Source organism: Myodes glareolus, chromosome 9 (genome assembly GCF_982192425.1).
Source record: "Myodes glareolus chromosome 9, mMyoGla1.1, whole genome shotgun sequence".
In the NCBI taxonomy this organism is placed as follows: Eukaryota; Metazoa; Chordata; class Mammalia; order Rodentia; family Cricetidae; genus Myodes; species Myodes glareolus.
In genome coordinates this window covers 65,373,764-65,426,438 of record NC_142034.1, presented here as the reverse complement: position 1 = coordinate 65,426,438, position 52,675 = coordinate 65,373,764, and the positions used below count along the sequence as shown (strand labels likewise).

The 52,675-nt window shown below is 46.4% G+C and overlaps 5 protein-coding genes and 1 long non-coding RNA gene across 6 annotated transcripts; 3 read left to right on the top strand and 3 right to left on the bottom strand.

Moving 5' to 3' along the window:
- Positions 1–10,756: 10,756 nt before the first annotated feature.
- On the bottom strand, positions 10,757–21,999 carry Rnf187 (ring finger protein 187). Its single transcript, XM_087909577.1, has 7 exons — positions 21,796–21,999; positions 21,496–21,584; positions 20,063–20,207; positions 16,635–17,261; positions 15,344–15,436; positions 12,539–12,763; positions 10,757–11,859 (listed from the first exon to the last, which is right to left on the bottom strand). The coding sequence occupies exons 1-7, from the start codon at positions 21,997–21,999 to the stop codon at positions 11,857–11,859; spliced, it is 1,386 nt and encodes a 461-aa protein (XP_087765703.1). The 3' UTR covers positions 10,757–11,856.
- Positions 22,000–22,079: 80 nt separating this feature from the next.
- Positions 22,080–26,745, bottom strand: LOC125404220 (uncharacterized). The gene is made up of 3 exons (XR_007233205.3): positions 26,307–26,745; positions 26,032–26,157; positions 22,080–22,481 (listed from the first exon to the last, which is right to left on the bottom strand). It is a non-coding gene; the product is annotated as an uncharacterized LOC125404220 (long non-coding RNA).
- Positions 26,746–26,903: 158 nt separating this feature from the next.
- On the top strand, positions 26,904–27,538 carry LOC125404219 (H2B.U histone 2). Its single transcript, XM_048440028.3, has one exon. The coding sequence runs from the start codon at positions 26,954–26,956 to the stop codon at positions 27,332–27,334; it is 381 nt and encodes a 126-aa protein (XP_048295985.1). The 5' UTR covers positions 26,904–26,953; the 3' UTR covers positions 27,335–27,538.
- Positions 27,539–31,575: 4,037 nt separating this feature from the next.
- LOC125404218 (histone H2B type 3-B) lies at positions 31,576–31,979 on the bottom strand. The gene has a single exon (XM_048440027.3). It carries the CDS (start codon positions 31,954–31,956, stop codon positions 31,576–31,578), a length of 381 nt encoding a protein of 126 aa, XP_048295984.1. The 5' UTR covers positions 31,957–31,979.
- A 212-nt stretch (positions 31,980–32,191) lies between these two features.
- On the top strand, positions 32,192–33,096 carry H2ac25 (H2A clustered histone 25). The gene has a single exon (XM_048440026.3). It carries the CDS (start codon positions 32,268–32,270, stop codon positions 32,658–32,660), a length of 393 nt encoding a protein of 130 aa, XP_048295983.1. The 5' UTR covers positions 32,192–32,267; the 3' UTR covers positions 32,661–33,096.
- A 10,820-nt stretch (positions 33,097–43,916) lies between these two features.
- H3-4 (H3.4 histone, cluster member) lies at positions 43,917–44,864 on the top strand. Its single transcript, XM_048439997.3, has one exon. The coding sequence runs from the start codon at positions 44,043–44,045 to the stop codon at positions 44,451–44,453; it is 411 nt and encodes a 136-aa protein (XP_048295954.1). The 5' UTR covers positions 43,917–44,042; the 3' UTR covers positions 44,454–44,864.
- The last annotated feature ends 7,811 nt before the right edge of the window (positions 44,865–52,675 follow it).

The following is a 52,675-nucleotide window of genomic DNA, read 5'->3' as shown; positions in this document are numbered from 1 at the left end:
GCTCCATAACTGGGTCTTGCCCTCTTCTTACTCTTCCTCCATCCTGTTTGCCTTTCTTTTCCTTCCTCCTTGCTTTCCTCTCCCTTCTCCCCTTCTCTTTCTTCCTGTTAAATGTTCTTTATTTCTGATGATGATGATGATGATGATGATGATGATGGGGCGTGTGGGTGTGTGCGCGCGCACGTGTGCACACACAGACATAAGTGCAATACCTACGGAGGCCAAAAGCAGCATCTGATCCCCTAGAACTCTAGTTACAGAGGTTGTGAGGTGACAGGTGAGGGTGCTAGGAACAAAGCCCAGGTTTTCTGCAAGAGCAGCCTGGGCTCTTAACCATTGAACTGTCTCTCCAGCCCCTCCTCCTTCTCTCAGTGAGCCAATCTCTTTCTACCTTAAATCCTCTTCTCTCCCTCACTATGACAGACTAGTTCAAACTTCACAAAGGCAAAGATCTCAAGATTCCTAAGGCTTTGGTCAGAGTTCAAGGAGGACAGAAATCACAAAAGTGTTGACAAAGAAACTAGAAGTGGTGTTGATGGACGCTGAGAACACAGCAGACAAAGCCAGACCGTGGAACCAGCTCTCAGCTACCTGAGAGTCTTCCACTCTGAGACCGTGGGCAGAAGGGAGACAAGAGACTGGGGAGTGGGGTACTGCTGCATGGTGCTTGCTTCACGGGTGCTGAGAAAATGCAGTCTGCCCAGTGCTGTGAGGCTGGAGGCCCAAAGAGAAACAGTGTCACACTGTCCCGAGGCACAACACTTCCTCTTGCTGCTCATTACAGTTTCCTGCGGGGGTCTGTTGGTGGGATCTGTTTGGTGTTCAGGACCTCCTCCAGGAGGACTGGGGCTTAAGGTTAAGTGCTCTGGCCTAAAAGCCATTAAGGACTCGCCCCTCCATGTTCTGGAGACTAGGAATTGAACTGAAGTGTGGGCAGGGTTGGCTTCTCTGGGAAGCATTGGAAAATCTACTCCAGGTCTCCTTCCCGGTGTGGAGTAGAGTCCAGCCCTCCTTGGCTGGCAGAAGCATCACAGCAAATGCTGGTGTTGTCATTGTATGGCCAGTTCCTCGCTGCGTTTCTCTCTAAAATCTTTCTCTTCGATATGTTTATCCAACCCAGAGCCCACTTTAACACAGGTTGACCCCACCCTGAGGTTGGTAACTTGATTGCATCTGCAAAGATACTTTCTCCAGATGACCATAGTCACAGTTATGCCCGCATATCTGGGGGGGGGGGGGGAGAGACACTCAACCTACCATAAGTCAGTTGTTGAAGGGTACTGCCCAATGGTGGGCACGCCCTTTTGCACTGGAATGCTGCCTCAGAATGAGATCATTGTCTATAAGGGCTGTAGCAGTTATACGAGCTTCAGAGACAAGGTCCTCAGACACAGATGAAGAACGCACAGGGTTTTGGGTTCACAGTCAAGAGCACAGCCGTGATTAGTCTGTGGAGTAGCAAGGAAATGTCACAAGCACAGGTGGCACTGAGCTGGGCTTTGGAGAGAGGCTGGCATTTGTATGGGAAGACATGGGAAAAGAGAGGGACTCAATGAAAGAGCCCTGTCCTTGTCACCTGCACATTACCGTTTTCAACCTTGGGGTGATAATGTTTTTAGTTTTTTTCCTTGTTTGTTCATCGGTGTGATGCTTATATGTAACAAATTTGTTAATTAAAACAATTTATATGTAGACCAGAGATCCACCTGCCTCGCCTCCTGAGTGCTGGGTTAAAGGCGTATGACACCACTGCCTGGCTAGTTCTTAGTTTTGTTTTTTTTTTAAGATTTATCTATATATTTTATGTATATGGGTGTTTTGTCTGCATGTATGTGTGCACACCAGAAAGTGGCCCCTGCCTTTAATTCCAGCACTTGGGAGCCAAAGGCAGGCAGATACCTGAGTTTGAGGTCAGTCTGGTCTACAGAGTAAGTTCCAGGACAGCCAGGGCTACACAGGGAAACCATGTCTCGTAAAAACAAAAATGTCTGTCTTCGTGTGTGTGTGTCTGGTGTGAGTGTATATGTGTCTGTATGTGTGTGTGTCGGGAGTGTGTATCTGTGTGTGTGTGTGTGTGTGTGCGTGTACCTTCAGAGACCATACTAGAGCACTGAATCCCTTGGAGCTGCAGTCAAGGCATTTGTGAGCTGTCCAACGTGGATGATGAAATCAGCACTCCTGTTTCTAAGATGGAGCATCAGGTCCTTTTAATTGCTAACCCATCTCCCACCTGTGAGCTTTCTTGTTTGAAGGGTGCAGCATGGTGAACAGTGGTCAAAGTGTACAATCATGTAGCAGCACCATCAAGAGGTCAGAGTCCTTTGTCATTAAAGTCCCCTGGACTTGTCGGAACTTGGTTCCCACCATGACTCTACTGCAGGCAGCCACTGATCTGTGAAGTTCTTTATTTTGTTTTGATTTCCCCCTCTCTCATTCTTGGACTTAATTTGAAGTCATTTGGTTTAAATTGTGGAGTATTACTGAAAACACTGAGTTGAGAACCTTAATTTTTCTTGACTTTCTATTTGGCACCTCTATGTGATGAACTCTTTCACTCTGTTCTGGAATTTAAAATAAATGGAATCAGACTATTATTTTCCTGTCTCCTTTACTTCTGTGTTTGTCCATTTCCTGTTGTCATGACAACATACATGTTGCTGGAAAACACGTTTCTTTCTTTTTTAATTTATTTATTTATTATGTATACAATAGTCTGTCTGTGTGTATGTCTGCAGGCCAGAAGAGGGCACCAGACCTCATTACAGATGGTTGTGAGCCACCATGTGGTTGCTGGGAATTGAACTCAGGACCTTTAAAAGAGCAGGCAATGCTCTTAACCACTGAGCCATCTCTCCAGCCCTGGAAAACACGTTTCTTAGCTGACACTTTTGGGGAGCACATTACCTGATGAACCCCAAGTGGCTGCCCCTTTTCACCATCCAATTGGTAGTTTCTCTCTCCTCCCTTGTCCTGTTGTTTTGACAACAACTTGACAGAGCTAAAGTTACTAAGGGAAGAGGGATTCTACAGGGGAGCTGCTTCCATCCGATTGCCTGTGGGCAAGACTGTAGAGCAGTGGTTCTCAACCTTCCTAACGCTGCAACCCCTTAATACAGTTCCTCACATTGTGGTGACCCCAACCATAACATTATTCCTCCGTTGCTGCTTTATAACTGTAATTTTGCTGTTATGAATCATAATGTAAATATCTGATACATAGGATATCTGATATGTGACCCCAGAGGAGTCAAGACACACAGGCTGAGAACCATTGCTGAGACCCATTTGTACTGATGTTCGTGGGAGGGCCCAGTGGGTGATGCCACACCTGAACAGGTGGTCCTAGGTGCCCTAAGAAAGCAGGCTGAGCTTCAGTTCCTGTCTCCAGGTTTCTGTCCTAGTTTCTCTTCCTGATGAACCATACCTACAAGCTGAAATCTTCTCCTCCTCGGGCAGATTTTGGTCATTGATATTGTCACGACACTAGAAAAGCAAACGACAACTTCTAAATTCCCCAACACTGGCTGTACCTATTTGAATGAGAAATGCCCCAACGGGCTCAGGAGTTTGAACTCTCAGTACCCGGTTGGTGATGTTGTTTGAGAAGATTGAGGCGGTGGGGCCTTAATGGACGAAGTATGTTTTTAGGGGGGGTGGAGTTTGAGGGTTTACGGCCTCAACCCACTTCCAGCTTGTCCTCGCTGCTTCCATTGTGTGGTTGAAAAGGATCTGTCTGTCTATTAGCTTCCTGTTCCAGCTGCCCGCTGCCATCATGGACAGTTCCTCTGAAACCCTTAGCCCAAATCAACCTCCTTCCTTAAGTTTTTCCCGGTCAGATACGTAATCACAGGAACCGGAAATTAACTAATACAGAAGATGAACAGGGAGGCAGAGTTCAGCTTTGTGTTGATTTTTTGTGAGAAAGGAAATCCAGGCTGGACTGGAACTCAGCTTCTGCCTCAGCCTCAGGAGTGCCAGTATTAGTTTAGACAAAGTTCACAATTTCCTGCTTGCTGCCCCTTGCTTCAATGAGGCTCTCAGCTGATTGGCTGGTGGCCATCCACATTGGTAAGCAGGGTTCTTCTTTATCCACTGATAATTTCTTCAGTGTACTGTCATGGAGACAGACAGAAAAGTCAGGAGACACCACTTTGCCCAACCCTGCTGATGCATTAACCACCATGGCTGGTTCACCCAGCCTTCAAGAAAAGGTAGGAGCATGTCTCTAAATGCTGGTGAGCAAGTCCAGGGAATCCTGTGGGACCATCTGACTTGTACATTCCTCTCTCCTGCCACTATGAAGTCCTTCCCCCATCCCACTCCCCTATCCTCCCTTAATCACAGTGTGTGTGGGGGGTGTGGGGGTGTGCATGCACATGCTCTAAATCACATGCATATGCACTGTGGTACACGTGAAGGTCAGAGGACAAGTTCGCGCTCTCCTTCCACAACACGAGTTCTGGAGACCACACCCACTCAAGCAGTCAGGCTCGGGGGCACGTGGTTTTACCGCTGAGCTTCTCGACAGCCTCCCATTCTCCTTTTAAAATGCCTAGTGATTCTGTACAAGTTTAAGTAGACCTCAGTGCCTGAGAGTCCTTCCCCACTGGAACGTCACCTTTCTGCATAAGACCTGCTCTTACCCTTCACTGTCTAGTTTAATCACAAAGGAAAACAGGAAGTGAGCACCATTCAGCCCACATTTTAGGGGTTGCTCCTTGCTCTTCTGGCCTCACCCCTGCATGCTAATGGTGTTTCATTGCTCCCTTTCATGTCCCTATGATTTATTTGCATGGGAAGTTTCCCATGAAGAAGATTCGCATGAAGAAGATTCTAAAGGATTTTCTCATTCTTGGGAGAACCATGAATAAAACTATGGTAAGCTGGGAAAAGCATGAGTTTAAAGAACCAAGGATGGGCTGTCCAGATGGATCAATCGGGAAAGGTGCTTGCCACCAAACCTGATGACCTAAGTTTAATCTCCGGGACCTGTGTCAAGGAAGGAGAGAACTCACTCCCAAGAGTTTTCCTCTGATCTCCACATGCTTGCTGTGGTGCATGCATCCCCAAACAATGCAATACAAAATTAAGAATGAAGGACGTCTTCTTGGTTGTTGGTGTGATCTAAAGAATTACTCACCTAGCCAAGCTTCATAAACTTTTCTGTTAATGAAAAGTCTAATAGGAAGAGAAATATTATTCAAAGTTATTTTAAATATTGCTGAAATAGAAACACATTTCATCATTTTTGTTCATATATATCTATATCCATCATCCAGGCTGCATTTTTTATTCCGCTGTCACCACCTCATTGAGGTTTGTGTACCATGCACATGCAGTGCTCACAGAGGCCAGAAGATGGCGCTGTATCCCCCAGAGCTGGAATTATAGACTGGTTGTGGCAAACCAAACCCTGGACCTCTGGAAGAGCAGTCAGTGCTTTTAACTGCTAAACCATCTCTTCAGAGCCCAGCTACGATCCACATTTACCAGTAAAATAATCAAAATTAAAAATATTCTCAAAAAATAATGGCCACAGTCTACATGGAAATATAAAATTGAGATTTCTATAACACCTGTAGGGACTTTAGGTGAGGGTGAAAACCAGCTGGCTGTAAAAACTGTGAGCGCTTGCTTGCTGCAGTCTGTCTCACAATCTTCCTGAAGTTCTGCAAATGGATGAAAATAGGCTAAAACTAGATCCTTAATCAAGAGTAAGTATCAGTATTCATACGCATAGCAAAGTGTCTACCACGATTTGTTTTTTCCTAATGTAGATGTAAATAAAATAGCAACGGAGACATAGTAGTATAATTTTCCCCAAGGAGGCGGTGTTTAGCCAAGCACTTGTGGGGTCTAGACAGTTACCTTTTCTCTGTGGAAGTTGGACAGTTAACATAGGACTCAAACCAGGGAACGGGTCACTAACTGAGATCTGCCTGCCTTGGCCAAGATGGTGAATTATCATTGTGCTTTCAGGTCCTGTTGGTTATTTATTTTGTTTGGGGTCAGGCAACTTGGGCTCTGCTCAAGTAGTGAGGTCATGACAGACCACATTGTATATCCATAGGTAACCCGGGAGGAGGTGGAGGAAAACCTCAAGGGTGTGGCTTTAGTCCCTGAGGCCCCCTACACCTGGGAAGTGTGTAGCTGAGCAGAAGGTTGGACGTTGGCCTTGAAAACGTGTCAAAGACAAACCCAAACATTGATTAAAAGTATACCTTTTCAAATTACTGCATGATGTGTATGTTCGACGTGTATCAACAGTCAGGAGCAGAACTAATTTTGAAGCACTCCGAGAGCTCTATCAAGTGTGCAGATGGGTAAGTGCTGGGATTGACAAGTTAATAAATACAGCTTGACAAGTACAGCAAAGGGCGACGGCGGAGGGGGAGCCACGCAATTAATTGGCTTGTCACTGTCAACATCTCAATACGATTTTTTAAAATTAGATTGATCCAGGACAGGCTCCAAAGCTATAGAGAAACCTTGTCTTGAAAAACCAAAAATAAATAAACAGAATTTAAAAATAATAATAACAATAATAAAATTAGATTGAGACAGGGTCTCACTTTGTAGTACTGGCTGACCTAAGTAGGTCAAAGCTACGGCCAGTGCCTTAAACCTGAATCATCAAGAGAGCTGAACCTGTTTAGAATCCAAGAGCTGTTTAAAGGAATCCCAGTGGTTTTGTTTCAGACAAATCTCTCAAGCAGGCCGCACAGTTATAGCTCCGCCAGGCCACCAGCGGGAGATTCCCCACTCTGGCCCAGGTAAAAATGGCTTTAGGGTCAGGAGTCCATTAAGCTTGTCCATTAAGCTACCCAGCGATTCCGGTTATCTCTGAAAAGAGCCTTTGGTATTCACCGAAGGGCCCTGAGGGTGGACAAGACCTCCGTACCCGTGACCATCCTTGCTTTGCTGAGTGCCGCATTAGGCACTGTCTTGCGCGGTGATCAGCTCCGCGGCTCACGGACTTCGGACCCCGGCGCGACGGCAAAAAGGGGTGGTGAGGGAGTCGAGCAAGATGCTTGTGGTCCACGTAGATGGAAACAGATGCAGGAAGCAGACCACCAGACATGAATAAACAACTTATAGCGTTAACTATCTGGCCCTATCAAACGGCCGGACCCTCGGGCAACACAAAAGTCCCATTGGCTACTCTATGGTGAATTGTCCAATCAGAAGAGCCCAGGAAGTCACCTCATTTGCATACAACCAGGATTATTATTATTATTTTTAAATAAAAATGTGATATTTTTCCACGCGTTTTCCTCAAGTACCTGTTTCCCCAGTAATCCCTGCTTTTCCAGGTTGGAGACAGGTGATTTTTCTTCTTTGCTAGGATACAAAGTTGTCCACAGGGGAAGGGACCTGTGTCTAGGAAAGATAAAGCAAGCCTTTGCAACCAATGGGAAGGCATGACCCTTCATGATCGATGGGGCATGGTATTGGCCTTGGCTCTGTAATCAGAGGCCACCATACACCCCTAAAATCCCTTCCTCAGACCAGAAAACAGAAAGCCTCTCTGCACCTGCAGCTTTCGGGGGACAGTTCAAAGTGAAAACACAGGGCAGCATATCCCGAGAGTTGCTCGTGTCCTTTAGAACTGAGGTCTAAGGACAGGGAATGGAATTTTAGAACCTAATAGTCAGAACACCAGCCTCCACATTTATGAAAGTAACCACAGGAACTCAGATGCTGCCCCTGCAAAACGGGAAAAAAAATACTTGTCTTGTGACAACCCACAGCCCATATCTGATCCCTGCACGCCTGTCCACGAGGCCCTTGTAGCTATCATAGCACAATAAAATTTGCCTGCCCTTGCATAGACTCCACCAGCTCCCGAAATGCAATCTTACTAAAACCAAAGAAACAAAACAAACAAAAAACCCGACTATTTGTTCTGTGAGAGTTTAAGCCTGGTTGGCCTGTGTACTGTATCAATGGTGGTGTTTCACTTGCTATTTTGCTTCTAAAGTCAGCAGTCTTGTCTCCTAGAAATTCCTCAACAGCACATTCCTTTTCATAAATGGCAGTTTAACAGAGAATCCTTGTTCCAACTCAATTATCTATCTCCCAGTTAAATTTCCCTTATGGAAATAAAGCACCTCACGTGGGCATCAAGTGGCATAAAACCTGTGGAAGCCGCCCTGTCCCTTGATTTTTAACAGTCTTCTGGTTATTTGAGGTTTTCCACTCTAGAAAACTAGGTGGGCATGAGAAAGGCCATTGAACTGACCTGCCTGGTGACAGCTGCCGCCAGCCCTCACTTCACTATCAAGTGGTTAGAACAGAGGAGTCACAGTCAGTTTTCCCTGACAAATGCCAGACATTTGGCCCAGACCCTCACAGAAGTCCCCAAAGGGAGTTAAGAACTTCATCTGCTGGGGAGGTGCTGCCAGAGAACCCCGAGATCAAGGCCCAACCAAATGACTTGCATGTTGGAATAGTCAGCCTGTTCATCTATGGATCCAGCTAGAGGGGGAAATACCAGAAACACACACACCAAGCCCCTGATCTATAGTGCATTCTGTACTTTTGACCTCACCATTTCCTCTAGCCACATAAAACTAGTTCACAGTATTCTTCCACTCAACACGACAGTACTGTTGCAGAAATCCCAAGCAAGGTCTGGATGTGCCTTAAGACCTGGCCGTTTTCCGTCTGGGAAAGGTCCTAGCAAGAACAACAAAAACACTTTCTGCTGCTTCTCCCTGCTGTTGGTGTGTGAGTGGATGGTGGGGCAGGGAGGAGGGGTTCATAAGATTGTTCCACATAGTCATTAAACTAATGACAATCACCCTGCCTCAGCTTCTTGAGTGTGGCTTTAAAAAACAACAAAACAAAACAAAAACAACCAGGGTTTCACCATGTAGCTTTGCCTGGCCTGGAACTCACTCTGTAGACCAAGCTGGCCTCAAACTCACAGAGATAAACCTGCCTCTGCCTCCCAACTGCTGGGATTAAAGGCGTGTGCCTCCATGCTCAGTGTCTTTTGGAAACTGGTATTCTCTTCATTCCCCACATCCCAAACTTGTGCATTTCCCATCCCACAAGCAAACACACCCCCCCCCCCCCAGATTCCCGATGTCTAACATGGTCTCCAAGCAAATCCAACCTGGAGCCTACGGATCAGGTGCAGACAAAGGATACCTATGAAATCAATGCAGCCCACCACCAAACTGGACTTATCTTTGTAGACAAGTGCAGAAGGATGGACATACCTTTACAGGCTGTGTACACACTTTAATTTAGCTGTTTTTTACTTACCATGGTACCTTGAAGCCCCACTCACGTGAAACATGTCCAGTTCATCTCTTCTGTTTCATGGGCTCTACCCTCCACGACCTTCCACCTCCCTAGCAAAGGAACCCCAGCAGCCTGTCTTGTAATGGCGTGGTAAGTAAAGTAAACATTAACTTGAGGACCTGGGAAGGGATGTCCTTGGGTCACCATGCCTCTAAATCTGTCAAGTTCTTGAGAGCTGACATTCACCCAGCAGTAGTGGCAGGGAGCAGAGCATGTCATCCTTGGGATTCTGCCTTTAGGCTTCTGCTATGACATTGTGAGATCTCTACTCCAAATGGCGGCATTAGAAGGTCAGACCTTGGGAGGTGATATGGTAAAAAAGGGCAGAGCCTCACAAATAGGATTAGTGCTCTATTGGGTACCCTAGAGACCTTTCATGTGTGTGCGTGTTGTTTTGTTCTTAGAGACAAGGTTTCACTGTGTAGCACTGGCTGTCCTGGAACCCACTCTGTAGACCAGGCTGGCCTCGAACTCGAGAGATCCACCTTTCATTCTTTCTTCCCTGTGAACGCACAGGAAGGGCATCTATATGAACTAGAACTAGGAAGCAGGCCTCACCAGATAAGGAATCTGCCACCAGACCTGATTCAGCGCCCTCAATGGGGCAAGAGAAAAAAGCTGGCCAGTGCCAGAAAGGACCCAGAGGGACAGCAGATTCCTCTCCAATGAAAAGAAGCCAGTGAAGGATCTTGTGGGTCTTGGTGCTGAGGTGCTCAGAGATTCAAATTCTGGAGGTGACCAGGGTTATAGAGGGCAGGGGGAAGCGTCCTATGTGGCAGTCATTAGAGCGATGTGGACTGTACGTGTGAATTCAGGTTACTAACCAGCAAGCAGAGCTGCAGTGCAAACCTGAGGTGTTCTCAACCGAAGACTGCATTTCACACATCTGCTGGGAGCCACAGGGGCAGGAGAGGGACGGTGTCTGAGACATGGGTGGACAGTCCAGTGTCACTGGATTAGTCTAATTTCCATTTTTGTCATCAACAGAGGTCACAGTATGTCGAAAAGGGGCACACTATTCAGGGCTACGCTCTCACTGCCACCTGCACCTCTGCTCCTGCCTTCCTGTTCTTCCCTGGCACTCGGGAAGCTCTTCTGCCTGCAGGGAAGGTCCATCCTGGGCATCCAGTCTGTTATCTTCTAGCCCTGGAGGCATCTGCTCACCTGGCCAGCCCTTGGCAGGACCCGGTCAGGTGGACTAAGCCAGAGTCCCATGGCATGATGTCTCCTCTTGGCCCTTCTAGCCACTGGTGGATTCTGCTTCCTGGATGCAATTCCCACAATCAACACTGGGTTCAAAGTGACACCTGACTTCTCTCCCCGACTGTCTCAGTGACAATCTGCTTCTCTTGCTTTCACAAGTATCAAAGACCCTGGAAGGTGGCCAGGAGCGGAGGTTAGCCAGTGTGTGGACAGAGCCCGGGAGGTATGGAAACAGAGAAGCTGGAGCAAACCACTTTATTCAGCACTGAGAACCCAGCCTACCTGGGAGTCAAGCTAGAGCCAGTCACTACAGCCCAGGCCGGGGCCTTCTGAGGACAGAACACTGCTACCCCCGAACCTACATAGGTCTGTGTCTTTGGCCCCTGGTCTGTCTGTCCACTCTGCTGGGTTTGTTTCTTGGACTAGTTATCTACACACACAATGCTGCAGGCAACCACGCTACCGCTACGCCACGAGTTTTGTGAAATTCACCTACTGGAGAAAATATGAGGTGAGAAAAAGCCAAAAACACAGCCAAGAAAAGAACCAGGAGGCTTGGAGACGCCAGCCCTGCTGCTCTTCTGCAGCGAGGAAGGTCCCTTCCATGAGAGGTGGGTAACAATAGGGAGCACTTTGGGGATGCCAGTGACACCCAAGGGGCACAAGCCAGGACGAAAGAGGCTAAGAAAGCAAAGCAGAAGACAGCTCCCAGGATCTAGCACAGCAAGACCCAAAGGGAAGGAGCAGTCCTCCAGAGGGTGGAGAATGCTTTATTTTCTTTTTCCCAGCCATACCTTGGGGCCTCCTGCATGTCGATTCCCTGGCACTAACAATAGCTGACTATAACTGGCATGTCCTAGAGCCTTGTTGAGGAATGTCTGGTGAGTCAACCCTGCACCAATGGGGAAGGTGCAAGATTTTGTTCCTGGATACGAGAGTGACATCGCCACACTAGGCCCTAAGCCGTAGCAAAACAAGAAGCAGGGCCTTCAGAGTTCTCCAGTGGTCTCTGGCAGGGTTGGGACAGACTGGGAAGGAAATCCCAGGACTGGTCTCTACTAGAAACAGGTACAGGCCTGAGCAGCACATTCATGCCCCAAAGAAAATTAAAAACACTGCTGAGAAATGGAACTATATGGATGATCAAAAGCGGGGCACCTCTGACACTTCATCCAGGACCGCCATGCTGTCTGTATTGACGGAGATGGGACCTGTCCAGGATGAAGGGTGGTGTCAGGCAGAGAGGCCTGAAAGATGTAGGTAGGGGTGCTGCAGGCCAGCTGTGGAGGGTGGTTCCTTCTGCCTCATGCTCCAGGGTGCCAGCCTGCTGTGCAAGCATCATCACTGCAGGAAAAGGGAGAGGCAGAGACAAAAGGGAAAGACAGTGAGACACAGATGGGCAATACAGGGACAAAGGTGACAACAAGACAGAAATACACAGAGAGAGACCGAAAAGGCAGTAAGACGAACTACTGCTCCCCTGAGCACAACACACCTAGAATCAAGGTGACTTGACAGCCCATCTAGAATGGGTCCAAAGCCTGTGTCTCCAAGGCTATATAGCACCCACTACTCCCAGAACTGCAGAACCCCCAAACAGCTAATGGGTATGTGGAACGGGGGCTATCTCAGCTACGGGTGGCTGCTGATGCCACATTACAAGCCCAGGCTCAGACTGCCAAGTGGGCTGCCTCGGGCCTCAGGTGTTGGCCCAACCCTTGGGGCAGAAATGAGGATGGGAGAAGACAGAAAAGGTGTCTTGGTTACTACTGCCTCGGAGTCTGAGGGGTGAAAATATCCCTCCCGTGTGAGAACCAGGGTCATCTCAGACCATCAGCACAAAGTTCCTTCCTACCACTTTCCCAGCCACCTACTCATTCCCTGTCCTTCAGACCTAGGCCACAGCAGGGGCAAGGTAGGCCGCAGCTCCAACCTTTCCCTAGGGTAGTCTCCCTTTACTGGGGCTCTGAACTGGCCAGAGAACTGTGATGTGGAGAGGTGCTCACCCCCACCCAGGTGGTACCTGCAAAAGCATGCTAAGGCCCAGGTTACGGTGCTTCTTCTCCAGCTCTGACACAGCCTGCAGGAGGGAGCGGAAGCGGTCTGCCGGGTCAGCCTGCTCCTCATCCTCAGAAGTACCCTCATCTTTCTCAGCCTCCTGCAGAAAGTGCTCCTCCTCTTCCACAAAGAAGGCCCGAAGCTTCTTGTAGTCAGTCAGGGCCTTCTTTCTTCGGTCCATAACATGCCCCTGCAGGGTGAGTGGGAGAAGGGTCAACAGTCCACCTTGGCCCACACCCACCGCTACTATGTCCAAAGAGAACCCCCACCTACTCTGAAAGAAATTAATATGACACCTCAAAATATGCTGGATGAATCTTCTGAACTAAAGCTACTCAAAATAAAAAAAAAATCACAGGTGAGGGAGGATTCTCTTGCATTGTTTTCCTAAGCAGGAAGTGAAATCTCCACGTGAAAGGCATCCCTGTGGCCCCTCATGGTGGTGTTAGATTGGTCCCAGTGTGGTGAGACGGAGTTGACAGGGTCTTAAAGAGGTGGGGATTGGTTAGGTCACTGATGGGTGTGCCCTGATGCTGGTCTCACAGGCTACCAGCTGGCTCCCAAGGCGGCCATTACAGAGAGAGCGATCCTGGGTCCACACACGTGCACCATGAGGTCCTCACTAGAGACCAGCAGATAGAGCCCTGGATCTTTGATGCTCAGCCTCTAGAGCCAATAACTCGCCTTCCTTACAGGACGTACTCTGTCCTGGATAATCTCTCCCTGTACAAAGCGAAAGAAATGACATTCTGACTGAGGAGAGAAGTGGAGGTTGAGAAGATGCTGCACAGACCTTGCTAAAATAATTCTTTTATGCCTCCCAAATTAACCACTTGTCCTCAACCTGCCATTCTCCGTCCAACCCGGTGTATTTGTTGGACTGTGACTGCTTCTTCGGGTTGTTTCCTCATAAGGCCACTCATACCACTTGAGCTTCTATTGAGGCAATGTTTTGTCTCTCTGCACAGTCTTTCATGAGTGGTTCCAGGAAAAGCATCCCCAAGTCACCAAAATGTATTCAAGTCCCTTCTTACAAAACGGCACAGCACTGGCACATAACCTATCTGCATCCGTCCATGTGCTACAGATCATCTCTGGTGGACAAAATGTAGCTGACACCATAAATACTTTCTAAACAGTCACTCTACAACCATACAACCACAGGCCTACCGTCTACTTGTGGTGCTTGCTTAGCGTGGCTATACTCAAGAGCCTCTCACATGCTGGACAAGCATTCCATCAATCAGTCACGTTCCCATTTCCCAGCAGAAGTCTGTTGAGTCCTTGGACATAGAACCCACATACACACTGCTCAGGTTATGTGAAGACCCCACTCACGACTTCCCAAAGATGAACTCTGGGACCAAAGTCCTGTCAGAATGCACAGCGACCTTCCACCAGCCATTTTTCCCAAAGATAGCCTCTGGTAAATCCAAGAGCAAAAGAACCCATCCTGCCACCCTCAGCAACACTTCAGACAACAGAACTAAAGAAAAAGACACACTCCTAACTTTACTCAAGATCTTCATCCTGGCCCTGGACCACACGACACAGGAGACAGCCACGCTCCTGAGGAAGAATGCTTTTGCTGAAAAAGCTGTAAATGCTAACCAGGTAACTGCTTTCTGGCCAAGCTCCTCCCTCTGATCGCAAGATCCTCATCTTTGTATTAAAACCTCTACATGTTAGAACTTGTCCTTGGAATGACTGTGGGCTCCTAGGAAGCTGGACATCCTCAAATCCTTCCAGTGTTTGTGAGGGGTAGAGTAAACAGCTTCAGCCTTGAAGTGCAGCCCATCTGAGAGCTCCAGGCCTTCTGTAACTCTGCAAAAACACTTTGGTTTTATGTTCTTAAAAAAAAACAGAGGGGAGGATGTGGAAACTCAGGAATATCAATATATACAAGGAAAAGTCACCAGAGTTTAAATCAATGTTTGATTTTGTTGACAAGTAACCTTTAAAAGCTATAACATGGGGGGCTGGGGAGAAGGCTCAGAGGTTAAGAGCACTGACTGTTCTTCCCAGAGGTCCTGAGTTCAATTTCCAACAAACACACGGCAGCTCACAACCATTTAGAGTGAGATATGTTGTCCTCCACTGCCATGCAGGCAAACATGCAGGCATAACACTGTACATATAATAAAAAATAAACCTTTAAAAAAAAAAAACAGCTGTACCACGTTGTCACCTTGGTGTTGAATGTCATGGAAGGCACAAGAGGATGGCAAGCTGGTAAGTACCAACTTTCTGTGTCCCTCCCCCCAGTCCCTGTGCTGAAACCTCCAGGCGATAGGGTTAAAAGTGGTGGGCCTTTGGGAGGTAGTCAGTCCTACCAAAGTAGAGAAAGGATCATGCCCTAGTAAAAGGGACCCCCCAGAAAGCTCCTGCCCCGCCCTCCAAGTGATGATACAGTAAGAAAGGCCACCAGAAAATAGCCCTGATCAGATATGGGCTTGCCATGGCTTGCCTGGGACTTCCAGCCTCCAGAGCAATAACTGTCTGTGGTGGCTTTGTATGACAGCCAGAAAACAGCAAGTTCCACTGGGGTTGGCCAGAATCAAGAGTACTAAGTGTCCTGTGCAGAAAAGAAAGGCGAAGCTCACAAACCACCCTCACATAAAGAGGTTCTCTGCTGACTTCTGGCTAGACTGTGTCCTAGAAGAGTATCCTGGCATTCAGTAAGTCCTCACAGAAGCCCCTCCTCCGGACAGCCAGGCAAACAGCAGTTCAGTTTGGTTGCCCTGCTCCATATCCAGGAGACCCCACTTGCCTTCCACACAGCAGCCGCTGATTCTGCCTGACCATGCAGGTCCCGGGCATCATTTAAGTCCTTCCTCATGATTTCCACGGACCCCTTGTTCTCCTGGGAGAGAGAAACTGGTTATAGACTGGAAAGGACTTGGACTGGACCAGCAGTCCAGACCTTGGCTGCTGGAAATCGTTTGTTTAAAATAAAAGGGTCTCCTGCGCTTCCCTTTGTCTGATCTAGGCACACAGCAGACAATTCCAGGTTTGCTGTGTGATTCCACCTTTAAAATAGGTCCCCTTTTGTGTCAGCTTGATCCAGACAATGGTGTTCCTGACTGTGCCCTACTTGGTCTCTGTGGTCTTGCTGGCTTAGGAAAGGGTCAACAAACCGCAAGACAACCAGAGCAGCATGTTCTGGCAGAGTACCTACCCCAGGTTGGGTCCCGGATGTAACCCACTGGCCCCCACCTCAACACTGTTCATTATTAATTCGTGACTAAATCCTATTCTGGGGCTCATGGTGCATCATTCCAGAACACAGAGCTAACAGCACCGTCAAACACACAAAGCTAGTGGTTTCTCCTGCGGGGCAGAGACCAGGCATCGCTCTTTTCCTACCTGGCTACTCTGGGCCAGGGATGACACTCCGGACTCCTGGGTTCCAGCTTTGCCCAGATCGTAATGGGCGGTTTCTACCCAATGGCAAGAGCCACATGCAATGACCAAGAGAGCACAGCAGAGAAGGTTCCAGAATGAGGTGGATCGGCAGTCCCTCAGAGGGCTGCAAGCAGTAACTAGCAGACATAAGTCCACACTCAGGTAACCAGCAAGTAGATGGGCGGGGCTTGCCTCAATGAGGTCACACCCGGATTGGAGGAGGGAGGCCTTGGGGAATGGGAAGTGGGACTTGAGAGGAAATGGGGAGGGGGAAGAAGGGGAGAGAGGGAGAGGGGGAGAGAGAGGTGTCTAAAGGCGGTATAGAGATAAGGAACAGGTAGACCAGAGACCTGGGACAGAAGAGCATGCTCTAGAGATGAGCGATTGAGGATCACAGCAGGGTCCGGGAGAGAGATAACAGAGATCAGGGAGGACAGAACTCACGGACTCGATGATTCAAGAACACTAGGCACGGCAGGGACCCCCGGGGTAGGGAAGGTGCAGGGCTGATGGGCACCGCGGAGACTCGGGGTGGGGAGAATGCTGGACACCCATGGCATGCGGGAGAGGGAAGAGGTCAGCGCACAGATCGAGAGAGACTGACTCCAGGTGAGTAAGGCACAAAGGTGGGCAGTGTGCGGGGTCGCCTCGCGCACCTTGCCGCGCAGCGCCTTCCTCCAGCGCGGCTCCCACTCGGGCGGCTCCGGGCCCGCGGCCATGCGGCAGGCAGAGCATAGCGGATCTCCGTCTGCACGGCACAGCAGCTGCAGCGCGGCCTCGCTGGCAGGGCCGTCGCGTGCCGGCGCCGCGGCTGCCTCCTCGAGCGCCAGGAGGCGGCGGCTGAGTGGAGGGCGGCCGGGCTCCACGGCGCGCTGCCAGCAGTCGTCGGCACACTCAGGGCACGGGAAGGGTCCGTCCTCCTCGGCCCAGAAGCGCACCACGCACGCCCGGCAGAAACGGTGGCCGCAGTCGGCGCGCACCGGCTCGCGGGGCGCGCGCTGGCACAAGGCGCAGACGGCCTCAGCGGGACCCGCGGGGAGCGCCAGGGCTGCGGGCGGCGGCGCCAACCGGGGCGCAGGCGGAGAGGGCGTAAAAAGGCCGGGAATCGGCCGGAGAGCGAGATGGACAAGCCTCAGCCGACGACTCGGACCCGGACTGCGCCAACGCCGGGCACGCGCGCGCGGGGCGGGGTTCGGGCTGCCGTGCGCTCTGACGTCCAGGTCCTGGCAGCTGCGCGTTCTTCCAGCCAGGTCCTGGCAGCTGCGCGCTCCTCCTGCTAGGTCCTAGCAGCTGTACTCTCTCCTTTCGGGTCCCAGTAGTCGCCCATCGCCCCGCCCCTCCCAGATCGGAGCAGCTGCGCACTCCTCCACCCTGGTTCTGGTAGTTGCTCACCTCTTTGTCCTGATGGTGTCAGTCGTGGGCTCCAAACCCAGATCCTGACAGGTGTCCTACAAGATTATTCGTACTCCAGGGTGCTGCCTCAATATCATAGATAGTTGCCCATCTCCCGTAGATAACTTGGGAGGTGGTCTGTCAGGGGAGGCTTTGCAGTTCTTGAAATTCAGGGTGACTGAAGGTTTAGGTGACTTACCTCTATGTCTCCAACCCAAAAGCGGCATAAGACAGGTTAGGTAGACAGAAACTTCTAAAATGATTAACATGCCTATGAAGTCAAGTAGGAATCCGACCAGGCTAATGAAGATAGCGACACAAAGTGAAGGTGGAAATGCCAGGTGCTTTTACCTTGTCGACCCAGATGAAGAGTCGGGGCTTGAGCCTTTCACATGCGGACAGTTCGCTCTCTACTTTTCTATCGTGTTGTAGCACAGCTCAGAGGTCCTTGTCGGGACATGGGCATCCTTTACTCACCACATCATGAGCCGAATAAACTTCTTTATTTTTGTTACTCGGACTCAGATATTTTGTTATAACAGCCAAAAATGACCTGAGAAATGAAGATATGGGAAGATGCTCAAATCCAGGGTTCATCTGAAAAATGTGAAATTAAGCACCAATGCAATGCCATTCTGAGCCTTAGTCACACACAAAGTGTCACATTGCATTTTAGCTAAGTTGTGGAGATGATGGATGCCCCCTCAGTGCCAGGGACCTGGGATGGCCATTCTGAAGTCACTCCTACAGTACAGGTCAAGCCAAGCAGAGACACCGTTAAGCTCATGAACTCCATGTCTAGGTGTCCAGAAGAACTCGTGCTAATGATTGCGTTCTTACCAGCCTCCAAGCCGGGGGGGATGTGGCAGCATGTTAGAAGGCAAGAATACATTATGAGAAAATGAAGAGGGGACATACAAGATCACACACCACAGAAACAAGCCTTGGACAATGCCAAAATATGGACAATATATGTATAGTGAAAAAGAAGAAGAAATTGAATGGTAAGTGTACTGTTCAGGGTTCTCTAGAGAAACAGAACTGAAACACAATTCATAAGAACTCAGTGAGAGAAATTGGGGTTCAACCTGAAGGCTTGAAAAGAAAAGCAGTCAGCCACTGGCTCTTACCTCTACCTCAGTCCGAAATGGCGATCCTGCCTCCAGGAATCTCAGAATGAGACTGATAGCTGTCTCCTCCCATTTTATAATCCTCTCTAGTTCTGGGATTAAAAGTGTGCACCACTGGGATTAAAGGTATGCACTGCCCAGTTTCTATGGCAACTAGTGTGTGGCTACTGGTATTAAAGTTGTGTGCCTGGTCTGTAAGGCTGTTTTATCTTCAGGCAAGATCTGAATTTGGGATGGTTTTCCCAGCTCAAATGATTCAGTCAAGAAAAAAAAAAATCTCCCATAAGTGTACCAAGCCCCTTGGGTTTCAGTTAACTCCAGATGTAGTCACTTTGACAAGCAAGAACAATCATCACACACATACATGGTATTCATGTAATCCAAAAATGCTCAATGCATATACAGAACAATATGAAATTTTGCAAGAATGCACTCCAAAGAATATTGTATAAGAAGGCGTAGTCAGCTATCCACAACTCAGGACCCTGCTTCAGATTGAGATTAAAAATGTATTGTAAATGCGATGCTGCCATTTATATGTGCTGAACACTACTACAGCAGCCACATCTGCACTAAAGCTGTGCAGCCCTGTTCATTTCCTAAACAATAGAAAAATATGCATATACCATTCATAGCCTGTTGGAAATCATAAGTCATCTAGAAAAATTTAAATTAAATAGAAGTTTGCATGTAAACCTTATGATGTATGCATGTAAACGTTCTAGCTGGGTATAGTGGTACATGCTTTACTCTCAGCACCCAGGAGTCATAGCAGGCAGATCTCTGTGAGTTTCAGGCAAATTTGGTCTACACAGTGAGTTCCAGGCCAGCCAGAACTATATAATGAGACCTTGTCACAAAAAAAAGTGTTGAGCGTGTATGTGTGCACACATGTGCCTGTGTTGAAATTTTGTCTAAGAAATTCATATGTCCTTAAGTGTTGTTAGCCTCATAGATTTAGAGCCAACCTCTTCAACAGATATGATATGTATGTATGTATGTATATACATGTTATTCAAATTTGAAAATATTTTTGCTTCAGTTTAAAAAGTCTAATTGAGACCAGCAAAATAGCCCAGTGGGTGCAATCCTGGAGATCCTAGTTTAATCTCTGAAACCTAGGTGGAAGGAAAAAATTAACTTTACAAAACTGTCCTCTGGCCCTCACACAAGCACAGTGACATGGATGCCCACACACACACACAAACACACACACATCACACCATATTACACTAATTACATATCACACTAATTAATAATAATAATAATAATAATAATAATAATAATAAATTTTACAAGATTAAATTTTTTAAGCAGTTTTATTTGGGCACTTCTACATTAATCTACCTGACCATGGCCATATCCAACATGGTTCTCAAACTGTTGCTGAAGTCTGGTGCTCAAACTCGGGGACTTATGCGTCCTAGACAATGGCCCTGCTTATAATCCTGGCATTTGGGAGATGAAGACAGGGAAATTGTGAGTTCGAGGTCAGTTTGACCTACATAGCAAAACCCTGACTTAAAAAGAAAAACCAAACCGAACAAAATAACAACAAAAACCCAGCTGTAATGGAAAGCCGTGAAGGAGAGGTGCGGAGAACCTGCACTATCATCTGAAAGCTGGGGCAGCACATGGGCACCCTGGACACTGCCCACATGCGGCATCCTGGAAACCCAGGCCGGCACAGTCATGGCCAAGGTGTGGCTGGAAGTGAAAGAAACAGATAGCAAAGTGAATGACTAAGCATTTAGGAGCTGCCCTTCAGAATCTGCCGTTGTGGGGATCAAATGAAGAGCCGTGCATACACTAGGGCAAGCCCCCACCACTGAAATACATCCTAGCCTAGGAGCCGCCTTTTGTGTTCGATTAAGGATAAACATTGAAGACTGTTTTATCCTTTGGACTTAAAAGTTGCAACCACTCTTGAGAAGTCCACACTCCCTCAAGGGCGTGGGTTACTGTTCTTTACTTAAGCCTCTCTCCCTTTTTAAATTGTTTAAATTTTAAAATATCTACTTTTATGTGTTTGAGTATTTTGCCTGTGGGATGCATGCACACTGCTTGAGAACATGTGCCCAAAAAGACCAGAAGAGGGTGTCAGGACTAGACTTACAGATGGACATGAGCTGCCATGAACATGTTGAGAACTGACCTCAGGTCCCCTGCACAAATTCAAGTCTTCTTAACCTCTGAGCCATCTCTTCAGCATCCTCTCTACTCTCTTAATGCCTGTGCTTAAATCTATACTAAAACTTTTCTTTTGAAAATTTTTTATTTATTTGTGTGTGTGTGTGTGTGTGTGTGTGTGTGTGTGTGTGTGTGTGTGTACACATGTTGGTAGGAGCCTGTAGAGATTAGAAAAGGACATTGGACACCATGGAACCTTAGTTACAGGAGGTTGTGAGCCACTCAACACGGGCCCTGAATATCCATCCGCTGCAAGAGCAGCGTAAGTGCTGAGCCTTCTCTCCAGTCTCAAAACTGCTTATAAAAATATAACTCTGCTTCAAAGAAAACTGCATCAGACCAGTTACCTAATAACTACTACCTCTTAAATATTTTAGATGTAAAAACAAATATTTCGGATGTTTAGAATTCATTAAATTATATAAGATCCTAAAAATTCAACTATACCTGTGGCGTTCACAGCTATAAACTACCAACAGCAATAGCATAAAAATAATAATCATGTGAAGAATCTGAATTACTCCATATTTTTCTGAAACAATTCTCTCAACCCGGCCAAAGCAAACTGGGGTTTTGTTTCTAGGACTCTGAGTAGATGAATGATAGGAGACGAAAAAAGAATGGATTATGGGGCTCTGAAGTAAATGAGTGGTTAACTATCAAGGGGGTAGATATAGAGCCCTGGTGTTAATGATTAACCGGACACTGAAGTGGAGGGATAGAGCCTCGCAGGGATGAGAGACAGGGAATTAAAGTGGGTTGGATGATAAGGAAGTGGATGGATGGCAGGTCCCTATCCCTTTACCTTACATTCAGAATAAAAGCAACCACTTTGGTACAGTTGTCTATGGCTGTAATGGTAAAAACCGAAATAGCAACCAAAAAGGAGATTCTCTAAAGAAGAGTATTTGGAAGAGTAGGGCATCACATAGGGAACACATGCCATTGTAAACGAGGAGACTGAAGCAAGTACATTTTAAAAAGGGAGAGGAAGAAGATCTCATTAGATGGCCCAAAACATGGTTTTTTTGAGGACAGTTGTGGGTGATAACCCCTGCAGGACCCTCTGCACGGTGTGGCAGGACCCTCTGTGCGGTGGCAGTACCCTCTGCACGGTGGCAGTACCCTCTGTGCCATGGCAGGACCCTCTGCGCGGTGGCAGGACCCTCTGCACGGTGGCGGTACCCTCTATTCGCTGGCAGTACCCTCTTTGCAGGACTGTCCTCCTGGTGGAGTCTTTTGAGATAGTCCTCACTTGGCACACCTGCTCCACAATTATATATTTTTGGTTAGGGCTGAACAAAGGCATGGTGTGACTTCCGAGGATGTGAAAAAATGTCTATTTGTCCAATCAAGACACTACAATATAGAAGAAATAATTTCTCCAAGTTCACATTGGTGAGCCAATAAGTTTATTGGAATTACTGACAGGTCTTGGGAAGGGGTTACTTAGAGGATCACGGGTGAATCCGCAGTTATCAAAAGGTTCCACCTCAGCGTGGGAAAGCTGCGTCATGGGTGTTCCCGCCTCCCTGTTTACTCCAGTAGAAACCCCAAGACCATTGCAGCAGGGGTGCAATTATCCTCCTTCCTATGAGGGGGTATTAACAGTCCCATTACCGTTACTGTAAATCTAGAGTCGCTCATCCTTCAGCATGACTACTCCATAATGACCCATGGTCATATCGGGCCTAGAGGAGACCCTGTGCGGACAACAAAGACCGGCTCCATGTTTGCTTCTGACGGCTTTCCCCGTGTCTTCCGTCTTCGGCTCTGATGGCACTACCATACCTGAATTAAAAAGTAAAATTCTTGTTTAAGATAAGGACACAAAGCCCAAGTGGGGAGTAGCAAACCACCTTGACTGCAGGATTGGGACATGGGTGGAGTACTTGGTGCCCTGTGACAGCGAAGAGACTGAGAAATCAAACCCGCAAGGATTGCAAGGAGACTACCAGGGCAAGATGGAGGCTCCCAGGGCAGCTGAGGGATTGCCCGTTGTTTTGTGCAGCTGTGACTGAATACCATTGGCTGCATAATTTATAGAGAAAAGCTTATCTGGGTTCCCAAAGCTGAAGAGCTGCATCTAGTGGCAGCCTTCTAGCTGTGGGAACTCTCCAGAATAAAGGCGTTCAGAGCACCATCACAGGGTGAGACAGAGCCACCAGCAGTCAGTTATAACAAAAGCACCCCGGCGAGAATCCACAACTCCATCCGTCCCAGAGTGGACTAATCCAGTCCAGAGGCCTGCGATGATTTCAATGGTTGCATTCAATGCACTCTCCTACCGACAGGAGCCGAGAGCTGCATCGCCTGCAGCTCCAACGCCTCTCCTAAGGGGTTCTTTATTTCGCGGCTCGGCTGAGGCCTTCAGAAGAGGCCAGCTTACTTTCTCACCTCCTGGTGAGGAATTTGCTGTATTTCGTGAGCGTTTGTACTTTCATATTTTCTCCCTTGTTCTCGGACATCACGATGATTTCCTTGGATAAGTGTGCTCTGGGAGCCGGGTGGGGGTGGGTAGGGAAGCTGGGGCCGGGCAGGCGCTGGTGTTTCCTGGGGAAGGTCTGGGATGTGACCTGCAGCTTGCTTATGGCTGCATTCCTTCCTGATTCTCTCACCCAGGTCCGCCTTCCTCTCCCCACCCCACTCCCAGCAGTTCTATAGGGCCACCGCGGCTCCTCTACCCCTCCTCCTGACCCTTCTTTCTGCGCGAACGGCACCCGTCTTGAGGAAATACATACATACTATTTTAAAGTCCGAGTCGGGTCGAGTAAGCAGTTTTGTATGTTCTCTAGATACTGCTCGAAAGCCACCAGTTCCCTTTCAGCAGCCCCTAAGACGGTTAACTACTGTGCTCAGGTGGAGAAGCATGAATTACTTAAGGGCGCCAGGAGGAGGTGGTCACTTGCATCGAAGAAAATTTCGCCAGAGCCCACGCGGCTGGAGCAGTTAGTCTGGTGCACAAAGACACTAAACGTAGGGTACACACGGCTCTCAGATGGTAGCCCAGCTTTTCTCAGGCTGAATGGATTTGCCTCAATAGCTCCCATCGTCGATAATTCGCTTTTTCATTTGCTGATATAAGGAGTAATGGTCCACAGCAGGCCCTTCAGCAAACACAGGCGAGGAACAGGCCAGCTTACCTCCTCACATAGGAGAAAACAGCGCACTTAACCAAAGGACTCTTCAGAGCCCTGGCCCCCACCGCACCAGAGATGTCATTGGAGTGAGGGTAATGGTGGGAAGGCCTTTGTCCAAACAATGCCAGCTGGAAACTGCAGAGGACAAAAGATGCCTAAACTCCGTTCCTACTTTTATGAGAAACCTTGTCTCAAAACAAAAACAACAACAACAACAACAACAAAACCCCGAAACAAGCAAATAAAAGACAAATGAGAAGGAATGTGTAAGATATTTTTAAACGATTATCTTTGATCAAAGTTACCAATAAGCAAAAGGGGCAGCAGTCTGGGATTCGACAGGCACTTCTTGAGAAGCTATCCATATAGAAGTAATGTGTGTCTGCGCGTGCGAACACACATGTGTGCATGCATGTGTGTGTGTGCACATGTGTTGCTGGGCCCTGAGGCATATTAATATTAAACTCAGACTGTATCTAACTAACCTATGACCCTCAGCCCCTTAGAGAGACTTTAACATTTCTGTGAGTTTAAAAGCTGGTGGTTCTGGAGTCTTGTGAAGGACTACTATGTCACTTGACAGTAGGCCACCTTTCCCTCACAGCCTCTCAGCTTTGCCCCTGCTCAGCTCCCTGCACTCTATGAAGACTGGCAGGACTTACTTTCACTCCCACAACTTTTACACTTTACACAATACCAGACCCATCGGGTATGTTTTTATAACAGTAAATGAACTGTAAAACAGGAAGTCTGTATTCAGAATCAGCCACCATAGGTAAGTCACCTCTGCAACGGAGCAGAGGGTGGGTGGGGTTCGTTCATTCTGCACACAGTGTAGGCACAGTAGCATACTGCCAAGGGGGACTGAAGGGGACTAAGATGTTGATGTCACTGGGAGAAGCACTTCATGCAGTTGACCTTATTAAGTTTGGTTTAATATTATTTTCACTTATTAAATGGCCTTAAGACAATGTCATGAGCCAGGTGTGGTAGCTGTTATCTAAACCCGCCAGAGATGGCAGCAAGACCATCAAGAATTCAAGGCTGAATGAGCTACCTGAGGCCTTCTCTTGACGATAACAAAACCCACTGTGAAAGTGAGCTGCGATTTATTTTACTACGTATCTTAACACCCGTGGTGGGGCCTCAGCAAGCCTACATTTTTTTTACACCTGCTATCTATGAAAGCGAGTGTGGATTTTTGCTTGCAAACATGGTTGTCACTTTGGGAGACTGCAGTTGACAGTGGACTTTCTGGCACACTGTAAAAAATTGTGGTATAGATTGCCAGCTTTCTTCCTTTGTGTATGGCAGTGTTCTTGCTTGAACTATGCAGCTTTACCCACCAGAATCATAGTCAGTGAAGCATTTGTCCTTGTTTTAATGAGCATCTATTTGATATTAGCATGATACAGCAAAAGTAGTGGTTATTTTTCAAGATTCTCTTTCCTATTCCTATCCTTAAACAATTTGTAAATATTCCCTAGTTTATATAGCTATTTCTATTATTCACCTTTTGACTCTTGGTAGCTGAACGTAATTTTAACCCAAGGTTCATTTACATTGTGTGTATAGGAGGGTTAACACTCAAAATATGTTTTTCCCTAAGTGATTTTTGTTTGTTTATTTTTGTTTTTCAAGACAGGACTTCTGTGTGCAGCCCTGGCTGTCCTGGAACTCGTTCTGTAGACCAGGCTGGCATCGAACTCAAAGATCCACCTGCCTCTGCCTCCTGAGTGCTGGGATTAAAGGCGTGCGCCACCACCACTAGGCTCTAGGTGATTTTTGTTTTTTGTTTTTACAAAATTACTTGTTTTCTCATGCTGATAACTAAAACTATGGCTCCCTACCCCTGAAGTCTCCCAATATCAAGACACCCAACGCCATAGCTTGACTAGGCTTTCCAGGTCTGTTCTTTCTCCAACCATTGGCTGGGCATGGGATGGATGCCATGTTGTCTTTCCCTCTGTAGGCACTGGAAAAACAGCCACATCTCTGAGTGGGGAATTACAGTTCACTCTGCATTTTGGTGGGAGATAGAAAGGATGTGTGTTGATATAAAAAGAGCCCATAGGAATTACGTACCAGTTTGTGCAGGGCACCTTTCCAGCCTGTTCACCCACATGAACTCAACGCATCCAACAGGCATTATACCACCATCACATGAAGAAATAGAGGTGCGAACAAAGTGGATTACTTACCCCAGGCACGGCAGCTAATTCGCTTCAGACCGGGATTCCTCAACTGTAATATGCAGATCATGACTCAGTGTGTATGAGGCAGGGAGTTAGCGGTCGGCTTTTCTAAAGCCAGCTCTCCAAGTGATGCTGAAATGTGAACGACATAAACACACAGCCTTTTTATTTCTCTCTCAGCACCGTGTGTGTGTGTGTGTGTGTGTGTGTGTGTGTGTGTGTGTGTGTGTGTGTTTAGGTGCGTGCGCACAAACTGTTATGAGAGGCTTAACTTCTATAACCTGCTTCGTCCTGTAAATATGGTACCCATCGATTAGGTTACACCAGCTTTAGCTCCAGCTTCTGGCTTTATGGACGTCACGAGAATGCCTTCTCCAGAAGAAAATCTACCCTGCCACACACTCCCAGTGAAACTACATTAGTATGTTTTCTGATTTCCCGTGAACTGCTGAACTTCGCTCAAGGACTGTCATAGTAATGTGGTTTTGCTTTTGTTTCCCCTGGAGGGACACGAGGTAAAATAAATGGCAGTAGGAAGCTGTCATCTCCTCCTCCAACTAAGCAGGCAATAAGCTTCTCCCTCGTTCTTAATGAGAAACAAATGGCCAGTGATTTGACTCAACGAGAATCGGATCCTGCAGCATTGTCCCTTCAGCCACATCCACAACTGCCAGAGAAGCTAAATCTTCCTAGTTAAAACAAAGGGTTCAGACAAAGATGAGACACCTGAGCCGGCTCAGTCAACGCACTTTCGGATTGGTTGCGATACTGTCCAATAAGAAAAAAGAACTGGTGTCCCCTAGCTACAACATTTTAGGTTTGTCCAATCAGATGATACTGTTTTGGAGTCCTCATTTAAATATAAGGATGACAAATAACCCTGCCTCCGCCGTCTCCCTGTTCGTCTTGGTGCAGCCAGTGCAGCAGGATGCCGGAGCCTTCCCGCTCCACTCCAGCCCCCAAGAAGGGTTCCAAAAAAGCCATTACCAAGGCGCAGAAAAAGGACGGCAAAAAACGCAAACGGGGCCGCAAGGAGAGCTACTCCATCTATGTGTACAAGGTGCTGAAGCAGGTGCACCCCGACACTGGCATCTCGTCTAAGGCCATGGGCATCATGAACTCGTTCGTCAACGATATTTTCGAGCGCATCGCCAGCGAGGCTTCCCGCCTGGCGCATTACAACAAGCGCTCGACCATCACGTCCCGCGAGGTGCAGACGGCCGTGCGTCTGCTGCTGCCCGGGGAACTGGCCAAGCACGCTGTGTCCGAGGGCACCAAGGCTGTCACCAAGTACACCAGCTCCAAGTGAGGCGCTGCGCGGGCGTCCCCAACCCAAAGGCTCTTTTCAGAGCCACCTTCCAATCTCAAAAAAGGAGCGTGCTACCTGGTGTGATAAAGAACTGTCATTCACTTGATGTGCATTGGGTTGGGGGTTGTACTGGACATTGGGACACGAAGGTAATATATGCCTTCTTTATAAAGATACATTAATAAAGAAATTGATTTGGTTCAATTTTGGCCACTGAAAGCGTAGTTAAGTAGATGGTTTCCGGGGGCATTTTGGGGTGGACTGCGCGGTTGGGGTTGGGGTTGGGGCGGGGGGGGGGGCGTCAGCAGCAGGATCTCTCATCTTTTCACCTTCTCCATCCGCCTCCCCTATGTCCTGCGGAGTGCTGTGTTGAGGCTCAGGTTGTTGTGCTTTCGTGACTGATGCTTTTGGGGCCATCTTCCTCCATCCCTCTGCTTCCTTCCTCCCCTTGCCAGGATTAGACCCTTAGAGCTCTTGGAGACAAAAACAGTTTAAACAGGTCTTCTGTAGTATTTTACTCGAAACGCCTAAAAATGCCATACACAGCCCCTTGCTCTCCAACCTTACCACTAAGCCAAAATCTGGCCAGGGAAAATTCTGACATTTTATCCACGCATGTATTTAAACGATGAAATGTTCTTTTGTTCATCTCAATGTATACATATGTGTGTGCACGTGAATATAGATCATAAAAATGTGTGTGTGCATTAACACAACTCTAGTAAATGGTGAAACGACCTTTTAAATAAAGTAAATCAGTGCCTTTGAAACAACAGCAAAAAAATAATAATAACCCTATATGTGTTTTACTCAATTTATGTCTGCAATTAATGACTAAATGCAAGAACAGTCCAAACTACTGTCCTCCTAAAATTCCAATCTTAGTGGTTCATTGTATGTGGGAGAAGCCCATCTTCCATGAGCTCCTGGTTGCCCCTGGTTCCGATTGCATGTTGGTTTCTCTGGTGGACAATGGCGGTCTTTCTCCTCACACCATCTCCAGTGACAGGCGCTCATTTGTCAACATTTAACCTCTTACTGTCTCACACAGGAAAGGCGAGCCTTTCTGTTGGTAACTTCTTAAAGAGACAGCTTTTTCCCTTGCTCGAAATTCTTAGTTTGTTCCCTAATAATTAGCAAGTTTATCTTGAGCATCTAGTTGGGGCTGGGGAATGGCAGTTTCGTCATTATCTCAGACTGCACGCCTGCAGATCCCTCGTTCCCCCTCCACCCTCACTAACATTAAGTTTTTCAGATCCAGAAAACATATTATTTGCATTGTCCTCGCTGCTATGACAAATCTCGCATATTTGCTATGCACTGCTACACTTTCCAATTGTTCAATGCCACCTGGCCTTTCACTGTCATGACATGGAACTGGCGGCACTGATTTTGTACACAGTTAGTTGCTCTCCATTTTCTATATTATAAAATCTCAACAACACAGACAGTTTTTCACATTCTTTGTCACCTCTTTAATATTCATAGTCTACAGGAGGACAAATCTTCCCCATTCTGAGCTGTAGCTGACAAAGTAACACACCTGGGCAGCTTATTCTCAACTTCCAGTTTTTGTCAGGAAAAAAAAATTAAAAATTAAACCATTGTATTGCCAACAACTATAAATGTATTGTTATAGAACTATACTTGGAAATTATGATTGTGTGTTAGATTTGCTCGCTGATTCTATCTTTTGTACTAAAAATGTTTAGGTTCATCTGCCAGGCTCGTCTTTCTCCTGGAGGCAAAGGTTACAGTTTATTGAAACCATATGTTGTCCCAGGCCTAGACAAAGCAGCTGCAAACATTCCTTTAAAACTTGGGGCTGGAGAAATGTCCCAGGGTTAAGAATACTAATAACTCTTGCAGAGGATCTGAGTTCAATTCCTAGCACCCATAATAACTGGATCATTAATGGCTGACAGCCATCAATAATGCTAGTTCCAAGTGATCTGACCCCCTTTTCTGACTTCTGCATGCACGTGGTACACATAAATGCATGGAAAACCTTCATAGCTAAAATTTTAAAATGGATAGTTGACTCCAAGGCCTGGCCATGTGGGTCTGTAATGGAGTACTTCCTCAGTATAGCAAAAGTGTCAGAAGCCTTGACAGTCACTTGGCATCAGTTCACAGAGGACTGTATTCAGCCTTTTTTTTTTTTTTTTTTTAATGTAAATCCTGTTTGTGTTTTGTTTGGTGACAGTCTCACTGTGTAGCTCTGAATAGTCTGGAACCTGATATGCAGACCACACTGGTGTTGAACATACAAAGATTCCCCTGCCTCTGCTCCTCCCAACTGCTGCCATTTCAAGTCGACAACACCACATTAGGCTTCCAAATCCTCTATTTGGGAGACGATTAAGAATACTGGCATGGGTCCATGGTGGTGAATGCCTTAATCCCAGCACTAGGGAGGCACAGGCAGGCGGATCTCTGAGTCTATATAGTGAGTTCTAGACCAGCAAGGTCTACATAAAGACACTGACACACTGGTGTGTGTGTGTGTGTGTGTGTGTGTGTGTGTGTGTGTGTGTGTGTGAAAGAGACAGCAGACACAAGACAGAACGTGGTCTCCCCTATGATGATGGATCATGGTTTATGTTTTCAATTGTAACTAAAGAAGAAATGTACTGGGTCAAGTGGTTATGACAAGGCTTCTATTAATATGTACTTACTTATATATTTTTATAAAAAGATGTCAAATGAAAATAATGCCATATACTACACACTAACTACTTGTACCCATGAATGGATTTGAAATAAACAACCCAGGCAGAGGGAAAGAAGGGGACTGAGTGGTGTCTTAGTGGTAGAGACTTGGCTAACATACTAGAGGTCCAGAGTGTAGTCTCCCACCCAAGCCCTCCTCCCATCAGGCCTCAGTGGAAGACTCAGCTTCATTAAGGTACCATGATTCGTGCCTTAAACAACTGTCTGCTTTTCTGGTGTACCTCTTTAAACGCGGACATAATTTGGTTGGCATGTTTAAACTTCAATAGAAAACTCTGGAGATCAGCAATTGGTAAAATGTAATATACATATAATTGCTGTTGACAGAATATGAGGCAGAAGAAAAATAAAGACAAATTCTGAGAGAAAATAACCTGAAATATCTTTTAAAGAACTTACTTTGACCTGACTCGTGTTAATGTTCTAATGGTATTTTTAAGACTAATTTTTTTTTTAAAAAAAAAAAAAGGGAGGGGGTGTCCTGTGTTGCGATTTTCATCCTTGCAGCTACTTGACTTATTAAAAAAAAATACTTCAGATGCTAACTTTAAAACGTTTGAAGTTGTCAAAAATCCTTTTTACATGAAAAGGGGGAGGCAGTACAGCTACTGTAGAAAATTTCAGTAGAGACATTTCTCCCAGCGACTGTCTCTTAGCATCTGTCCAAACGTACTTATTATTCTGTGCTAGAGACAGCGGTAAGATTCTCAATACATCTTATAACAGTTCAAATAATTATCATGAATCCTCTCTCCATAAATAAAAGCCAAACCAAGGAAAGCTGTGTTCTTTCCACAGGTAAGATTTCCTGCCCAAACGTTCCAGACCAAAATGGCATTCTCCGGAAAAAGAAAAAAAAAAAATGCTGAGTATGGAAAATTCTGTTACCAATGCTCTACAGAAAAGAAAGCAGCTTAGGACAGCAACTCATTTGCTCAAAACAGGATTCTTTCCCAAATCCTTCCATCCCCTAACCACTAAAGCTGCCGGCTGCTGCAGCTGGCTAGATCCAGCTCCTGCACACAGGCATTCAGGGTGTCGCCATGCCTTTACAACCTCGGTTCCAGCAAACCGCTAGGGCAGGATCTATTGGATGCTATAATGCCAGAATGGTCATATACAGGGGATAAGACGCCTGTTTATTCCAGGAGACGTTCTAAAGGAACGCAGATCTGAGGCCACCCAGGACGCGCGGCACCCAGAATCCCACTATGCTTGTGACCTCGCCCACCTGGGTAAGACTCGAGGCTTGGGGAGGGGACTCACGTCCCTTGCCTCCTCCCGTGGCCATCGTCCACATCCCACCCTTAGGAAGAGCAGACCGAGCAGCTGCAACCCTACATTCCTCATTCCAAATACATCTCTCTTGGTCGTACCCAGTAACAGGGAATTTCCATCAGGTGCGTGGCAACCATCAATGCCTCCACACACTGTGTTCAAGACCCTTTTAACGACCGTATGGGTGGCTCTGAAAAGAGCCTTTGGATTGAGGACGCCGGCGCAGCGCCTCACTTGGAGCTGGTGTACTTGGTGACAGCCTTGGTGCCCTCGGACACAGCGTGCTTGGCCAGTTCCCCGGGCAGCAGCAGACGCACGGCCGTCTGCACCTCGCGGGACGTGATGGTCGAGCGCTTGTTGTAATGCGCCAGGCGGGAAGCCTCGCTGGCGATGCGCTCGAAAATATCGTTGACGAACGAGTTCATGATGCCCATGGCCTTGGACGAGATGCCAGTGTCGGGGTGCACCTGCTTCAGCACCTTGTACACATAGATGGAGTAGCTCTCCTTGCGGCCCCGTTTGCGTTTTTTGCCGTCCTTTTTCTGCGCCTTAGTAACGGCTTTCTTAGACCCCTTTTTGGGGGCCGGAGTGGACTTGGACGGATCAGGCATATTGGCTAGCTACTGTGGAGAGACACGTACGTCCGCTGCACCAACTCTATTTGTACGCCTCGTATTCAAATGAAGGATCAAACATTGCTCGCTTTTGATTGACTACAACAACACATTATGTCATCCCAGAGCAAGGGATATGCAAATTAGGCTTGCCGTGTTCCTTTTACGATTGGCTAACGCTGCTATCCAATAGAAAGGCGCTGTCTAGCCTCCCTCCTGATCATATATAAGGGCTTGTTGGCGTTTACGGGGTCGTTAGCGGTAGCTTTATCGTTGGTTGGTGTTACTCTTTTGGTTATCAGTTGGAGATGTCTGGTCGTGGCAAACAGGGCGGCAAAGCTCGCGCAAAAGCGAAATCCCGCTCTTCCCGCGCTGGTCTACAGTTTCCTGTGGGCCGTGTGCACCGCCTTCTCCGTAAGGGCAACTACTCGGAGCGGGTGGGTGCCGGCGCCCCGGTGTACCTGGCAGCGGTGCTGGAGTACCTGACTGCCGAGATCCTGGAGCTGGCTGGTAACGCGGCCCGTGACAACAAGAAGACGCGCATCATCCCGCGCCACCTGCAGTTGGCCATCCGCAACGACGAGGAGCTCAACAAGCTGCTGGGCCGCGTGACCATCGCGCAGGGCGGCGTCCTGCCCAACATCCAGGCGGTGCTGCTGCCCAAGAAGACCGAAAGCCACCATAAGGCCAAGGGCAAGTGAGGCCCTTCTGGTCCTTAGTGCTACTTAACGGACACCAAAGGCTCTTTTCAGAGCCACCCACAACCTCAAAAAGAGCTGTACACTGAGCCTGTTACCGCCAGGTACTGGCCAGGGCTGGGTCTCCCGATTCCTTCCGTGCGTTTGTGTATCTCCGCGCGGCGCATGGGGTGGTGACCGCTCAGGCCAACGGCTTCCGTCTGCAGTTGGCCTGCGGTTTGTCCCCACCACTCTAGTGTTAAGCACTCGGTTTCCTTTAAGGTTCATGTTTAAACCTTAGGGGCCACTTGGTTTGGCTGGAGTTAGCATTAGGCTTTGGTAGGTTAGAAACTCGTGTTTCTAGTGAAAGCTAATGCGGCAGTTCTACCAAAGCGTAATTCAAGATAGGATCTAAAGTGTCAGGTTTTTTTTTTTTTTTAAATAAAGCGAACAACTTGAAGTTTTTCATTTTCTTTTGTGGGAGACGGGGAGCGACACAGGTCAGTGCTGCCCTATAAATGGTAGGATTACAGATAGATGGCCATGATGGTGGTCCAGCAGGCGTTTGGAATTGATCAAACAATCTTACCCACTTAAGTAGCTTAACCTTGAACAACAAAATAATTTGTCGGTTTTGGTAAAACTAGGTTTAAGAGTACAGCAATGTCCAACAGTAAAGTTTAAAGGAGAACATGATTAGCATCACACCAAGTAAAATGGGAGTTTTTAGAGAGGATTGTGATTTCCACAGGCAGTATAAAGAATGGTGGGACAGTTACAGATAAAATCACTACCAGTGGGAAAAGGGAGTGTTAAGGGGGATTAAATGAGTTATGACAATTCATTAAAATGTCACCGAGTCTGGCATGTGTCCCCTTTCCTGTTAACTCCGCTATTCTCTTTCAATTTTAGCAGTACAGGAGAGCAAGACAATTATATAATACTTATTATATATACCCTACCAAAACTGGGTCTATTCAAGCCTGGACTCCTCAGACACTGTCTGCAATTATAAGTCTGTATAAAATATCAACATCTCAAAAACCTGTTTGCCTAAGAATAAGCAATGTCCTCAACTGTGAGTCTCAACCACACAATAGACACAAAAACTGCATATAGATTGTACAGTCTGCTAGTGGGTGGTTTCAGTAAACCAACGCCCAAGGGTTGGACCTTGAGATCTTCTTATGTTTTTAGTGAGATTCTTCAGTTCTAGCTTTAGTTTGTGTGTATTCATAGATCATTGTAGTTTCTTAATCTCTTGAGTGACAGTTAAACTTAGGAGTTGGATGTTACTATTTAATGGTGTCATGGAAGCATTGTGGAGGAAGATGTACTGGATTAGCTTCTCATCTCCCACCTCCAAGGCTTCCTGTCAAATGCACCAACCACCATCCAAAAGGAATATTTAATTTTCCATTAAATAAAATGAAAATAAATCATCTAGCAGAAGCTACACAGATGCAGCAATAGTATCATTTATACAAGCTAAAAAAGGAGCCCAAATATCCATCAGCTGAAAAACGGAATTGCAAGACGGGTTTGTCCTCATAACGGACTGCTAGTCAACGGAAGGGAATGAATCGCTGATTCGTGTGCAACATGAACAGACCTCAATGTCCAGAACAGGCATGCTCCGACAATAGACACAGGAGCTGTAAGGGGAGAGAACAGAACTTCCTCATGTGGTCGTGGAAGAAGACACAGGTGATGGCCACAACAAAAGAAATAGATGTCCCTCAACTGCTCACATGAAAGTGGTTCATCCTATCTTGTAAATTTCACCTAAATTTGAAGAAATTTGGAGTGTGTACCAAATGGACAGAGAAGGGCTAGAGAGATGGGGAGAGTAAAGAGCTTGCATTGGAAGCATGAAATTACCAGGCCCCATGCAGCGCAGGGCCAGGTTAGCACTTGACTGTAATTCCAGTGCTTCTAAGGAAGATAAGAAAATCCCTAGAGCTCCCAGGCCAGCTAGCCTGGTATACATAGCAACTAACAAAGAGACCCTGCCTCAAAGTAGAACCTGAGAACAGCACCTGAGATGGTCCTCAGACCTCCACACATTAGGCACATGTTTGCCTGCCTTCATACACATACATACATTCATACACGCGCATGTGTGCATGCACACACACACACACACACACACACACACACACACACACACAGAGGGGGAGAGCGAGGGAGAGACGGAAGTCTGGAAGCGGGGCAGAAGACAGAAAGAAGACCGATGTGTTCCTGTGCTTGCTTTCTAGAATAACACTGACCCAGCTCAGGTAGAAGGAGGTTAAGCTCAGGTACCCGATCTGCCATCATCAGAAACCACGTGGAAGGGCAGGTATGGACATCCTGATACCGCAGCAGCTCTGGACCGGTTTTGGTAGTTCACCTTGGCAGGTTTGGCCCACATGCGTGTTGTGTGGGAGCATGGAGGTTTTTTTCCTGACCCACAAGCCTATATTAGAATTATTTTAGCCACTCTCCATGTGTCCCTATGCACTGTTGTTTATTGAAGACAAGAAAAGAGATAGAGGGTTCCAGAAGCATGCAGCTGGAGCCAGCCCTGGAAATAGCTCCAGACATTGTTTGCAGAGTGTGGGAGCTCTCCACCTGGCTCTCCAGCATCCTTTGTTCCTCTTCTAGGTGTAGGTCTTTCCTCCAGCCATGCTTCCCACATTCAGTCTCTGCTCTGTGGGACCATTTCTTGCAAGCTCATCCACATGTCCAATAATCTCCCACATCAAAAAATTAAAAATAGACCTAGTATATGATCCAACTCTCCAACTCCTGGGCATCTATCCAAAGGAAAAGAAATCAGTATTGTGGAAGAGACATATGTACCGAAATGCTCATTGTGGCGCTGTCAATAGCTAAGACATGGGACTAACTCAAATGTCTATGAAGGAGCAAATATATCTTTAAAATGTGGTATATACACCGAGCAGTCGTGGCACATGCCTTTAATCCCAGCACTCGGGAGGCAGAGGTAGGCAGATTTCAGTGAGTTCAAGGCCACCCTGGTCTACAGAGCAAATTCCGGAACAGGCTCCAAAGCTACACAGAGAAATCCTGTCTTGAAAAAAAAAATGACATATACATGGATTAAATACTACATAGGTTTGAAAAACAGAATTCTGTTATCATGTGGATGAACCTAGAGGACATGACAGTATCCCTTGGTATGCCAGGGGGATTGGTCACAGGAACCCCGGTACTTTAAATTATACCAACATAACCTCTAGTACATAATGTGACATAAGGATAGGGTAAGTAGTTGTGCTGGGTTGATCAGGAGTCAGTCTCATAAAGCTCCCTGCATGTTCAGAAGAGATGACAAGAAGGGGTAGGGGAGCTGGAGCGCCAGGAAAGGTCAGCTGGAGAATCAGCAGGGGTTAGCTGGAGAGTCATCAAAGCGTCTCTAGGGGGTTAGTGGCTTCGCCCAAGGACTGCAGAGGCTGCAGGTTTCCATACTGTCCCTCCAGCTATGATCTGGGGTTCACACAAGCACCAGGCAGTTGCACTCAGACTGTGTAGACAGCAATTCCTCCCTAATGTGATGAGCTGCAAGGCCCAGTGTTCAGGAGGCAGGGAGGCAAGGAAGGTCCCCTTTTTCTGTGTTATCACCCCAAACCATGACTTCCACAAGCCCACACCTCTTCCCCAAGCTGCATGCCTGCAGCACCAGCTGGACAGATCCACCTCCTAACTGCCAGTGGCAGCTCGCCCTCACTGGTGTCAAGATCACATGAGGTGGTCCTCACCCTGGTGATTCAATTCAGAAAAACAGACAAAATATACCTGTTTTGTGTTTTGTGTATGCTTGAGTTGCTATGATAAAAATATACACACAGAAATTAGATAATTGGCTCAATTAAATTAAACAGAATGAGGAACTATTATTTTTTATTTTATTTTATTTTGGTTTTTTTTTTTTTAAGACAGGGTTTCTCTGTAGCTTTGGAGCCTGTACTGGAACTAACTCTTGTACACCAGGCTGGCCACGAACTCACAGAGATCCGCCTGCCTCTGCCTTCCTAGTGCTGGGATTAAAGGCATGTGCCACCACCGCCCAGCTGAAACAATTATTTTGTAACCATACATTTGATCAGATGATAATACTCAAAATAGCAAAGCTCTACAATTCAATTTTAACAACTCAAATTTTAACTAGGCAAAGGACGCGAATAGGAATTTCTGTAAAGATACGCATGACCTTTGACATCGCTACAGCAACTAAACAATAAAACAACGGAGAGGTGGGAGAGGTGTCGCCTCATTCCTGTTACGATGGCTGTCGTTTTCCTTCCTTCCTTCCCTTCCTTCTTCCCTCCCTCCCTCCCTCCCTCCCTCCCTCCCTCCCTCTCTCCCTTCCTTTCTTCCTTTGTTTTAAAAAAGCGTCCTCTCCCTTCCAGGACTCTCACAAGCTTATAGTCTTTTATATCACCCTATTCCTGCCTAAGAGATAAACTCTGCAGTGTTGTGGCCAGCTCACCACCTCCCAGTTTACTACCCTCGACTAGCTGACAGCGACAGAGAGGTACAGAGAGGCACATTTGTGTTAAGTATGCCCTGAAAATAATGTTGAACAGGTATTTGATAAAGTTAATTTAAAACAAAGGACTTCTTCCCGATCTGGTCAGTGATGTAGAGAAGGAAAGAAATTGAGGTCCCACAGCAAGCAGAATAGAGCTGAGGGGGCAGTGGCGTCCCGCAGCTGAGCCCACGCCCCCATGTTTCACTTCCATCCCCTCCTTCCACCCTTAATACTACAAGCTAAACCTCCCTTTGATCCTTTCCCACAAGTCCAATAGTGCGGCTCGGGTTCTGATTGGGAGAAATTTGACAGGAAAAGGAAACTACGGGCCCTAGAAAGAAGTTCTTTGCCAGATATTAAGACGCTGCTCTGCAGTTGCATGCAGCTTTGCGTGGCGCGACTTCTCTCTGGGAAGCTCAGTTTAGACTTGTTGGAATTGCAAAACAGATTTAAGATCAAGGCCGTGGGACTCGTGGGTGCAGCGCACAGCTTGGTAACCACCCCGATGACGATTGCACAGAGTTCGGCCTTCGGGAGGTCTGGTGTGCAGGAGTGTGAGCGCCGGAGCTCAGGGAAGGTTTCCGGCGGCCTCTGGTGGGCGTCTTGGCTTTGGGTGCTGGAGAAGCGGTGCTCCCTGCACGCAACGGCCCCCGGAACCTGGCCTTGCTCAAGGGCGTTTCCCGATTGATCAATCCGAAAGCTCTGACTGATCTCGTCTGCTGCTTGAGATGCGGCCGCCCGGGGCGGATGCTCCACCGCTTCTCGGTCTCTGCCACAGCTCATCCCTGGCTCCCTCAGAATTTCAAACGCTGTGCACCACTGGTGTCTCACAAGGTCGTGTATTCCCAGAGGCAAGAGATACGGTTTGTTCTTTCTGAAAGTGAAGCCATTTTCCTCACATCACTATGTGTACCAGAAAGTGGTGTCCCGGTTCCGGGCGCCACCCACGGACGACCCGCGTCCCCTTCCTCGGGATGATGCAGCGCCTCCCCGCGGCAGCACCCCTGAACACCCGGCTCCTGATTCCCTTTGCGGTATTCGCTCGCGGCTGTTTAAACTACACATATACATTTAGAAACAAAACAAAATGATTTTCAGTGCGTTCCTTTTTTTTTTTTTAAACCAAATCCGTAAAAATGCAACACAGTCTGATTTCTGTCTTTTTCTCGACTCGCGATTGGAACTATGTTGGCTACCTTTTCCATACTCTGACATGGTCTAAATAATAGTTATTATTTCTTGTTGCCCAGATTGTGACGTGGTGGCCTGTGGAAGGCCCTTGAGTCTAGCCCGTCCTTGAAAGTATTTGCCTCAAGAAATCTTTTTATTTTTTTCAGATCCAGCTGTGTTTTATTTTGTTTGAAAAAGGATCTTATCATTTTTAAAAAAATATTTATTTATTATGTATACAATATTCTGTCTGCTTGTATGCCTACAGGCCAGAAGAGGGCACCAGACATCATTACAGATGATTGTGAGCCACCATGTGGTTGCTGGGAATTGTACTCTGGACCTTTGGAAGAGCAGGCAATGCTCTTAACCACTGAGCCATCTCTCCAGCCCCCCAAAAAGGGTCTTTTCAACGTAGCCTAAGCGACACTCAAAATTATCCTGATTCAGCCCAAGTGCTGCAAATGTAGCATGAACTACCATGCCCTACTATCCCTAGATCTTTGAGTCATTTCTTTCCATATATTTTAGATTTATTAGTGTATATTAACTGTGCATAGTAATGGTGTTCACTTTGATAATTTCATACATGTATATAATGTTTGTTCATATCCACACACACCATCTCTCCCCCCCCTCTGGTCACCTTCCTCTTTATAAATACCCCCTCCCCATTTTCACATCTTTAGAAAAAATGTCTAACTTTCACATGCTAGGGAATCCATGCAATGCTTTCCTTTCTGGATCTGGCTTATTTGACTTAACACAATGATCTTGAGTTCTATCCCTTTTACCAGCAAATAACATTTTTTTTCTTTTTCTCAATTCTTTATTTTTTTTTCTACTTCTCCCCTCCATTTTTAAAATAGTGTCTCACTATGTAGCCCTGTCTAGCCTTAAACACACAGAGATCCCTCTGCCTCTGCCTCCCAAGGGCTGGGATTAAAGGCGTGCGCCACCACCGCCCACCCATATTTCATTGTTACTGACAGAATAAAGTATCCTGTTTCCTTTAACCAGAAGGTTAGGTTTTCTTTTTTTAGCTACTTGGCTTAGAGGGCAAAGGTTGGTGCTGTGGTCTGCACATGTCCCCAGAGTCACACACTAAAACATCATCACCAGTGTGAGAGTGGTCAACAGTGGGGCCTTTAGGAGGCGTTAGTCGAGAGAGAGAGTCCTTAAGAAAGGGCTCGAGGTAAAGGTTCTCACTCTTCAAATAAAGGTAGCTAGAAGCTTCTATCCATGGCCACCACTAGACATTGAATTCACCTGCCTGGGCCTTGGCTTTGTCTTTCCAGCTCTCAGAACTGTGAGAAATGAAGTCTCTGATGTTATAAATTGCCCAGTCTATATATATAATTTCATAGCTTGTGATCATATATATGTGTAACTAAAATTTATTATGTATTTTGCTTTGGCCCATAGACCCAGTTTATAACTCCTAGAGCCCCCCCCTTTTAATTAAGAACAAAAACCCCAGACATGTGTTCTATTAAGGTACTTGGCCTTTTTCCTTGATTCTTGAAGCAACTTTTTAAAAAAGGTTTATTTATTTATTATATATAGTGTTCTGCCTGTATGTCTGCCTGCAGGCCAGAAGAGGGCACCAGATCTCACTATGGCAGAGGGGTGGGCATGAATTGCTATATGGTTGCTGGGAATTGAACTCAGGACCTCTGGAAGAGCAAACAGTGTTCTTAATGGCTGAGCCACCTCTCCAGCCCCTGAAAGCAACTTTTGGTCAGATTCAGAACTATAGAAATAATCTTTTTTTATGCTGGGGTCCTTGAGGCCTCAGAAAGGAAACCCTCCCTCCCCTTGTCCCTCCCTGTGCCCACTCTCACCCTCCTTTTTACTTTGTACTTTTTAAACTAATCCTTTTCCTTCTGTAGGCAGGCCACAGAAATGGAAATCTCTCTTTCTCAAGGCAGGTCACAGAACCTAGGAATATCCTCTAACCTTCCCCTGCCTTTCTGCCTTGGAGCCAGCCATACAGACATTCTCAACCTACCTTTTTGATGATCACAGCCCCCCGACACACACACACACACACACACACACACACACACACACACACACACACCCCAAGTTTCACTGGAGTGTCTTCTCCACAGAGAGACCAAGAGAAATCCGAGGAGACAGGTCTGGCCAGGCTTAGCCGGTTACATCCACTTCAGATCATAACCTTTGTGCCCCAATAGTTGTGCACACTTTAATCATGGCTGTGCAGGTAGGGAGCTGCCGGACACTGGATTCGTGGAATGCCCCCAAGGTGAAGAATTCTCACACACCAGCGGGGAGTGCCGAGTGACTCTACAGGGACAGAAACTCCTGTGCCCAGGACCCACTGGTCATTTGTAGTTTTTAAAATAGTCTTTGTACCCAAGCCAGGCGGTGGTGGCACACGCCTTTAATCCCAGAACTCAGATTCAGAGGCAGGTGAATCTCTGAGTTTGAGGACAGCCTGGTTTGCAGAGCTAGTTCCAGGACAGCCAGGGCTACACAGAGAAACCCTGTCTCAACAACCCTCCCCCACCCCACCCCACCCCACCCCACCTTCCTACGTTTTTTTTTAAAAAAAAAAAAGGCAGGGTAGTGGTGATGGCACATACCTTTAATCCCAGCATTTGGGAGACTGTGAGTTTAAGGCCAGCCTGGTCTACAGTGCAAGTTCCAGTTCAGGATCCAAAACTACACAGAGAAACCCTATCTATAAACAACAACAACAACAACAAAAAAGTCTGCAAAAATATATCAGTATTCCCTGAGTTCTGTGAAGATTCAAATAAAAGCTTCTTAGCAGTCCAGTCAGTCACCCCATTAAACTCCATCAAATCCAGTTTTTCCCATCGACTCCCAGCAGACTAATATGAGGTACGCCGTTTTCTCATAGCTTTCCTGTTGCTGACAACTGGGTGCAGACTTTGGGGCATGAGTTGTGTTACCTTTGACCCAGCCCTGCTCTGCTAAGCATGAGCCACATCCCACCATTAAACCCTCCGGGGTGTAGGTGTAGACACTGCATTGTGTTGGAAAGTTCATTAGCACAAGACCTATCTAAGGGATTACATTCAAATCATGGAGTAGGAAGATCTGACATCTGACAGGATTAAGGTACATTTAAACAGGATCAGTTCCACTGCCTAAGGCAGGTGTAGCACGTCATCCGCTCAGAGCACAGACACAAACCATAGCTTCCTGGTGCCATGATGAAGCCAGGATATTTGAAGGACAGTGATCTTTCAACACAAAGAACTTTGTAAGCACGACTCATCATATTTGACAGTGTGGTGGTTTGAATTAAAAATGGTCCCCGTGGGCTCACAGAGAGCAGGGTTATTTGAAAGGATTAGGACCTGTGGCCTTTGTTGGAAGTATGTCACTGGAGGTGGGCTTTGAGGTTTCAAACACTCAAGCCAGTCCCAGTCTCTTCCTGCAGACTGTGGATCTGGATGTAGAACTTTCAGCTCCTTCGCCAACACCGTGTCTGCCTGCTTCCCACCATGACAGACTAAACTTTTGTATCTGCAAACCATCTCCAATTATATGTATGTCATCATAAGAGCGGCTCATTGGCTAATAGCCCTTATTGTTCTAAAGGACCCCAGTTTAGTTCCTGCCCCTCTTCAAGTGGCTCACAAAATGGTGCACTTAAACCCACACAGCCACACATACAAACTAATCAATAAATCTTTTAAAATTAATAAAACTTCTCTAACATTACTAAAACATAACATTATTTTTGCTGGTACTAGACAGTTATAAACGGTAAACTTTAAAATTAAGAATTAGTCATTTCTCATTATAGAAAAAAAAAAAAGGTAGCTCACCAACAAAAACCCCAGTATCACATTTCCCAAACAAGGGAATCAGAGCTACCCGAACCTTTACATGTGAGCTATGTGGGCAAGGATGACCTCCCGATTTGGCTACATATACCTCCCAAGTTTGGGACTACAAGTAGGTGTCAACATGCCCAGTTTTTCTGTGATCGTTTTGAATGAAAGCCAGAGATTGTGCGAAACAGCTGGAGAAGTATCACTGAGATTTTAAAAGCTGTTTCTGGTTCTGGGAAAGTGTGGGGCAGGTAAAAGGGGCTTTCCTGAGACAGTGGGATGAAGGATGTCTAAAGGACAGGCGATCTTACACCGGCCTGTTCTAAAAAGTTGTCTTAGTAACCCTTCTATTGCTCTAAGGAGACACTAGGACCAAGACAAAAGTACAAAAGAGTACAAAAGGCAGCATTGCATTGGGGACTTGCTTACAGATTCAGAGGGTGAGTCCATGATCAGCATGGTGGGAAGCATGGTGGCCGGCAGACAGCAAGTAGCACTTGCTGAAGAGAGCTTGCTTTTTCACACCCAGATAGACAGGTAGGAGGTCGCGCAAGTCTAGTGAGGGCTTAGGAAACCTGAAAGCCCAACTCCAGCGAAAACACCTCCTCTAAAGACCACGCCTCCTACTCCTTCCTAACACATTTAACAGCAACTAGAGAGGAAGCATTCAAATATGTGAGCCTATGAGGGCCGTTCCTATCCAAAGCACCGCAAGGGTCTTTAAGGGAAGAGAGAAGCTGATCCAAAGTTGGGATGGGGTTCAAACCAAAACAAAAGACCACATCTGTTGAGATTGATCAGTGAGAGCTAGAAGTTAGCTAATTGTTGGTGCAGCAAAGTTGGGAACCTGTGGTGCTTGTGTTAAGATTTTGTCATGGGCCAGCAAGGACATGGCAGGGGCATTTTTAGATTTTTAAAAGAATTCTTTTAATTCTAAAATATTTTTATTAATTTTTTATTTTAAAGTACTTTTAATTTTAAAATATTTTAATGCTAAAATATTTGTAATGTTAGAGTAGTTTTAATTTAAAATACTTTAAATTAAAATTTTTAATTTTAAATATTTTTAAATGTTTTGATGTAATAACATTTTTTAGACTGGGCAGTGGTGGCGCGCATGCCTTTAATTCCAGCACTCTGGAGGCAGAGGCAGGCGGATCTCTGTGAGTTCGAGGCCAGCTTGGTCTATAAGAGCTAGTTCCAGGACAGACTCCAAAGCTACAAAGAAAACCTGTCTCAAAAAGCAAAGCAAAACAAAATTTTAAATAATTTACTATAAAAATATCTTTGTGTGTTTATGGGCATTTTGCTTGCACGTATGTTGTGTACCACTTGAATGCCTGGTGCCAGCAGAAGGTGGTGCTGGATCCCTTGAGATGAGTTACAAGTGGACGTGACCATCATGCGGGTGCTGAGTAGTGAACCGTGGTCCTCTGGAAGAACAGATGGCTTAACTGCTGAACCACCTCCAGACCTCGACTGTTTTTCTAATAATCCAGAACTCGGGAAAATGATGCCTCATTGCCATATAAAGGAAGCACACAGAAGTTCTAAGTTCTTTGAGACTTGGCAATTGAGGCAGGGTTGTTAAAAAAGGCGCTGAGAAATTGACTTAAACTTTTCTACAATCCCCGCTGCTGTCCTACGCTGACAGCCTCCACTAACAACTCTAGAGATGGCGCCACCAGGAGAGAATTTAAAGGGCAGGCTGTAAAGAGGAACGCCCCATGGGCCAATCAGAGTGCAGTATTCAATCATGGCGCCTGGTGGGCGGCCAATAGGAATGCAGCGGGGTCTATAAAAGCCGTGTCCGCAGGCCATTTTGTGCCTTCGAGGAGCAGCGAAGAAAGGCACTTAAGAAGGATGGCTCGAACCAAGCAGACAGCGCGGAAGTCAACGGGAGGAAAGGCTCCACGCAAGCAGCTAGCCACGAAGGTGGCACGCAAGAGTGCACCGGCCACTGGCGGTGTGAAGAAGCCGCACCGCTACCACCCGGGCACGGTGGCGCTCCGCGAGATCCGCCGCTACCAGAAGTCCACCGAGCTGCTGATCCGCAAGCTGCCGTTCCAGCGCTTGGTGCGTGAGATCGCCCAGGACTTCAAGACCGATCTGCGCTTCCAGAGCTCGGCCGTGATGGCTCTGCAGGAGGCCTGCGAGTCCTACCTCGTGGGGCTCTTCGAGGACACCAACCTGTGTGCCATCCATGCCAAGCGGGTGACCATCATGCCGAAGGACATCCAGCTGGCTCGGCGCATCCGTGGAGAGCGAGCTTAGACCCCACAGGTTCCTGATCTTCGCACCACCAACCCAAAGGCTCTTTTCAGAGCCACCCACAAACCCTAAAAAAGTGGTTGTAACCTAGATTGGATCTCATTGGAGGTCAGGACAAGTTGACTGGGAAGCCCAGTACATAGGCTTAGCCGCCGACCCTTACCCGTTAAGCTGTTTGGTCGGCAGCTCTGTCCCTATTTAACTAGGCCTTACAAGGTGTAGTAGCCTCAACCTGGGTAGCACAAGGTTGGCAGTTGTGACTGGCCCTTCCTAGTCAAAGGAGTCCCACAGGCAGCAAACTCAATGCCACAACTATAGAGTTGGCCTGGTGTGCTCTCCTGTACTAACTCCACTGACCAGATGTGTTAACTGGTCCATTATTGGGAGCCCAGCAGATCTTGTGCTTTGGATAACTTACCTGGTTTTAAAAAGCTGGCTATTCCTGTGCATTAGATGTTAGTCTTTCTCCTATGATGGAATGCACAGGGAGCTGTGTTTTATTAAATTTTAGTCTGTTAACTTTGCCCATCTGCTAGGGCAGTTAAGGAAAAAGTTTCCAGGGACACATCCAGTGTAGTAAGGAAGCCGCTAGTTAGTTCCCAGCTGCTCAGCCCCAAAATAATTACACAGAAACTGTACTAATTAAATCACTGCTTGGCCTATTAGCTCTAACTTCTTATCAGCTAGCTCTTACATTTTAATTTAACCCCTTTCTAGTAATCTGTGCATCGCCGCATGACTGTGATTTACCAGGTAAAGTTCCGTCTGGCTCCGGTGGGGCTACATGGCTTCTCTCTGTCTCCACCTCCTTTCTCCCAGCATTCAGTTTAGTTTTCCCTGCCTAGTTCTGTTCCCCTAGAGCTCTGCTATAGGCCCAAAGCAGTTTCCTTATTCATTAATGGTAATCACAGCATGCATAGGGAAATCCCACATCAATCCAGAGGATCCTGTGTCAGACTCTGACTCTCCACTTAGGGTAGAGAAGTTTAGTCAATAGCTGTTAACTCATCCTAAGTGGTAAACAATAGGATCCTCTAGTTTAGAAGTTCAAGAGGATGTCTTTGCCCTGAGATTTTATTCTCTGGATGTCACTAGCCTTGATTTCTCATGTGTCCAGTACTGTGTAACAGGCTTCTGAGTCATACGAAGAGCTGATGGTGTACCAGGGATGACAGGCATAGAGAATAACCAGCCTGCTCAGAAATCAAACAGGAAGGAACCTAATTGAACTGCACAGTGGAGGCCTGGGTGGGGGGATAGCCTGAATATGTGACTATGAGGTTAATTAAAAAAAAAAAAAAAAGCCTGATTGCATTATGGTTGACTAACAGTGGTTTTGTTGGATTTATATTTAAATTGTCCAGGTGTTTTACCCTTTAAAAATAAATTTATTATAAAAAAACTTTACTTCTGCTACATAGTGGAATCACCTATTAATGGCTTTGTTAAATACATAACCAAGCAATGCCTAGTGTTGGGAACATGACCATTCCAATCTGTGGTCCATTGGTTTCAAGGTATTTAGTGTTAAGACCTGTGGTATACTTCTGCATCAATGGCAAAAAGTACTCCTAACAAAGAGTGTACATGAGATGTTAGTATGCAACTAAAGAGATCTGAAGCCCATTAGGTCTCATTTACTCAAAACTGGAAATTATGTACATTTTAAGATGTATGTGAGTTAATGGCTGATGATCCCTGGAGAAGCATCCAAAAAATTTAGAATGTTCAGTGACAGCTGTCCCTTTCAAATCAGTAGTATACCTAATGCAATATATAATATAATATATATAATATATATATATAAATAATTTGGGAGCTGATGAGATGGCTCAGTGGGTAAAGTGCTTGCTACTTAAGCATGAGGCTCTGATTTTGATTCCCAGATCCCAGGTAAAAAGTCAGGCATGATGTTATATACTTGTAATCCCAATGTTGGGGACACAGAACCCTGTGACTTGATGGCCATCAGCTTAGCCTAGTTGACAAATTGCACTCCATTTAGAGATCCTACAAAAAAAAAGATAAATTGGGGGTTGTACAGATAGCTCAGCAATTAAGATGCTTACTGCTTCTCCAGAGACCAGAGTTGGTTCTCAGCACCCACATAGGGTGGCTCATAATTGTCTGCAACTCCAGCTATATGGAATCTAACACCCCCCTCTGGCCTCTAAAAGTATCCACACACATGTACTCAAGTGTACTAGCAGGTATGCACATACAAACAATAAAATCTTAAAAATTAAAAGGTGCAAGACTCCCATGCAACAACATGCCAAGTAGTCTTCTACATTCTACATGTCTTGTAAATTGACCAGCACATAAAAATAAAAAACATAAATGTGCACATGTGTGCATGTTTGTGTATACTCTCTCAATATGAAGTTACTTTTTTCTGACTTGCAAGCCCCATGCATGCACAGGCTATCAGGCAGTCATAGAAGGATCCTGCTGGGTCTGAGGTGGACCTGGCGCTCTAGGAATGGAACTGCCCATTGACTACAGCACATCGGCAAGCTTCTAGAACTTTAGCAGGGTAGCAGAAAGAATCTTGGAACTCATTGTGAGCCTGCCTCACTTTCTAGCCAGCCCTACCACCTTTCCTGCTTAGCAGCAGACTTCCCCAGAGCACACGGCTGACCCCCAAGGACCATCTGCATAAAACGCTTCCTCTGAATCTGGTCAGATGTCACAGTGTAGCCTGGGCTGCCATGAAAAGTCACTTGAGATGTAGTAACCAGGTCATACTGGCACACACAGTAATCCCCTGCCTTTGGGGGTCTTTGGGAGCCGAACTTCAACATTCACGTGGTAAAGACCTGACTCCATCACCTTAGACTAGGACTGTAGAGACTTTGAAGGCCGTTGAGATAATTAAAATTGGTGGGATGATCTGAGGCCAGGGCAAGAAGTGTCTTTGTAAGAAGAGACAAGGACACAGACACACAGGGGACCCCATGAGGACCTAGAGAAGACTTGCAAGCCAAGGAGAGGAGAGCAGCCTTAAAGAGGCAGCCCTCTGGAACCTTTCAGACAGGGAGAAATTCAGCGTTGCCAGCAGCAGTGCAGCATGCCCGTAGTCTCAGCACCTGAGAAACTGAGATGGGAAGACCACAAGCTTCAGGCCAGGCTGGAATATATAGCAAGACCTCATCTTTTTTTTTTTTTTTTAATGTCTATGCAAGATCTCCTGAGTAAATTAAGAGCATGGGGACCATGGGAGAGGGTAGAAGAGGAGGGGAGAAGAAGGAAGGGGAGCGGAGAAAAATATATAGCTTAATAAGAACAATTTTTATAAACTGTCTATGACTTAGTCTACTAAACAGTCCCCTAGCATGAGCACAGCTGGTATGACTTAATGGTAGAATGTTGTATCAGGTGTGGGTTCCCGCAGATCCGAGGAAAGAAGACACAGAGGCATGCTAAGAATGATTTCTCTTTAGCCTTTCCAGATGAGGGGCAAGGGTGGGGGTAGAGGAGCCAGCCTCTGGCGAACTGCTCACTGTAGATCAGCTGTAGGCCCATATTTCTATATGATGTGGCTGCCAGACGCTAAAGCCATAGGCCCCATCTGAAGTGATCATGTAGCCCTGCAGACAGGCTGTCTCTGCCTAACAAAAGGTCAGGATGTTGTTGCTCCTTTCTTTGTAATTTGGAGGATGCCTTATAGAGATGCTGATTCAAGCCTATGTGACAACTAGCTTACAGAGCAGACAAGTAGATGCAGACGTGACAAAACGCCATTCACCTGGTTGCCTAAGGAGACAGAATGCTGGTGTATTTTCCTGCTCAGTTTATGTGTTGGTATAAAAGCTGTTTGGATAAATAAACGTGGGAAGGTCTTCAGGAGGAAGAAGCCTGAGATGCTCTTCCGTGATGACCGTGTAAGCTGTGTCTAGTTATTCCTTGCGCCTCCGTAGCAGTACAGTTAGGGAAAATAGTTATCTATGTTGGGGCCCATGGGCTCTAACACTCAGCAAAGGGCTTTTTTATTGTTATACATTCACACCTTTAGCAAGTCAATTTCTGTATATCAAAACCTCCTATTTAAGCTCCCCTTAGAGACAACATCAACACAAATTCCCAAAGTCCCAGGACCTCTCAGTTTGCTGAGTCCTTCTGTGACCAGGTTTTGCATAGGCTTTGAACCCTTAGGAAACTCTCTGATAAGATTTACATACTACTAAGGGCAAGTTCAGGACACAAAAGGTAGTGGTCACAAAAGGCAGATCAAAGCTAGGTGCTAAGACTTCAGAATCAAACCAGCTGCAGGATTCTGCAGGAACCACAGGAGAACACTTGCCTAGCTAGCCAGGTTCCCAGCTCAGACCCTATCTACCACAGCTCCTCCTCCTCCTCCTCCTCAACAACAACAACAACAACAACAACAACAACAACAACAGCAACAACGAAAGGAATACTTTTTGTTTTCCTTCCTTCACAGAGCACAGGGAAGGCCTTCTGGAATTCAAACAAGAGAAGCTGTGTACTCTTGCTGTACCTGTAAGAATAGTGGGACTTATAAGACTCTGGAGCTATTGGTCACGGGGGAAATAGTCCTGCAGAGCAAGACAGATAATCACCAGCTCGGATCTGAGGCGCTGGACTGGCCTTAGATCAGCCAGTTACTGGGGACCATGGCTACCCTGTTCCTGAGACCCTATTTTGTAATGTGTCCTATCCCAATCAGCTATGTGGAAACAGACTCAAATCAGTTCTGTGGCTTACTTGAGGTGCACAGCATCACCCGGAGTCAGGTGGAGAGTGCTGAAGTCTGATGTCCTTTCCCCCAACCTCCTGTAAGTTAATAGCGCAGAAAAGACTCCAGAGGAAAATTTCCACGTGCTTGCGAATGAGCGGTGCCATGCAGGTTGGCCCCTGAGTGTGTCCTCTGGACCTGGTATATCCTGTGCTGTACCAAGACAACCTCAGCAATTTCTGCCTTTTCTTCAAGCCCTCTCCTTCTCTTGGTCCAGGGAAAACCTCCAGAGTGCTCTGTGTGTCTGTCTCTTCTAAGAGCCTTTTCTACTTCAAAAGTGAACTCAGGTTACCCTTTTCTGCATTGTAGGCTACAGTGGCATCTAGGAGTTGCTGGCCCTGGATGGTCCTTTCCCCTGGGCTGCGCAACTCTTAGATAGGGAACAGGTCATCAGGACTTTGTATTTTATTTACAGACCATTTATGTTGAGCTGGTTAAGAGCACTTGCTGCTCTCGCAGAGGACCCAAGTTCAGTTCCCAGCACCCATATCATGGGGCAGCCCACAAGGACCTGTAACTCCAGTTCCAGGGATTCTACACCTCTGGCCTCCATGGGCAATGCTCTCTCATACACATAATATACACTGTAGAAGGACATGAGGTCCCCGTGCACATAGATGGCGATAGAGAAACCAGAATTGTTAAACATGCAAGCTCACCTCTTCAGTAAAACACCTGTTTCACCCAGAAGGCTGGGAATGGATGTTGTTTGAAGCCAGGTAATCTTTGCTATTTTGTAGATCCAGGCTTCACCCCAACGCCCAAAACTCTTGAGCCTTGTTTCTCAGCCAATGGAACCCATTCTTATGAAAGAGGTTCCATATACTTTGTAAAAGAACTTTCCTAGTATGCTTATTAAAAACCCTTCCTCCCTAAACCCTTATCCCAGCCATATTTCTCAGTCAACAGAACCCGTTCTTATGAAAAAGGAACTTTGTAAAAGACATGTGCTATGCAAGGGAGTCTCAATATACACGTCTTAAGCTTTATTGTGATAATCGTTACAAGGACTTTTTTCCAAAGTTATGCTGTGCTTAAATATGTCAAAAATGAACCACTTGGGGGTCAGACTCCAGAAGTCTGAACCAGCCCCACTAAGTTTTTACTGAACTGGGTTTCCTTCTTGCCTCTGGGGTTCATTTCACTGCCGCCCTGAGTTTGCAGGGTGGTGTAGAAGGTCCTTCTGTATTTCTGTTGCTTTCATTGCTTTAATAAAGAGACTGCCTTGGCCTTTTGATAGGGCAGCCCTTAGGTGGGTGGAGTAGACAGAAAAGAATGCTGGGAAGAAGGGAAGTGTGGGAGACGCCATGCTTCTCCTGCCCAAGACGAACACTGGTTAGACTCATGCCAGTAAGCCACAGTCAAATGGCGATACACATTAATAGAGATGGGTTAATCAAGATGTGAGAGTTAGCCAATTAGGGGCTGGAAATAATGGGCCAGGCAGTATTTCAGTGAATACAGTGTCTGTGTAATTATTTCGGGCTAAACTAGCAGGGCAGGACAGAACAAAGGAGCCACTCCTCTTACAATGGGCATGTAAAACCTGAGAGGGTTTAAAAAGGAGAGAGAGAGAGTTTTAACACAGCTTTTTGTTGTTTGTGGGTAGCGTGCCACAGACAGTATTTCCTGTCTCAGCAGCCTTACAAAAAAAAAAAAAAGCCACGCCATTTTAAAACGAGGCTTCCTGGGCCCTGCTGCCTGTGCAAACTCCGGCTATGGAATATTTCTGGGCCCGGATGTTTGTGTGCCCACTCAGGGCCGGGAACAAAGTATCTGAGACCATGCCCATGGCTCAGCTCTTCTTGCCTGGGTAGGCAACGGGATCAGGTCTACTAGAAAGTGGAGGTTTTGAAATACCAGTTTCTGGGCTGTGCTGCCATCGTAATCTCTGTCTGGCTCCTGTGGGAGACAGAACTTTTGAATGGGGTTTGTGAGTAAAGTGCTATGGCTTGCTTGATGGCAATGTGGACTGCTGTATGCCTGGAACTGAGCAGCTCAGGGACACCAAATGGCACTGAGGCAAGAGAGGCTCTGCCAAGCTGAACTGTGCTGATCTTAGGCAGGAACTATCATAATTATCCTAATAACAGTGCAGTTAAGGTTTAGACTGGGCAGGAAATAGGCGTTACCATATTTCCTCTACACGGTGCAACTTAAGTTTTTAAGAAGTGCTTAGCATTTTAAGAAGTGCTCCTGGACAGTTCTTTACTATTACAGATTCACAATAGGACAGATTCAAACACAAAAGACCTCTAAATGGGTCACAGTGTTGGATGGGTGTACATAGGCTTGGAGAGAATAAAGTTAATGTCTTAAAATAAAGTTAATGCCTTAAAAAAAGGTAAAGTCTTTAAAGAGACAGAGTATAGATTAAAAAAATAAAGGGTAAAGTCTTTAAAGAGACAGAGTTATAGATTAAAAGAAATAAAGAAAAATAAGCCACATAAAAAATGGAAAGTTCACAAAGAGCTGGATTCTGTATATTGTGTTTTCTTTGAATTTTTGACTGTGAAGGAGCTTAATACAAAGAGACATTTCATTGTGTGTTCTGCTAAACTAAACTAGCATATATGTTCTAAAGGTATCATGACTTCCAAATTTGGGTCTAAGGATATGATGCTTTGGAAAAGAGGGTCTTCTTTTGTTTTCACAGAAGATGAGACCCTGTGGATTGCTTCTAGACCAATATGGTATGATAGACCACGCCCTCCTGAAAGGTTGCCTTGAACACCTTCAGGAAATTACTTTGTTCAACTGCCAACTGAGAGGAACCTAGCACACAGGTTATACCATGAAAGACCTGAATAACATACAGCACGAAGCAGTTTGGAGAGAAAAAACTGTGCCCATATTCCCAAATATTGTTTATAAATGTTCTTTTACATTTAAAGGGAGATATGATATAGAAATGAATAATTTGCATTGGTATAAATCTTGATTTATTGATACAAGTTTAAGGTCAATTTTGTTATATGTATATGTATTTCTGATCTTGATTAAGGTATCATGATTGTGTATATCATTTAAAAATGTAATGTATAATTAGAAAATATAGGTTGTTATTGGACAATCATCTATAATTGTCAAGTTTGTACCCATGTTAGATTTTCTAGATGTGCATAGATATATTTCAGATAGGCATTCTTCATATCTTTCAAGGACTACAGAATATGGCATTTAATGTTTTAATAACTTAGGGTTTTTCATGACAATGAGACACGTCTACTCCTGATAGCACCAATCTACTTCAAGAGGAAGATGGGCATCGAAGAGGCTACTTATGGGGTTTGGTAGCCATTTGGGCAAGAAACTGCTCTTGCCTGGACTGTTGTATAAACTGGACACAAAGAACCCACAGAGAGAGGACTGCTGAACTTGCCTAAAAGTGAGATGATCCTTCGGGGTTCCTGATTTATGAAAGAGTCTGCGAGACATTGTGCAGGACACAAAAGTGACTGAACTG

What these genes read in the sequence shown, in the direction of transcription:
- Rnf187 (XM_087909577.1), bottom strand. Translation starts at nt 21,999, where the DNA reads ATGCCTTTGTTCAGCCCTAACCAAAAATATATAATTGTGGAGCAGGTG. An exon ending in GTACTGCCACCGTGCAGAGG is followed by an intron (nt 21,585 to 21,795) that starts GTACTGCCACCG and finishes ACTCTTCTTTAG; the next exon opens with AGAATCTCCTTTTTGGTTGC. An exon ending in CGGCTTTCCATTACAGCTGG is followed by an intron (nt 17,262 to 20,062) that starts GTTTTTGTTGTT and finishes TACAGCTGCTAG; the next exon opens with GACCTAGCAGGAGGAGCGCG.
- LOC125404219 (XM_048440028.3), top strand. Translation starts at nt 26,954, where the DNA reads ATGCCGGAGCCTTCCCGCTCCACTCCAGCCCCCAAGAAGGGTTCCAAA.
- LOC125404218 (XM_048440027.3), bottom strand. Translation starts at nt 31,956, where the DNA reads ATGCCTGATCCGTCCAAGTCCACTCCGGCCCCCAAAAAGGGGTCTAAG.
- H2ac25 (XM_048440026.3), top strand. Translation starts at nt 32,268, where the DNA reads ATGTCTGGTCGTGGCAAACAGGGCGGCAAAGCTCGCGCAAAAGCGAAA.
- H3-4 (XM_048439997.3), top strand. Translation starts at nt 44,043, where the DNA reads ATGGCTCGAACCAAGCAGACAGCGCGGAAGTCAACGGGAGGAAAGGCT.